Below are 72,089 nucleotides of genomic sequence, written 5' to 3'. Positions count from 1 at the left end.
GCGCCATCTAAGTGCTGTACAATATTATTAATAAAGCCTATATTAAAGCCAGGCATATAGATATAATAGAATTACTAGATGGAAAATATATCAAAATAGAATAGAATTACTAGATGAAAAATCTATCAAAAAATCCAAAGAAGTCTTCTAATACCAAAGATCATTGTCTTTATTTTGTTACAGAATTTAGTGCAGAGTACTATTCACAATAATGTATCTATATGGAAAACAGATAAGAAGCTAAGACATATTTTGGATAAAGGTGTCGCGTCCAGTTTGTCCCTAAAAAAACATGTTCTTTGTAAAAAAAACTGGCACCTAGTTGCCTTCCTTCAGTGATGTCATAACTTATAATTGGCTTAATATGGTTGGTATGTTCCCATGTGGATCCAGTAGGCATATTTGCTGCAGTTATGCTTTCCTATAAAATATTTTATTAATTGTAACACTAAGAATTGTGATAAGAATACAGCGCTTAATTTGTGAATAAAACACCCATCAAAAGTCTATTAATATATGTGAAAAATATTTTCAATCATAGGTACCAACCATAAACAGGACAGGAATAGGGACTTTTAAAGATGTATGAAACAAAGCAGCTAATCATGAAAATAAGAGACTCCCTAAGGAATAAGGAGAACCTATAAAAGCAAAAACACACTCAAGAACTTAGATGAATATAAAATATATAAGAAAGACATATACACAACAGAATAGTAATGAATACAAAGAAAAATTATTATAGACACATTTTATACACAAAAAAATATATACCGTATTTCCTCAGTTATAAGACGACCCTGATTATAAGACGACCCCCCCAAAATTTGAAAATTAATTTAAGAAAAAAAGAAAAAGCCTGAATATAAGACAACCCAATATGAAAAAAAAAAGTTTTACTAGTTTTTTTTTGTTTTTAATTCCTTTTATTTGCCACTCTGCCCCAGTTATGCACATCTTTCCCCCAGAAATGCCTTATACCCCCTATATGCCACTCTGCCTCCATAATAAGCCACTCTGCCTCCCAATATGCCTTTTAATCCCCTATATGCCACGCTTAACCCCCCTGATTTACCAGTACATGCCTTTTCTTGTGACCCATGTTCAGACTCCCTGGTGTCTAGTGGGACAGCCGGTGGAGATCTGTGCGATGCCAGTTCTTCACCCTGGGCTTCTTTGACTGCGAGCCGCCATCACATGGCCTTCCGGTGCTCAACCATAGATGCCCCGGCGGAAGTGCCAGCAGCAGCGGAGGTTGTCTGTGTGCATCCTGCAAACATTCACCGGCTGCGGCATGCGCAAAGACAACCTCCACTGCTGCCGGCTTCTGTGGTGAAGCACAGGAAGGTCATGTGATGCCGGCGCTCTGTCATAGAAGCCCCCAGAGGAAGTGCCGGCAGCAGCAGAGGCTACCAGAGAGGAGGATCCGGTCCCCTGATTACCTTATGACAATTTAATATTTATACTGTACAGACTGTATATTACACATATTTATATATAATTAATTGATGTACATTAGACTTTAATTTTACTTGATATTTAGCAATCATTAATTCATATATTTATTCCTATGGTAAGTAACCCTTTCGCGTCTTGTGACTTACCAGGTACGCAATGCTCAAGTGGGCTCAGCAGTTCTTTGACGTACCTGGTACGTCACCCCCAAAAATGCCCCCACGTTGCTACAATCATGGTGATCGCTGGGGGAACTGCTGCTGCTGTCTGCCCAGGTGTCTGGGCAGACCAGCACAGCCACCCCGAGCCTTTGATCACTCCTACGGGAGCGATTCTGAAAGCTCAAAACGAAATCGCCGGTAAACCAACTCTGGATCTTTTAACAACTTAATTGTTAATTAATTGTTAATGAGGGAACAACAACCACCTGGCCGTGAAACAGATTCTCAGTCAATTGTCCAATTACTCATCGTAGACTTAGAGGGGTGAATTTGTAGTAAATGCAGCCTTAGCTGTTTATTCCCCTAATTTTAAGGAGAAGGTGCATTGAGCAGGTCACTGGGGGGTGCATTAAGCACAGGATGAGCGTTCAAAATGTAAGTGAGTTGTGTGTGACACTGTGTGTGTGTGTGTCTGGCTATGTTAGTTTGTGTGTTTGCTAATGTGTGTGACTTGGTATGTTAGTCTGTGTCTGCTTATATGTGTGCCTCAGTATGTTAGTGTGTGTATGGAAATGTTAGTGTGCGTGTATGTCTGGGTATGTTAGTATGAGTGTCTGGATGTGCTAGTGCCGAGATGAGGCTCTGAATCCGCTCCTGCCTGCAGTCATGTACATATTCTTAGTACTGGAAAGTGGCAAGCTAGCACTGAAAGGGCCAGTTTGTGAAAGAGGACTGATGGATGGATGAATGGATGACCATCTTTCCAACAAACCCCAGTTATCATTAAGATTAAACAGAAAATCATTAATAACAAAAGGTATACAAGATATTAATGCCACTTTAAAAAATGTAGTAGCACCTTTCCACCGTGTCCTCAAACCAACAATGATTTGGTAAATGTAGTGATGCATTTTTAGTTTGCAACAGTGAAAATTTCCATGGCATTTCCTTATGTGAAAATCCCCCCCCCCCCGCCATTCTTTTTTTTCTTCTTTGTAAGGCGTGTCCATCAATAAGGAAGTCTGAAGACTAAATACGTTAGATTGAGATAGTTTCACTAGTAAAAAAGCTTGTTTCAGTGTTATGACATCTGAGCTCTATGGCAGTACGTGGTGCCTGCGAGTTGGGCTTACTACTGATCGCAAGTGCTGGTTTCTTTCTGATAGCTCCAGGCAGAGGTAACTACGTGTTTAGATATTTCTCATGTTAAGAATGTTAAGAAAAGGGCGGCTAACTGTAATCCTCTGTCAGACCTTATTGTTTATCCGTTTAAAAGACATTTTTTTTAAAATTCAATATCAAATGTTTCATAACACATTGTGACTTTGTGCTATCTGGTTGATCTACCAAAATAGATTACCTCATTAGATAAAATGCTAATCTCCATTCCAGTTCATCCCAAAGTTGTTGTATTGGGTTGAGGTCAAGGCTCTGTGCGACCGGTCAAGTTCTTTCACACCAAACTCGTCCAACCATGTTTTTAAGGTATTAAGGGGAGACTAAAACACTGGGTTAGACTAAAGACAATACCAACCGTATGGTTATTGATGTGGCTAAGAGGTATGGCATTACTAAGACTTCTTATGTAACATTGTTAGCTGTTGCTCGCTTATTTACTCAACATGTTTTAGAAACCAGTTTTCCTATGTTTCTATAGACATTGTTGTGGCTTTTAGGGCCGTAGAACAATGTGATTGGCTCATACCCAGCAAACATTCTGAGGAAAAAGGGACTGAGGAATTTGAGTCCCAAACAAGAAATATCCCCTCTCAAGAGAGACATTTGGGAGGTATGCAGTATGTATATACATTTTCGTTGGTGGTACAGGATTGGAATGCCCCATGAAGTATTAGTGACGCAGCGTTCCTTTCACTTGCTTACAGAATTATGAATTCACAAAGTTGAACTCAATGCCTCCCTCTACATTTAACATTTTCACCAGCAAATGGTACAGAATGCCAACAACAAAAGAAACAGTGAATGGTTCTGGCATTTTATTTTAAGTTATTACAAAATGTGTTAATTTCTTGAACAACATTGCAGTTATGGGGTTTATTCAGTAAACTGTGAATTGAGTGAATTGAGTTACCACAAAGGGCCAAACCTGGACTTTCTTAACCAAACAAGGTTGATTTTGCCTGAATATCACATAATGATTGTAGTAAAATAATTAAACTGAAATTTATGAAGGAATTTACCTATTTCATTAAGTGTGTGTCATCCTGAATTCAAATGAAAATGTTCCCACTTTCACACTTAGATGACGCGAGTGAACTTCTGAGTTACTTGTAATTTGTGTGTTAATGTTCACCAAAATCATGTATATTACTGGGTCCAGTATTTAAAACATGGAGAGGTGCTGCATAGTCTGAATAGGTGTATCGGACAGTAGCAAGCCAGGTAATCTTACTACTACCGGTATCTATCCTACTGACGCCCTACTGACAGCAGAATGTGATCCCGTGAATCAAACTGGAGGCAGATTGGCAGCCAGTAAACATTTGGGGGCTCAGTATACTCTCATATTTTATATACCATATAAATATCTCTAACAGGAGAGTGCTGGGTAGCGGAGAAGGACACTTTCCTCCGATACGAGGAGGGAGGGGGAGATGTGGTTTTTCACTCATGTTTCTGTTCAGGAGACAAACTGGTGGTTTACTGGAAGTGTAAGATCTGTCTCACTTGCATATGACGTAGGTCTTCATTTATTGAACTTATCATGTAAGACTTACAGCAGTGGTTTTACCTAGGAAGCTATAAATAAATACAGATAATTCTGCACCATTACAGCTTTGGTTTGGTGTTCACATACGTGTTATCTATTTCTTTTTTAATATAAGTTACTGAATCTATGTTTACATGCTAAGGTATAATAACAAAAACATATTAGAAATGTACTTTATGTGTAATTCATGGGAGCAGCCTTTTTAATACAGAATTGGCATTATTCCTCCAAGGGTCACATTTTAATGTGTTCATTGTTGTTGATTGGTTCATTGCAGCCTTTATAAGTGATTAGTGAAGGATTTAAGGACATTACCCAATATGCTTGTTTGGACATGATCTTGGATTCTGAGAGGTAAAATAATCCTCTAACTTTAAACCAAGCCTCTCCAAAATAATATCACTTATTGACAACAAGTACAAGCAATTAGAAGTTTAGATTAAAAAAATGTAGTTGTCTGTCTCCATGGCTTAGAGTCAATACTGGAAAATGAAAGCATTCAATTAACTTGACACCCGAGGCCACTGGTGTTCAGTGGAGTGCCTAGGATTAAGCGCCTCTCAGCTCGAAGTGTGTGAGGTAGTTGGCATATCTGAGCCAGCGTAACTCATGTACATTTGAGTATCACTCCTTATTATTTTATGCTTGAAAAATAAAGCTTTGCCTAAGATTCGAGGCGGTCTGGGTCTACCAAAATTATTTCATTATTGGCAGTCAACTGTTATATCATATATATAAAATGCAATTAACACAGTCTAAAGAATCTGACTGATGTATAATAGAACAATCCATTATGGGTCTAAATAATCTAGAATTAGTCCTTTGGCTGCAGAAAAATGATTTAAAGAAATAACTGAAAGATCTAAAAGAGACACCAATTAATTCAATTTTACCATTTTGGCAGCTATTTAAGAAAAAAAATGGGCTTTAATGATTCAATAACTAAAAAGGCCCCGATAGAGCTCCTAATTAAAAATATCCAGGATATATGATTGGATACATAACTGGATTAATAGGATAGAGGATGTTATGAGAGGTAATAAACTCATAGATTTCTCCTCGCTATGCTCTAAATTTGGTCTCTCTAATAAAGAAATATTCAACTATATAAGAGTAAAGAACTATCTACACCATTCTCTCTTGGAGGGAAATAAGGAAGAAAAAGAGATTCAGTTTATGAAAATATTCAATAATCAGGCTAGACAGAAAACTCTAGAATTAGATGATCTTAAATCTCCATCTGCCTGGAGTAAATGGGAAAGAGATCGAAATATAGATACCTCATCTTCATCCCCAGAAGAACGGTGGATAAGACCTTGGAATCAGGTCATGAAGAACATACACTTCCTAAATTTACAGGAGATAACAGGAGTTAACAGGTGGTACCGCAAAGGCTCCACAAGATAAACCGTTCAAAACAAAACCTATGTTGGAGATGTGAAGAAGCCGAAGGTACTTGGCTACACATATGGTGGTCTTGTAATAAAATAGTAGATTGTTGGAAAAAAATATTTGAGATTATCTCTTTTCCAGTAGAGAAACAGATAGATATGTCGCCCAGAGGGGGTTATTACTTAAAGTTTGGGGGCAGACGACAATAAAACAGAAGTATATAATAGATAATATGGTATTAGCAATGTTATTAGTAATAGCAAGAAATTGGAGGCAGAATAAGATAATCTCTTGGGAACATGTTAAAAATCAAATTGTTAATCAAAGGAATATGGAACGTGGTTTCTATAGAATTAAAGGTCTTATGTACAAATATTGGGATATCTGGGGAAGACTTACCTTGTAAAAATCTACATTTACATAAAAATAAGGGAGGGATACATTTTATCCTCTGAAAAAGAGCTCCCATTACTTTTTTAAAATATTTTGGAGGAGATATGAAGGTTTTCGGAATGGCGATGCCCCATGGATCATAGGAGGTGTATGTTACAACATTGAGAATGTATAGTAGTGTTCAACTGGCAATGTGTTCTTTTCTGTTGAAATCACAGCTAATATTACTGGCCGCTTACCTATTGATTCAGTTTTCTCATATAACATACCTCAGCCCGTTCTATGTCATACTTTTCCTACCATTTAGGTGACATTCTGTCTGCGCCAACCAATGTGCATTTTGAAATGGAGTTTTTCCAACACATTTTATCATGGTCCCCTGGAAATTCCAGCTCCCTGGTTATCTCATACGAAGTGGAGTTTCTAAGGTTAGTATACCGTACCCCAATACTCAGTAAAGTAGCAAGCATCACACTAGTCTTAAATTGTGTTTGGGTATGAATACTGGGCAAGGTCTCTATATACACTTACCACATACATCAAAAACTTTTATCCGCCTTCATGGACACAATCCAATGCAAAAACTACTTTTACAAAGTCTCATTGTCACCTGTCTCTCCTTTCGTGCGTGTAGATCTAGAAATCTAACTTGTAAATCTATACAGCTGTCTGATATAGTTATTGTAAATTATTCTTCACAAAGCCTTAAATTATGCTTACAACATACTGCACATGTTTTAGTCTGTAAATAGCAGTACTTGTTGACACTGCTGCCCAGAAACAGTTGGTTTGCAGCAGGTTTAAAAATGAAGTGAGAATACTACATTTTATGAAATGTTTATTACTATTTTATTTATTCATTTTCTAATCAGATATGGGAATGCAACCTGGAATCCAGTTCCTCATTGCTTCCTAACCTACAATCTCACATGTGACCTAACAGTGGAGACTCTTCCAGTAGCTGTAGGGTATTATGCAAGAGTCAGGAGCGTCTCTGGGAACCAAACCTCCGCCTGGGTCCGGACAGAACGATACTCGGTCAGAGAAGGTACCAGCAAAGGGGAAGTGGGCTGTGGGTAATACTGGGTAATAAACGGGGTAATAAACATTTTTGTTTGATAAGATGTCGTTTTAATGTTGTGTACTAACTAATATCGTCTAAAATTTGGAGACAGGTTCACCTGGTCCATAGGCCATTTCCTTGATTCATGTGATTGATTTGTTGAAGATGTTTTCAGACATACTCTGAATTTGTGATTTAATTGTAGTTAAACTGGCCCCACCGTATGTCTCGCTACACGTGGATGGCAGTTCTCCCGTTGTTCAACTCAGTCTTCCAGAGATCCATTACAAGAACCTTACTTTGCGCTACGATGACCTTTTCCCGTTTAATCTTGCGTACGCTGTACATGTTCGTCGAACCACAGATAATCATTCAGTGAGTATATATAAAATGTAAGAAATCAGTGTTTATGTTTGTAATTGTGCGTAATGGGTCACAGACATGGGTCCATATCAGTAGTATTAGATGGTGTTTCGGTTTACATATTGTATTGTGTTCCCATACCAATAATTATCTGATTTGTCTCAGTTTGTACAGGTAGAGGATATACTTAGGTTCCATGTTACTGGTTTGGTTGCTGGAAATGAGTACTGTGTGTCTGTACAGACCTTTATCAGATCCCGTCGAAACATTGGAACCCTGTCGAATGAAAGCTGTCTATGGATCCCAGTGGAAGGTGGGTACAACAGAACCTTTGACAAATATCAGTACTGCCCCCTGTTATTGCCAAATGAGCCACTTCTTAGATGCAAAACAAGAAGTGTCATTCACAGTGGACAGCCAGAAATTCTGCTAGATACAAACTTAATAATTTAGAGTCATGAACCTATCCTACATTAGCTAGAAACACAGCCGGCCCTTACATGGGTCCCAGTGGGTTCATGGTACCCCGGTGGCACTTGGAAAGACATGTTCTCTCTGGATAGATTTATGGAGTAAGAGAAGCGTTTCTGCACCTCTTTTTTCCCACAAATCTACTTGAATTGTTCTGGCCTCTCGTGCACTTTCGCAAAAAGGAGGAGCCACGGGCACAGCCTCTCTCACATTCCTCTGTCCGGGGTAGATGGTGTGCCCTTTTCTGGAAATGCACCAGGAACAGAGGTGTATTGTGAGGGAACCAGGGAGGCTGGAACGTGGTGAGGTTATGTCAGACGGATGCATGCATGGATGGATCTGTGTGAGCGTGGATGTGTATGAATGCGGGGAGAAGTGGATGAAGAGAAGACAGAACAAAGAAGAGGAAAGAGAAAAAGAGGAGCTTGATAGGGACATGGAAGCAGCCAGCAAAAGTAACATGACATTGTGAGAGAGCGTGAATGAAAGTGTGATAGTGTAAATGAGTGTGAGAAAGCATGAGAGAGCATGAGAGAGTGGATTTATTAATCATGATATAACATAATGGATGCAGGCTTGGTTTTGATGGACATGGTTGTGATGGCGGGCAGCATTTCATCCTCAGACAGCACAATGTCCAAAAATGTTTAGCTCTTTTTAAAAAATAAACGCATAATAATAGCAGTGATTTCTTTGGTTTTAAAGAATGGAGGCAATTTTATCAGACTTTGTTTTACAGTAAAGTATAATAGATAAATGGATGTGATGGTCTTTTTTGTCTCTGCAGAGCATGGTAGCAATATACTTATGGTAGTGGCTTGCAGTATTCTGGCTGTGATGGCTTTTATGATCTTCATAAATGTCTTCATTTGTCTCTACATTCGGAAAACAGTAAAGACCCCCACAACTTTGGTGAGTAACTATAAGGGATTAAGAGTCGATCTAAGAAAAAATGGTACAATATGATTAAAAAATAAGATAAGAAAATACCTGCCTTCCCTTTTTGTGGCAACATATACAGTATATAAGCAACGTATGTATAGCACAAACAGCATGCGGCCACATCATCCATTTATGAAATTGTAATATAAACTGGATGCTTTGCTTCTTTTTACATTTTATCCTATGTGAAATCCTAAAGAAAGCCCCACATTTATATGCATACCAAATTTGCAAAAGTGGCTTGTATTAGTATCAGGCAGTACAGAGAACTGCCTGGGATTTTTGAATCAAGGGGGTGCTGAGGCACCACACTGATCCTGAAACCCACTGTCTATCCTATATAAGCCGCAAACTCATCACTCACTATACCTTTCATTCAAACATAGCAATGGGTGTCACATGACTTATGCTGCACGCAAACTACCTGACGGCTGTTGTCACTTTGAACACATATGTGATCTGCGCCACTTCCCTCCCTCGACTGCCTTTCTGAGCTCGGAAGTGGTGCCAGGGTAGTGGTTTGCAGAGAGAGGAAGCAGGGCAGTGAACACAGGCAGCTCAGGAAGTACTGAAAAAAACAGGATTTTTTATGTTTGTTCTGCCCTCGTAATACATATAGAACTGGAACTAGAGAGTAGAGACTCGTTGAGGCGTAACTGTATCTACACTATCAGGAAGGGGAATAGTGAGCATTTGAAATCTAGCAAAAATATTTTTTTCACAAAGCATGTAGGATTGGGCAGTACAAGAGAGTATTATTGTCTGGGGTGCTATTTGTGTGTAGAATTAGCCCTGAGTCACTTTAAGTAATATTTGTAAATATTAAGACAAGTCAGAGCTGAGGTGTACCCTTGGGCGCTTCATGTTCTGTATACTGCATTTCTCTTGCTGTCTGACCATAATGGCAGTAATAGTTTGCTGAAGCTTAACTATCACTGATTTAAATATTTTTCACCCCCAGAAATCTCTTATGAAGAGAAGTTGGTCTTGGATGGATAAACCAGCTACCCCCACAGAGGGTAAGATTTCACTACACTGGGAAGGTGACCTGATTGATCATCGCATGACAGAATCCAGAAATTCTTTGATATGCGGCAGCACAGACAGTGGATTTGGAAGCCAAATTTTTCCAGAGAGATTTTCACAGCCCTGCCCTGTGGTCATAAAGTGTTCTAGACATGACAGTATGTTAGATATCAAAGGTACGGATTCAGAGATTTGTGGGATAACCCAACCTGAGGATGTTTCTGTGAGTATTATGAACTCTGAAATCCTGGATGGTGACAGTGGTATCAGCCTATCCACGGGTTCCCCATGCCTAAAGCGGAGCTGCAGCAGTGGAAACCCTACATATGGTGCAGATACTCAGGGATCTAAGGATGCTTTTATGGGAATTAAAGAGGATGAGAAGTGTGAATACCTAAGGCAGCCTTTGATTGACAACAAACAGACAAGCTTAGAAGAGAAGGATATGCTGAGGCAGTGCCTAATACAATCCAAAGATTACCTGTCACAAGAGCCACAAAAGCTGCATTCTGAACATTCTGACCAGGAAAAATTTTTAGATTTCCAAGGGCCATGGATACAGATACCAGAAGTGATCTCACTTGGTGCAGCCTTCAGCCCATTCAGCCCGGTGTTGTGGGGTTTGAGTGTCAGCCCTCTGACCTTAGGTGATATAGAACTCATGGATACTAGATCATGACATGATCAATAGAGGATAAAGTACACAAGCAGGGCCGGCCCGACAATGGAGCCAAGTGGGGCAACCGCTCCAGGCGGCACTTTTTTTTAAAAAAAAAAGCGAAAGAGAGAAAGGGGCGCCGAGTGGTTTTCGCTTACCACGATGTCAGTACCCGCCCCTCTCTCTCTCCTCTGCGGCGAGTGTCCCTGTTCGGTCTCGGTGCTGGCTGGTAATGCTGAGTGCCGGAAGATTTCCGGCACTCAGCATTACAAGCCGGCATCGAGACCGAACAGGGAGACTCGCCGCAGGACTGCTGAAAGGTAAGTACAAGGGGGGGGGGGGGGCGGAGGGAGAGGAAGGGTAGATAATGGGGGGGCGGCAGGGACGGAGGGAGAGGAAGGGTAGATAAGGGGGGGGCGGCATTTTAAAATTCGCCCCAGGCGCCATTTTTCCTTGGGCCGGCCCTGTACACAAGTCTCTTTCATATGGGATCTGAATGTACATATTAATCCCCTATTTGACCAGAATGGGGCTCACTACTAATTGAATAAAGATCGGGTGTAGTTGGAAAGGGTTTTCTGATTAACAAAAACACAAAGTATTATGCCACCCACCTCAGCCTATGAGAGCAACTACTTATAGTCTTCATAACCTACAGTACCTGGAAAATAATAGCAGTGTTCTTCACCACCATGTCTGTAACACTGATTTATGAAGTTACAAGGAGCTGCTCAAGAGTGTTTCCTAACTCATTCAATCTGTAGATAATTCATTTGTTTTAATTTGCACATTTTGTATATTAGATTTATTTATTGTATATATTTTGGTAGGTGGTTTTGTACTTTTATAAAGTGTTCTATTTGTCCCCTGTTTGTTTTTATTTTGTTTTTTTTTTAAATCCTGATTAGTAACAGTATACCTAGGAACTAGATTTGAGAATTAAAGAGTAAAAATAGAACATGAAGGAAAATGGATAATAAACAAGAGGTGATGTGTTTGAAAGTTCAGAATAGATGCAAAAGTACTTTTGTCCATATGCCTGTCTTGTCTTGAAGGAAGTGGTATGTAGATGATCGAGAATAGGAAAGTCATGAAGAGCCTAACATGTCTGCACCCCTCTAGCCTCACCCACTAGTAGTATAATTTGGGTTCTATGCCTACTCTTCCCTTAATCAACAACAGAAGAACAGAAAAGTAATATGGCACATATTCTATTCACAAAATTGATAAAATGTAAGTAAAGACAAGTGACTGGCCATGAACCCTCCAGAATCAGTTGGTGTAAAAACTCTTTGATCTGCCTGCCCAACTTAAAAAAAACAACTGCATTTCAAACACTTTTAATATCCAATACATTTCAAGAGCAATAAGGCAAATTGACACATATGGATTATGCCACTCTGCTCCCCTGATATGCCACTCTGACCCCCAGATATGCCACTCTGACCCCCAGATGTGCCACTCTGACCCCCAGATATGCCACACTGCTCCCCCAGATATGTCACTCTCCCCTGATATGCCACTCTGCTCCCCTTATATGTCACTCTGCTCCCCTGATATGCTTTAAGTCCCCCGATATGCCACTCTGCCCCACCCCCTCGATTTACCAATCCATCCCCAGACTCCCTGGTGTCTTACGGGGGCAGCCAGTGGACGTCTACGTGATGCGCGTAGAAAACCTCTCTGCGTGCATCGCACAGATGTTCACCGGGTGCCAGAGAGGATACTCCTCTCTGGCAGCTGGTGAACGTCTGCGGGATGCGCTCAGACAACCTCTGCTGCTGCTGGCTGGTTCTTTCGCTGGGGCTTCTATGGTGGAAGCGCCGGCAGTAGCGAAGTTGTGTTCATCGTGCTCCCGGAGAGGAGGACCCAGGTCCCCTGCAGCACTGTGGGGGACCTGTATCCTAACTCTGCTGCTTGCCCACAGCAGGGTTAAATGAAAAAGAAAAAAATAAACACCGGGCGATATGAATTGCGCATCCCTGTGCTAAACCCCTATTAATCTGTTTAAATTAAAATACCTATATTTGTTAAATAATGAATCCAGACTATATCTCCTTTCTTTGTAACTACTATCTTTATTTCAGTTTTTCTTAAACAAAAATATACATTATTTGGTTGATTTGTAAATTTTTCTCTACCGAGCCAAAGTTTTTTGATTATATATCAACAAAACCTACTTGACTACATATTTTCCTGTATCGTGTAATGAATCACCTTAGACTAAAAACTCCATCTTGATGATATATTGTATTCATTTTCCTCTTGCTTGTCCACAAATAACGCACTCACACATGTGGTGTGAGAGATTAAAGTAATACTTCCCTTTTCCTGAAAAAAGTGCACTTTTCAGAATCATCTCTACATTTAGAGAACAGTATGTTCTGTAAAAGCTTAACTGTTGTATTTCTTGCATCAGAACTGTATATATTTAAATAAGCAGTGTAACGCTTAATAAAGACATGGGACATATGTTTTTGTTGTGGTTGCATTGCCACTTTTTTAAGACCATGAAAAACATGAAAAAAGCCCAACCAAACATTGTTTAGGGTTATTAGTGATCTAAAAAAACCATAATACAATACAACATGAAGATATTGATTGAGAGCTGAAGAAGTTGAGATAAACCTTTACATTTCTTCACAATCACATAACAGTTGTACTATATGTTATCACATGTCTTTAATTATCAAGGAATGGTTATTTATAATCGAGTTGCTGATTTCCAGTTACAGATCCCTGAAGCGCATGTAGTCAGGTGAAACAGGAAATGTTGTTATTGGCAGCAGCGGACAAACTGATAACATCCAGCAGCGTTTGAGAGTTTTACATTAACACCAGAAAGGAAATTAAAAGAAGATGAGATCAAAGTGCAAAACAACATAGGGTATTGTGGTAGAAAGACTGTAAGAATCATAGAACTCGGAAAAAAAATACTATTGCATCATCTGTATAACCCAACACGCCATCCTAACAAATAATGTGAATGCAGATGAAAGTTCTAATTTTCTAGATTTAATCTTTGTAACAAGCAAGCCCCTTTTTTTTTTATAATCAGTCTTTTTATTTATTTATGACAAAAAAAAGAACTACATAACATAAACATAAGAAAAAAAACACATAAACAAACAATTAATATTACATCAGCACCTTACATACAGTTATTCATATATACCTTATGATAAAAATGTCTGTTTTAATCTCTACAGGTTATTATAAGTCGTAAAAACAGAATTTAGTCTTTGGTAACTGAGTAATACTAACATAACACAAATACTTTATTTAAAATGCTGCCTGGGCTATGGGGACAAGTGTTCACAAAGATATACCAGTCTTTCTATTGTCTCTCAGTAATGAGATATGGCCAACACCATCCGGGTTCCAAATCATTACTCGTAGAAAAGGAGAAAGAAAAAAAGAAAAGAAGAAGAAAAAAAATTAAAAAATATTAGAATATTAGCTCTGATCATTTCATCCGGAAATATACCTTTAGCAACAATAGAATTAAAGGTAAGCATCAAAGGGTCAAGTATTTGCGAGCTAAAGCTCTTAAAAAATAAATTTGTGAAGCCATCTGGGCCAGGGGTTTTATATTTATTTAACCTAGAGATCACTAATCTAATCTAATTTGTTATTTCTTTATTTAATAAAGCTCTCTGATCTGTAGAGATCTGAGGTAGATTTATTTTAGAGAAGTACTGTTCAATATCTTTTTGTGATACCGTATTACCCAAATTATATAGTTTCTCGTAGTAATGGTTAAATTGATTACCAATTGCTTCTGGTGTAAGATAGGTCCCATTATCTATCACGAGCTTATTAATTCGGTTATTAGTTTTTATTTTCCTTAATCTTTTTGTCATCATTTTATCTACCCTATTGCTACAACAATAGAATTTTGTTTTTAATTTTTCCGTTACGTGAACTGTATTCTCCATCAACTTTTCATTAATTTGTATCTAGGTCTCTTTGAGTTTTTCTAAATTGTCCTTAGAAGGGTGTTTTTTATTTTCTAAAGCCTGCTGGTTAAATGATATATACAATTCCCTGAGGTTCTTCCCTTGGCTCTTCCTAAGTTTAGTTTTGAATTTTATTAGGAGCCCTCTTAAGAAAGCTTTGAATGTGCACCAGTTATTTTCTGGAGAAGTGTCTTTGGGATTATTCTCTTTGAAAAATAGATTTATTGATTCCGCTAGATACTTCACATTTTCTTTATTATATAGTATAGAATCATCTAGTTTCCACCACTAAAATATTATGGTCAGACCAAGTGTTGTTTCTTATTTCTATTTTTTGTACTCGACCTATCAAAGAAGAGGAACATAAAATATAATCAATACGTGAATATGAGAAGTGGACATTAGAAAAGTGTGTATAGTCCCTTTCTAATGGATGACATACTCGCCAGGTGTCCAAAAGGTCAAAATTAGCTATTGTATTTTGAAACGTCCTTGCAAGGGACTTTATCCTTTTATCACTGATCCTCTTCTTATTGGTTTTGGTATCTAGTTCAATGTCTAAGACGCAGTTAAAGTCTCCTGCTATAATGCAGTTACCCATCTTAATTGGTTCTACTTGTTCTAAAATCTTATTCAATAGATATATTGGAGAGGTATTTGGTAAATATATGTTTACTAAAGTGTACCAATCTTCGTCTATCTTACAGATTATTATTATATATCTTCCGTCAGGGTCATGAAATTCATATTTAATTTCAACTTGGAGGGAGGAGGAGAAAACTATTGCCACCCCACTCTTCTTCTTTGATTCGTTAGAGGCATGGATCAAAACTGGATATTTCACCCCCCCATTTAATTCTATCTAACCTCCTCCAATGAGTCTCCTGTAGAAATCCGACATCTACCTGCTCTTTACACATGTAATTATAGACTATAGAGCGCTTAAATGGAGAATTCAAACCCTGCGTGTTGACCGAGCATATCTTAATCATATAAGTAATAGAGGAACACTAGTCCCAACCCCAGGCAGCAAAAGAAAAGAAAAAAAAAACACAAGACAATAGATACTTTATCGGAAACTATGAGCCGTCCAAGAGGCTTGGGGAACACATGTCCCCCTCTCCAAATGCAACTAAACAGCAAACAATTCTCCAAAAGGAATATGCCAAAAGAGAATATCATGCAGAGGTTCAACCCACTCTGCTCATAGTGCCGATAATAGCCAGGAAGAAGAAATAGAAAAGTTAAAAATAGAGTATCCTTGAACCTCAAAGAAAAAAAGGTCAAGGTCCAACTCAACATACAACCACAAACACGACTCGAGGGAACCTTGGGAACCCATCTTAGGTCCCCTCGAAAGTGAGGTCTCCAAACAAGCATACCTCCTATGTCTAATTTAAGACATATAGTAGGGATAGCAACACTCGCTGATACTAAGTTTATTGTAATTAATTATACCAAAAAAACCCAAAAAAAAACCAAACCATAATTACCCTTAATAATCAGACTTTCTTAGTGATACTGTATCACACACCAGTAGATATTTTTAGCTCATGATTAAACATTTGTAGAATAACTTATAGATGCACTTTATTTAACCATCCATTCCCCTAGTGCTTCTAGTGATAAAGCAATAGACAATTTTGTAGTGATTTCATAATTCCCATTAAACTGGGTGACTCATTAAAATAAATTTTAACAAAAATTAAAAAAACAGAAGAACCATAATTACCCTTGATAATCAAACTTTCTTAGTGATGCTGTATAGCACACCAATAAATACCCTTAGCTCAAAGTTAAGCATTTATAAAATATATAAGTGCACCTTATTTAACCATCCATTCCCCTAGTGCTTCTAGTGATGGGGCAATGGACAATTTTATAGTGATTAGATAATTCCCATTAAACTGGGTGATTCATTAAAATCCAAAAAAAAAAAAAAAAGGCAAAACCCTTTACCAAAGGTCTATTGCAGCTTTGAGGCAAGATTTAAGGACTTACACCAATCATCCAACATAATTGGAGAGTCAAAAGATCTTACTTGACCTTCCCACCAGAGTCTCACATTAGATGAACTAGTCCAACTATATTTAATATTATTTTGTCTTAAGATAGATAGCGATGTAGAGAATTCTCTCCTACTCTTGATATACTGTTTCAGGTAGCCCATTTGGGCGTCTAAGTCTGTAAAGTGTGTCCATAATTAGGTCAGAGTTTTCTATTGGCACGCCTAAGGCTTGAAATAAATCAAATAGAAAAGATTTGAGTTGATCTTGAGGAACTGTCTCTGGAATATTGCGGAAACTGAGATTTGTTCTTCTTGATCTGTCCTCCAGAACCCTAAGTTTTAGTTTGATTTTATCCACTCTTTGGGAGACATTTGTAATAGTTTCCTTCAAATTTGAACAGTTCAAATCCAGGTTTGAAATTTTAGATTCCACAGATAGAATTTTATTGGCCAACTCACTTATTTCTTGTTTAATTTCTATAGAGCCCTTAGAAATTTCCTTCTTAATTTCTTCAAAGTGAGCGAGCATAAAGTCTTGAGACACAGATGAAGTGGGACTAAGACTGCTACGAACTTGAAGATCTTGGGATTCATCCCACTGAGAAATTGCCGACATGTTTAATTTTTTTCCCTTAGATCTATCTTGAGAAGGAGAAAAGAATTCCGCCACTGCTCCAAGTTGTTTTTCTTTTTTCTCCTTTTTATCTCTTTTAAGTTGCTCTTTAGGGAGGTCCCTATTCAAATTTCTTTTAGATGGCATTTTATGAGAGGAGAGTATGTCTCCACACAAGGAGTCAATATATTATCTATATAGTAAATTTCAATAGTGTTCAGTAGTTCAATAAAAAAAAATAAAAAAAATTCAAACTTTTGGTTGACAATTTCCAAGTAATTTGGATCTTTTATGATATTTTTGATATAGGGGGATCGATTATATTTAGTCAGCAGTTCCCGCGTTTCTTCTTCAGTACAATATATTATCTCTATATAATTCGTTCCCACTGCACAGCCGGGACGCAAACAATCTTCCTCCTTCCTCCTCCGACCAACACCGCTCTCAAATATATCTCCCCGCCCACATCAGCCACTCAGCACACCGGAAGAAACTAGCATCTCCAGGAATGAAAAACGCCTCCCCACCGTCTGCAGCAGGGACAAAGGCGGCAGGAGCAGCAGGAGCGGCAGGATCGTTCGGCTCCCCAGTAATCAAACCGGCCAAGCGGGACGTCGCGGAATAGCCGTGGGACCGTAAAGCCGGCAGCGGTGTCTCTGTCTCAGTCCACCCGGCTCACATCAGACCCCTCCTCGACAGCGAGTGCGCATCCCCACCTCCTAAGACGTGCACGTCATCACGTCATCACGTCTGGGTCACGGATGATCACAAGCAAGCCCTTTTGTACTCCACCAGCAGTGTCTTTCTGCCAAAAGGAATTTGATTATGCATTACAATACATGTTACCTGATAAGGCCATATTTGTAGGTAAGGTGCTAAAGTGTTGTTTAACTTCTCACACTGCCTGTCATTTTCTTGTACAACCATGGAACATGCAAGCTTACTGTTATATACAGTATATATATATTTTTTTATTCCTGGATGGTCAAACCTACTTCCTCATCCAAAACAAGGCTCAAGTCCTCCATATGTACCATGTACACAATATGATGATTTGTCCGTTTACACTTTTGCACGGAAAAAATACTATCACACTGCCTTCAGAGGTTGATATGTGTTTTTGCCATCTGGGGCATGGAAACTGAGGAGGTTACCTGACTTTAATGTCCGCAGGACAGTTACATTTTTCGGGGTACTGTTCTACTGCCCTGGTGTGCCATGTAGGTGCCCCATTGTCTCAGTGGGTATCATGGGCAGAATGGGGAGGTCCTCTGATCTACCCTGACTGATACAAGGAGCTGTAGCAATAAAAGTAGTCACCCTACATTACACTTCACAGGATATAAACATAATCCATAAAAAATAACCAAGATTCTTACTGATCTAAAATTTCTGAAAGCACACATTGTGTTACTCCAAGAAACTTATTTATCAACTGAGAAACACCCAAGGGTTTGGGTGCAAAGAGTAATAGGAACATCTTATAAAGGAAGAGTCATCCTCTTTCAAAAGTGCTTAGATTCTGTTATTCAGTGGATATAGATCCAGAGGGCAGGTTTATTATATTAGATAGTTGCATATATGGTAACATTAGCTATATGTGCCTCGCAGGGACAGCCTCTTCCTGGTTCCTCCAATCAGGGGAGACAGTGTGCCTGGCGGCTCCGCCCTTTGGAAGAATCGCTTGTATATATATATATATATATATATATATATATATATCTTGTATTTCTTGACCCATTCTACAGCCAATTTTTGTAGATGGATATGGCTGCCTATATGGCTGATTTTATACAACACTTAGCAATGAGTGTGGCTGAAATAACTGAACTCAATAATCAGGAGTGGTGTCCACATACCTTTGGCCATATAGTGTATTTCTTTAAAAATCTTAATCTTAGCAGTTATGCAGAAAACAACATTTACCATGAAATAAAAATTTAGTAGACTTTTATTTCTTTAAAACAGTTGAGGTAACTGCGTTTTTTCATTGAATTTACAACACAAGTAGCACATAGATAATTTTTACTTAAGTAGTACCTTTTTGTGGTTTACAATGATTGGAAGCTGAAAACTTCAACTTCACACTATAAAATCAACTTAGCCATGATAAATTTTAAAGGCAAACCTTCAAAGTCAAAGGCAATCAATCTTTATGGGTTGCTTGACCTAAAGAGCATCTCCTTATATGTCTTGATAAACAAATGCAACATATAACTGGAGGAACACAGGTTCATGCCACACATTCACAAAGTAGGGTTTTTTTTTGTCCAAACCAGGGTGCTCTTGTGTCTTCAGACTTCTTTTACATCTGCAAAATGAGTTACCAAGTACACATTATAAGATAAAGCAAAGCTGAGTTAAATGTAAAAACATCTGACAACGTGGGCTTATATAACACAGTAATATGGAGAACGATATCTGCTTCTATGATGAAAGACTATTCAGATTTGTTAAACCAAATGGTTATACCAAATCATTTGGTGAGAAAAGAGTAAAGGAAAAATGTCTGTCTTCAGGTTTTGGTTTGGATCTTTATCTTCATGGTCACCCTTGTCTTCTTTCACTTGCTACGTCATGCCTCGCTGTCCTGGAAATGGGAGTAATGGTATCTAGACATTGGACATGGGGTTTGAATAGAGCCACTGACTGTGAATGGAGGGGCTAGCTCCAAATCTGATGATTTCAGATGCCTGGGTGAATCAAATAAAAAAACAACAGAGCAAACAATAAGCAAATATAAACACAGACAAGAGTAAATAGCTACAGAAATGAATGTAATATACCACAGTGTCCTTGATTGCGTATTACTAGCTTGGATAACTCTTACACTCATTATGTTTGCTTGATTGTTTTAATAGTTAAATAATTACACTGGTTTTCATGGTTTCATGTAAATCTCACATAGGAAGAGGATATTACACGTCTTTCAGCATAAATTTCTCTACTTTGGCAAATGGATTTGAACCCGCATGGTACTCCCTATTCCTTCTGTAGAAATTACATGACTTAAGTAGTGCCCATGTTGGCCCCCTTGCCCTTGTAAATGAGACACACACCGTTTTGTGTCAAACGATGCTTTGGGATTAATAAGTGAAAGTACAAAATTACCAAAATTATTATTTATATCTTGAACTGGAACCATTTCTATGATACATATGGATGCCAAATTCAGTGATTTTTCTAATGTACAAGAACCATTCAAAGATAATACACCTGATAAGCTTCCACCACTAACTACTCATTACTCACCTGATGTTGTATAGGTTAAAAACAAAGCTTGTTTCTAAAATTAAAAAACAGAGAATTAAATAGGAGAAAAAAACAGGAATGGCAATAGTTTAAAGAAACATCAACAACTAAACCTTTTATTAAAATCCATCTGCATACCTGGGAAGTGGGAACTTCTGGGCTCCGGCTACCCGGAGCCTTCCCTTGCGGGACGCGGCCAGGACTGCCCACTGACGTCAGTGGGTGGTCCCGTGATGTCGGTGGGAGGTCCCGCTGATATCAGTGGGAGGTCCCGCTGAAGTCAATGGGAGTTCCCGCTGATGTCGGGGGGGATGTTCCCGCTTATGGCAGCGGGAAACACCCCATTTAAAGGAAAAATGGGTGGGGCGTGTCAAGACCCTGCTTCTGCGACCCGGAGGATTCGGGTCTTGACCCAGAGAACCGGACAAGCTGCGCTTCACCTGGCAATCTCCGGGTCAAACCCGGAGAGAGTTCCCAGGTATGCCCATCTGTTATGTTTTTCATCATAAACATATGCTTACATCCCAACCAATACACAGAAACCCCAATATATCCAGCTCAGGAATCATTCCGCTGTGAGCCACCTCCTTGCAGCTTCAGCTGCCCGTAGTGACATCTATGAAAAAGAAACCAAAACTGGTGACGACTGTGCAGCAACAAACCCAAGGCTACAGACCCCAACAAGAGGTAGGAAAATGCTGCTGAAGGCTCAAGATATTTGAATGTACAGTGGGGCAAAAAAGTGTTTGATTTTGTTATTGACCAAATACTTATTTTCCACCATAATTTGCAAATAAATTCTTTAAAAATCAGACAATGTGATTTCCTGTATTCCCCTCATTCTGTCTCTCATAGTTGAAGTGTACCTATGGTGAAAATTACAGGCCTCTCTCATCTTTTTAAGTGGGAGAACTTGCACAATTGGTGGCTGCCCCACTGTAGCAATGAAAATGTCTTCTTACTCACACACCTAGTTTAATGGGTCTACCCTACCCTAAATTCACACACATAACATAGTGTGGTAAAGTGTATGGGAGAGTGGTTGATGGGATATATATCTCACCTGGTTTCCTCAGCCAGGCACGGTAGCAAACCCAGGAGCCCTCAGGTGAGGCTTCCTAAGCTCATTACTGGGGAGAAAGCCTTAAAAGAGAGGCCTGTTAGGTTTGAAGCGGGGAGGAGAAACTGAGTGAAGGAGCAGCTACAGCCAGCGCTGCAGCCCACCAGGTATGAAGCTTTACCTATGGAAAACCTTTTACTTTGCTTTGTGCCAGACCTTAGGCTTGTAGAGAGGTATCCGGATGTTTAGTTAGAGCCGGACAGGCTTAGAGTTTGTTTTGTTTACAAGGTGCTCTGTGCCTACAGCATCCAAATAAACACGCTTTACGTTTGAAACCTGTGTGAATACTGTCATTGCCGCCCCATGCGTGAGCTGTTCCCTACAATAGATATACCATTCATTATGATCACTGCTATGATCAAGCAAGCAACACCAAACTCCACTTTGTCTAGCTGATATACACCAATCCTGTCCTAAAGCACCACAATGCTCTGGGGTAAATATTTAACAGTAACCTGCACCTGGAATCCCAGTGTAAGGCACCTACCTTAAGCAGCTCCCGGTCGTCCTCTTCTCACTCCCGGCAGAAAAGCCGGCACCGCTCGTTGAAACATGAAGCAGCCGCTCGCGCGCGCGGCCGCTTCATGAATATTTATGAGGCTGACCGCCGATTGGATTCCGCGATCACGTCCCGGACGTCGGGGAACGCCCCCCCCGGGCTATTTAAACCTCACTTACCGTTTCCTCAGTGCTCAGTTATACTGGTGCTTCCCGTATCTCGTGAGCCCCTCCAGTACTTCAAGTTGTTTTCTCATTATCCGGTATTCGACCCTGGTCTGCTAAACGGTTCCTGTGTACTTCTGGTATCCTGACTCTGGCTCTTCCTACGACTACGTGTACCTCTGGCATCCTGACCCCAGCTATCCATACCGACTACGTATACCTCTGGCATCCCGACCCTGGTCTACTAAGCGGCTTCCCTCTGACCACCCGTGCTTACAGTTACACCGCCAAGCGCCCTGTTACCCTCTCCAGGCCCCTTGTGCGTGTTCTGTTCTGAGCAAGTGTGTTTCATTCCTGCATTCCGGATTCCTCCTGGTAAAACGAACCTCACACCCAGTCTATGTTTGAGACTAGGGGTAGCATTGACTAAACATCTAATCTCTCATAAATAACTCTCTGGTTCCACATGTAATATTTACGGTGTGAAGCCTTTAAGCTGCCACCCACAGTTCCAATAACTCTTAATATATACTTGGGAGAATAAACCGGCAACTTTACAGTTGAATACACATATTGGGACAATGAATCCCACACAAAATCATACTGCTTATTGTCTTCTGATAATGTGTTTATTCTCCAGCCCAGGGCAGTCAATACTACCCTAAGGTCTTAATGCCAAAAAGTATTATATATTACCTTGACAGCAGCGTCCGCTCTGGTACCAGCGTATCAGGATGTAAAGCGCAGTGGCTCCAATCATCACCGTCAGACTGCTGCCCAGAACAACTCCCAGAGCATCCACCATGGCTGTGGAGGAGAAAAGCTTTAAATATGACTAAGAACCAATCTAAACATGATAAGGTATTTGATAGGAAAAATCTTTTCATTTTTTTTTCAATGGGCTCACAATAGAATCAGTTCTAGAAGAATATTTTCATGATAACAAATATCAAAAGACTAAGACAAAGACTTATCTCAATAAGTATAGTTTGTAGGAAAGAAAATAGAAAGTGAATTAATGTAAGGAAGTTTTACTGTACTGAGAGTGTGGTAGATAAGTGAAACAGCCTCTCAGCAGAGATAATATAGGCTAATACTGTTAGGGGATTTAAACATACATGGCATAGGCTTATAGCTATCCAGAATCTAACACATGACCAAGGACTGATTAAGGTTTGGGTCTTTACAGCAAGAAACACAGAGAGACTAGATGGACTTTTATCGTAATTTGTGTGATATTTATCCTGCCTCAGTCCCTCTCAGCAGGTTAGTTTAATTCGGTCACAGGAACAAGAGGTGGGTGGACATTAGGCAAGGAAATTCATTTGTAATGCACCCAATGAGTCATTAATAACGTGTGACACGCTTTAGACACATCAGGAAAGAAATTTGCGTTGGTGACGATATTGTTTCATCTCTACATACATATTAAGTTGGCAGTGCACATCAGGAAAAATGAAAGGTTCAGTGAGCTGCAGATGGTATGGGGAAACAGCCCAGAGTTCCAATTTAGTCATACAGAAAGTAAGTAGAAATGCCATACAAAAAATATAATACCAATAGCAATGTGATAGTCCAGATTTTGATTCCTTATAGCCACACATTAAACTACATACTACGCTATATTATTTGTGTTTGTTGTTTTTATTTTTTATGTTTGGACTCAGCTACTCCTCTGGTTTATCTACTTTTTGAAGGACTCAAACTATTATATTGCTATTGTTATTATATTTTTTGTATATCACATCTATTTGTGTGTTGGGCGCGGTCATTGGTGATTTTTTTTGAGTTTGAGTGAAACAACAGTGGGGTTTCTTTTGAACCAGCAGCATTTTTTTTGTTTATATTAATTATTTTTTTTTTTTTAGTGTGCACATCACTTATTATTTATTTTTGATCATACTTGTAATATTTATTGTGATGAGAGCCCAGTGTTGTATGCATTTCATGACATTTATCTTGAGAACGTTTTGGCCTTACAAAGCCTTCGTCAGAGCAAAATGAAATTCTATATGCAATTTGTGATTTGGGATTAACTGGGTGAAGAAACAGTCAAGAGAGTCAAAAATACTTCTAACTGATTAGTATTTCTTATAAGAGAGAACCTTATAATCCCACACCCATCCATTTTTTATTTGCAGCCGGAAGAACTGCTTTAGATGTCTGATATAGATTGCTCTGTACACAAGAGCCTTATCAGAGGAGATGTTTTTATCATGCATATCATCTAGGAAATATCAGGACATTACATGTCAGACCGTACATGTGATTTCATTAAATGCCCTTGTGGACTTCTGTATATGGGCAAGACTACACAAACTAAAAGACGCATTAAGCATATGAGTGTCGTTCGAATAGACACTACTACCATTGTAAAACATTGTATAAAAGAAAACACAATACTTTTCTATGAGGCTTATGGATATAGAGTATGTCCCCTCTGAAAACAAGAGACTGAGTAGAGACACCATTTTGTTTAAACCCGATTTTCCCAAATGGAAAAAATGATGACTATAATTTATCTTGTTTCTTAGAAGATCGTTGATGAATCCATCCCTCCTTTACTTGTTGCCTCTTCTGTACATCCACTTCTTCCAGGTAAGACATGATTGAATATTTTTTTCTTGTACTCAATGGGACTTTTTCCAATATTTAAAAAAAAAAAGAAATTAAATATTTTTTGAACCCAGACCTTTTACAAAAATATGTCCCAATACTCTACACACAAATCAATTATATATATTGATATATATCCAAGGGGTTAATATTGTGATGCTAGCTCACTCGATATAATGATTTATGCATAAGTGTTTTTCATATTGTCATACCTGAGAACTCTTCAGATTTGGCCTGGAGAACTCTGGGAGAAGCGCCGCTTCTCTGGGTTAACACTCGATTCTGTGTTGATTCTGTGGTAACTCCAAAGGTCTAGTAAAATGTCAGCTGAAGTGACATAATACAACACAATTCAATTACACATCATATTCATCATATAAATACAATTTAAAAAATGCACTCAATTAGCATCTCAATATAACAGTTCTCAAGTGTGTAGTTTAGTTGACACGTAAGATTTGTGTAAATGTAATGTTTGCAAGCTTGACTGCACCTACCATCAGGGTTAAACACGCAGCACAACTATATGGGCCCTCCTGTAGCCTGGCACTGGGTTTTTTTAAAATGGAAGCCCCTTTACAACCTTGTGTACCTTGCCTTCCCCCACTGTGTATGTATGCCCCCACCCAGCAGCCCCTTTAGTCTTGATTTATATAATGCCCCAGCCTTCTCCTCTTTGTGTATTGTTGCCCCATCGCCTTGAGTACTCATACCCCCCAGACAGCCCCTATTTTTTTACTACCATAATCATTACCTTTTTCTGACTTTCCCGCCTGCTCTGTGAGCCCGCCCCCTCCAGCGTCGTGCTGCATCTTCAAGGGGGCGGGACAAAGAGTCTCATTGAAGCATAAGTGGCATGGCACACACAAGCTGGCTGCTTAAAGAATTTCTCATGGCAATTGGAGGTGGGTGTGCGGCCGCATTAAATTGCACAATTTCTGTGCTCCACCGGCCCGCCCACGTGACAGCAAAGCGGGACAGAGATAGGGATAGGCGGGACAGACTCCCAAAATCTGGACCTAAATCGGGACAGTTGGGGGGCCTGCATTCACACTCTGTCACTCTCCATGTCAGTCCTTTATGTTCACCACCTCTCAGTTAATCCCTTACAAATCTCTCAGTTCTTTAGTTTTGTAGAAATAAAAAATAAAGTGTGTGGTTGAAATACTATATTGTATGGGAGTTTCCAATTGTAGAAGCAATCTTCTCTTGATTTATCTATTCTCTGCTACATATTGACAATGTATTACCATTGCATTGAAATGTTGTGTGGCATGTGCGCTTCAGAGGCATTTTATTTAAATGAGTAAAAGGCCAAACAACGCTTAGTTTATATGTTATACTGAAAATGTATATTATGGGGGCTCCGTGTCCTGGAGCTTGACCAAGATAAGGTGTAATATACGGCAAAACCCTTCTTTCTTTTCTCGAGTGAACAATACCCAAACATTAACCGAAAGCGGCACCGACGCTGGATGAGGCCTCATATTTTTGGAAGAAGAATCTTTCTCACTTGAGAGCTCCGGTGGGCCCTGACGACGGAGACCCAGACTTGGATTCTCCATGCACTAAAAAAGACATGACCAACCTTGAAGAGCTCCTGAAATCGGTTAAAAAGGATTTACATAGGGACATTAGAGAGGGGCTAGCCACCTTAACCACAGAGAGGTGCAAGAGATGCAGAGCCACTCTGCGTGCCTGGAACAAAACCACACAGCACTAGAAGAGGAGCAGAGAGCCACGAGGGTGGACATGGATGCTGGCAAAATACATAAGCCTGCAGGAGCAGATCCAGACGATGTATATATCAGGATACAAAACGTACCTGAATCAGTACTTAATTTTTACGCTTGCTCCATCTGGACAGGCTGCACCGCTCTCTCAGCCCCCACAGAAAGTCCTAAAGTGCCATCATTACACCACCAAGGAGGCGATCTTTAGGGCAATCCGGAAAGGGACACCGACTATGTCCCCTCAACTTTATAATGATATCGCCCCCTCCATGCTACAGAAACGCAGAGTACTTAGGCCTATCATAACACTAAAGGAGTGAGGTACTGATGGGGGTTCCTGTTCTGTCTCAACGCTCAACACTAAAATTGCTCTCTGAGATCCACCCGATGGTCCAGAGTTTTTACAGATGCTGGGGATCATTGTGACCTGCAAGATTGAGAACCTGCAGAGTCTGGTGAACATATGAGCTCCCCGATAGATAAAGAGTCTTGTGTCCTACACTCACCTCGTGACTCCGCCTCCCCACTCGCTTCTCATAGGGGTTGAAAGATGGAAAGCCTAATCCAACACGTCTGTGGCCTTCAGAGTGAATGCCCAGGGTGAATAGATAACGGCTCCTAAGCCTTCCTTTTTTTTTTTTGCTTTCACAGGGTTTTTATTCCCGAACTCTCCTTTAGTCATCCCAGGTGCTGGATTTTGCCCACTGTTTCCCCTAACTTGAGAGTGCTAACCCCAGAGACAATCCATGATTCAGCAGGACTAGACTCTTGTCTGTATCGTCCCGACTTCTCTCATAAGAAGGTGAGCTACAACTTTTCCACCCCCCTAGGCTCCATCAGGGGGTATATTTCGCCTTTTTGCCCTGTCTTTAGTATCTAGTATTCTGAATATTGTTTGTATAGCTTATTTTTTCTTTTCTCCACAATGTACAGGATTGTTAATATCGGCGGGTGGTCCCATCTAGTTACTCAGGTCCCTCCTTAGAACCAGTTGGCAATAATTTGAGTTACTGCTCAAATATTTTTCTGGTTCTTCACTCAGATCTCATTTCATAAGTTCTGAACTTATCCCAAGACATACCGTATATGGTTCTTGCTCTTTAGACGACAATTTTACTTTGTTACTTTGTTCTTGTTAGAGAGCAAATCCCTGAGTGACAGCGATCCAGCCCTTTTGGTTATACAACAGTGGTATTTTCCCGTTGACCCCGTGCATCCTTCTGCGCAATAACGGTACTCTACTATTTGATACTGACCCTTCTTTTTTTCCCTTTTTGTATAGAGAGCATACTAGCTTTAGCATATCTAGCTACGTCACTGTCGCAACTTATGCAGGAGTCAGCAGAAGTTGGAGAGGTCTCCCGGGGGGGTCTGTGCTGAAGGTAATCATACAAAACACACATGGTCTTAACTCAAAACAAAAAAATCTCAAAGCCATACGAAAATTATGTGGCACTACATGCAGATATTGTTCTATTATAGGAGACTCCCTTTAAACATTGTCACGTTGCTAAATATTGGAGCCGTCATTACACTCAACATTTTCATGCCACACACACCAACACAAACGTAACGGGGTCTCCATCCTGATACATCGGAGACTAGACTTTCAGATCACACAAAAGTTAGCTGAGGATACTGTCAGGGATGGAAATTTTCCTCCTCGACATTCACACACCTACCCCCAAATGGAGGTTCCAACAGCTGCTTCCCTAATTGTTGGAGGGGACTTAAACGGTACACCTGATCCCTTTTTGGACAGATCAGATTTTGCAGCCTCTAGACCGGCCTGTAATTCATACAGACCCTTGCAACAGTTTATAAGACATAACAATCTCTTTGACGTTTGGGGTGTGCTCCATCCCACCTCTAGCGATTACTAATTTTCCTGATTTTACACCCACATGACAGGTACTCACGCACATATATTGTTTATTTCACAAAACCTAATCCCCAACCTACTTACATCCTTCATTCATGAGATAACCTGGTTGGACCACGGTGTGGTGGAGTGGGTGTTTTCAGATTTATCTTCCAGGCTTCCTACAAAATCTTGGTAGCTGAATGAGTCACTGCTGGCTGACCCATTAGTCGCAGACTCTATATGTGACAGCCTGGAGGAATACTTTCGCATTAATTCTACCCCTGAGGTGGCGGTTGAGACACTGTGACAGGCACATAAAGTGGTCATATGAGGCACTCTGATTCGCTTAGCTTTCCAAAAGAGGGAGAGGCATAGTAAAGAGAAGACATTGAGATGTGAGGTTTTTAAACTAGAACACATACATACAACATCAGACAGTTTTACGTGAGTTAATTACTAAAAAGGGTGAGCTCAATCTGCTATCTGAGGAGGTTTGACTTGGAGATTGACTTGGCTATTAAGTCCCGGAAATCCTCCAAAGCCCTATTATAAGCAATTTAAAAGCACCTTTATCCCACATTTGACTGCACTATTTAATACTTTCATACAGGGCACCCCAATCCCAAGGATAGATCCTATTGCTCCAACTATCGGCCAATCTCCCTCATCAATACAGACATTAAGCTCTGGGCCAAAATTTTATCAATGAGAATGGCTCCCCATCTGCCGCTGTTGATTCACTCCGATCAGGTCGGGTTTGTGCCCGGTAGGGAAGCCCCTGACCACATTAGGCGAATCCTAGGTGTTGTTCACGTGCCTCGGTCGGCCTGGTCTCCGACTCTTTTGCTTTCCTTGGACGTTGAGAAGGTGGTTGACGGGGTCGATTGGGACTATAATTGGCTGTCGCTCAGGGCTTTTGGTTTCCCGGGTACAATATTGACAGCTATATGATGGCTGTACTCGGACCCCCAGTCAGTTGTAGACACTAAGGGGCCGGTATCTCGGCCATTCCCCATTTAGAATGGCACGAGACAGGGGTGTCCCCTTTCACCACTGCTATTTGCACTGTCCATTGAACCTTTGTCAGCTAGCATAAGGCTTAACCCTGACATAAGAGGAGTGGAGGTGAAGGGCTCCCATTATAAAGCAAGTCTGTTCGCGGATGACATTCTTTTGTCCCTTATGCCCCCCCGACCAAATTTATACTCTCTTTTATCATATTTTTCTGCGATCTCAGGTTTTAAAATCAATAGTTCTAAATGTGAAGCTTTGAATATCTCCTTACCTCCTCAGACGGTAACATTGATTGCACTTAACTTTGATTTCAAATGGGAAGCTTCTAAGCTCCAATACCTGGGGGTATACATCACCCCCAGGTTGTTGGACCTATACCAGGCTAATTATCGCCCCATGATTCAAAAACTGAGGGGAGGCCTGGACCGATGGATGACCTATAGAATCGCAATGCTGGCAGACTTTATAGTGTTAAAATTACTCTTTTGCCGAAGAAACCCTGGTGGAAACACCACTAATTACATTATCAAACAATCTTTAGGAGGTTTAGGTATGCCACACTTACTCACATACTTGCATGCGGCTCATTTGGCTCAATTGACACAGATACCCTTAGGCCTGACTGCTCCAAGATGGGTGACTCTAGAGAAAGAGCTATGCGACATAACAGATATTTGTTGGTTGGATAGGAACGCACACCAGTCTTGTAGGAATAGCCCAACGTTATCTTTCTCACTCACACTTTGGGAGCAGCTGAGATTGAGGTGTAAATTACATAACCAGCCCTCCGTCCTTAAGACACTGTTCTGCAACCCAGAATTCCCAGCTGGAGTAACACCTACATCATTTCAGTGGTAGTGATCACATAACATGACTAAGGTTGGACACTATGGGTCGCTTACACACTTGTGCCCCTCTCAGAGAACTTCCGCTAATTGCAACTTAAATCCTTTTTGTCCCGGCAACATTATACTCTCACCATATCACAGTTGACACACTTGGAGCGCTTGTGCTTGGCTCGTTCCAAACCGGTGGGTACTGTTTCAGTCATGTACCCTCATCTAATTGAGCACACCTTCTTTCACATTCCTCCACACAGAAAGGCTTAGGAAAGGGACCTAGGTGGCAAACTGTTCCTAGAACAATGGACAGAAATTTTTAGATTAACGGCTAACACACTAATTGAAGTAGTCCTGGGCAGGTGGTATCTACACCCCTCCCGCCTGACGAAGATCTACCCTGGTACAAGTGATAGATGCACAAGATGGTGTGGCGATAGGGGGGCCTACCTACACGTGGTGGAATTGCACCATTATTAGAAGGGTGTGGACATGGGTTTTTCACCTTCTAAGTGAAATTCTTGATTTACTGTTTAGTCACGATTGGAGGTAGTACCTTGTGGTGTTTAGATATGGAACCCAATGGCAAGGACCAGATAAAGGTACAGAAGGTCCGGTACATCTGAACAGAAGAAGTAGGCAAGCCGTAGCCAGGAACAGATCTGAGGTTGAGGCAGGCAGTAGGTAACGTGGTCCAAAAGAGAGCTGATGTCTGGTAACTGGGAGGTCTGGTAGAAGATGAAGAGAGCAGGAACAGGAACAGGAACCGGGACAAAAACAGGAATATGAACGCTGGGTATATCTTTCGCATGAAGGCTCAGAATAACCTAGCACTGAAGGCATGGTGTTGTGGGTTTTTATGCTTCCTGGTCTCCCTGTCACGCCTCTGTTGCCAGGGAAGCGAAGAGTGGAGCAGCAGCATATGAAATATCATTGGAGAAAGAGATTCTTGTCAGAAGGAGGGTATCTTCCTCAGGTGTTTCTATTTTCCTTAATTGTGTATTTGTCTCCGCCATATTGGATGGTGGAACGCATGCTTTTGCTTGTGGAACGCATGCGTCCGTCATTTTGTGTGGTGGAACGCACATGTCGGACATCTTGGATGGGGTATCACATGTGTCTGCTGCTTCAGAGCTCAGTGTGGAGACTATCCGGCCGGGAGGCATTGAAGAGAGGGCTCCTGCGTGGGACATGTGTAACAATCCGACGAGAGACGGGTCACCTATGCAGAATAGTGAGCTTCCAGGATGGGTAGCCATGGGACGTATAGTAGAAGCACAGAAGGAAAGTTCCAATAGAATAAACAGGTCACAGTCCGAGGTCGATGCAGGCAGCAAAACATGCAAAGTCCAAAAAGCAATCCGAAGTCAATCCAGGCAGCGATCAGATAGAGTAGTCAGGAACAAAGCAGGAGTCAGGAAACCAGTAAATCAGAATATAATACACTGAGACAGTGATAACGTATGTACCACACAAGGGCCCAGAATAGAGTGAACAGAGGGTTTAAATTTGGTGCCAAACAGCTGAAGCTGCTAATCAGGTATTTGAATGAGGATCCGCCCCCTAGTGTGATGTCACAGTCTCTGTGTGTCCTGGACTCCCAGCCACCATGACAGCATGCTCCTGCGCGTATGTCCGGCAGACCAGCAGCACAAGGGGCAGGACAGGAGCCCCCCAGGACCCCCGCAGCAGACCCCCAGCGGGAACTACCGATGCCACAGCGACCAAGGACGGCGAAGAGCGCAACCCCCGCCGAGAAGCAGTGCAGGACAACCCGATGGTGGGCATCACCGAGGACCCCCCAACCCGAGGCACCTGATGGACCCCAGGTGGCAGCGGACCTCCCGGAGCGGACCCTCCGACGCAAGGTGACAACATGGACGTGCCAGGTAAGTTCTGACCTCAGGTGTAGCAGGCTCGAGGTCCATGACACAGTAACTCTAGACCCCTACACTGCCTTGCTCAATAGAAACCATTCTAACCCTGCTGCTCTCTCCCCAGTGAATAAACTCATAGACGGAATATGCGCAGCTACATGCCTATGCATTGCTAAGAAATGGTTCCCTCGCAATCACAGATCTGGCATATTGTACATATGGAGAAACTCACGGCCTACATGCACAACACTACCAACACATACAGAAAGATGTTGACCCCCTAGATGACCTCCAGATATGTAGATCGAACTTCTGGAAGGGCTGACCTGCTATGAGGTAACTTGCTCATCAGAGCAACACCCGTGAGTCAATGTATCTCCAATTTGTTTTCTTGCCCTTCTTTCTTTGGGTCTTTTTCCCTTTGGGGGGTTGGGGTGGTGGGGGAGTGTTTTTTTTGGAGGTACAGTAAACAAAGAAATATGACATACCAGTCGACTTGTATATCACGTCTGACACACTGTTCCACAATTAACCTGTTTACAAGAGGTAAGTGAATGAATGTATGGCACAATTGTTATATGTTATAGTAGGGAAATGTTGACTGGAAGTTTTGAGTACTGTGTGCTCTCTATTGTGTTGCAGAATAACTCTAGTTTTCTCTTAAATGGCATATTTAAAGCTGGTAATACATATGACTCCACCTTTACATATGTCAAAGTATCCATCCCCTAAATACACTATATGACAAAAAAGTATGTTGTGGACATGTTTCCTAATTATTGAGTTTAGGTCTTCTAGTCACACTCATTACTAACAGGTGTATGAATCAAACAGCCATCTTAATAGACAAATATTGGCATTACAATGGGTTGTCATAGGATGCCACCTTTGCCACATCAGTTCATGAAATTTCTGCCTTGCTATATCTCCCCCAGTCCATTGTAAGTGCTATTATTGTGAACTGGAAGTGTCTAGGAGTAACAGCTCAGCCACAAAGCAGAAGACTACACACACTAGCAAAGCGGGGTTGCCAAATGCTGAAGAACGTAGCTTATAAAAATGGCCTGTCCTCTGTAGCACTACTCACTACAGCCTTCCAAACAGCCTCTAGAAGCAATATCAGTACAAGTGCTGTGTGTGTGTCAGGAGCTTCATGAAATTGGTTTTCATGCCAAAGCAGCTGCACACTAGCGAAGATCACTATGTGCAATGCTAGGAGCCGGCAGGAGTGTAAAGCACCCCGTCACTGGACTCTGGAGCAGTGAAAATGTGTTATCTGGAGTGATGTTTCACTATCTGGAAGGCTGATGGATGCCAGAAGAACACCACCTACCACAATGCATAGTGCCTACTGTAAAGATGGTTTTCAGGGTTTAAACAACTTAGTTCCAACAAAGGGTAATGTTAATGCTACATCATATAAATGCATTTTAGACAATCAAATGCGTCAAATTTTGTGGTACCAGTGTGAGGAAGGCATTTTGTGCACAAACCAAGTTCCGTAAAGACATGGTTTCATGAGTTTTGTGTGAAGGAACTCCATTGTCCTGCATACAGCCCCGACCCCAATCCCATTGAACACCTTTGGGATGCATTTGAATGCCAGAAACTTTTCCAGTAGAGTGGAGGCTTTTGTACCCTCAAAGGAACAAACAACTCCAAATTAATGTCCATGCTTTTGCGATAGGATGTCCAGCTAGCTCATATAGGTGTGAATTTGTCCACATACTTTTGGTCATGTAGTGAATCATGGTGCCCAGCACACTTCCTGAAAAAATATACTGCCTACAAGTTATTGCGATTTGTAGGGAAAAATTGCAATAACTTGTACACAGTATATTCTACAGAAAATGTAGACAAACTACACAAACACCTTAGTGAATCACATTAAAATCTATTAACATTATCAAATACAAATGACTTATAAAGCCATATCTTTAACCACAGCCCTAAAACAAGTGTTCTCGTTGAGAATTTTTAACCTTAGGAGGCATTCTATTATATATGAAGAGGAAATCACCAAAGTGTTGAAAACTTGGGATACATGGCATCCTCATTATGAACATACTAGGCCACTAAAATTAATCACTACAGATAAAGGCTTTTACAATGTTTCATCATATTTTACATACACAACCCTGAGCTCTAGGTGGCACTGTATATTAATCGTTCATTACGAAAGTTCTAAAGAGCACATTTATTTTCTGAGAAACTTGTGTTATATTGATTGTAGTCACTGCCTGACGTTCACAAAAAAATAATTCAGTCACCTTATAATAACTTATTGAGCCTAACTTTAACTTTTGACTTCTGTTTGTCGCTGTAATTGGAACATAGAGCATTTAAGTAGGAGGACTAGATTGTAAGTTTCTCTTGATCTCAGTATATAAGTATGTACTGTATATGTAGGTGAAAGTCCAGACAGCTTTGTTATTGATTGATTGTAACAGCTCAGTCACATAAATATCTGGACTATACCGTATTTGCCCTCTGTGATATGTTTCCCATATTTTACATGCACTCACAGCTGTGTTTAAAGAGGGAAAATATAGGGAATAAATATACATATATAATGATATGTACAGAAGCCTTGCGTATGTATCCATATGCAAGGGACCAATGTCAGAGGGAATAAAGTTGCTAATTGGTCAGGATCAGCAACCTCTCCTAAAACTCAAATAAAAGAGGCAATCTCTGGCAGTAACCACAGGTCTGTGTATGTAAGAGGTCGCTTGGTGTAGCTCCCAGTTTCAATGGTAACGTGTAGACAAAAAGTCAGTGTTGGCTTTCAATTTATAGCCAAAACAATATGCAGGGATCAAACATTGTGACACAACATTTCTGCCTCACTCTGTCAAAGCCCATAAGCTCCTATAGACTACAACTACCAAGGTCCCAAGCAACAATTATGTGCCTCATCAGAGAAAAACCCCACAAAAGTAGCAATAGATGTACAGAAAGGCATAATATATGTTATGCCTAAACTATTAGACACTTCGATGTATTATTCTCCAAAGGCTTGTGTCTGTGGCAGTGTCACTGTAGATAAAAGGGGGTTGATTTGGGATTCTGTTGCTCGATGACTTGTCTGATTGTAAAGTTCACATCCATGAGTTTGACCACAGATATGAGTATTTCCTGTACAGGTGACATCCTAAGGATGTTGCTGAGGTAGTGCATAATACTTCTTTGGAACCTTAGCTTCTATCTAAGCCTCATTCTCTGAATGTCACTGCATTTCCTGTCCAGAAAAGTTGTGGGTTTAGAAAAACTGGCTTTGGTGACAATGAAGCAAAATATGTAATTTTGAGGAAATGTTATTGCTAGACCTCTTGTTCTGCAACATAAAACAAATGTGGCTATGGCCTTAGAACAATGTGAATTTTCTTATTAAGACTCAGTAGTATCTTGCAGGCAATGACTGTAATGCAAATACTTTCTAGGGCCAAGAAGGATTCATCACTCTCCAGAGTCCAATCAACCAGGAATTCCAGTAATTGTGGTGGCATTCTCTTCTTTTGTTTGATCTTTTCGTACAGGCAAAATCTATTTTTGATGGCCCTATGTCCATCTCTTTCCTCTCTCAATAAACTACACTCACCTATACCCAGTTGCATTAGATCATATATCTGGATTTGTGCAGAACTGCATATATATATATATCTTTCCTGGATATTATTACATCACATCCTGCTGTTTAGTGATGTTTATATCTGTGCTCTTTACAAGAAAAAGAAAAAAAATATATTTTACCTTTGTTAAAAAAATATATTCAAAATTGTTTAAAAAATATAAGCCAATAGCTAGACCTTGCCCAAAATCATTTAATCCATTGAATCCTGTAATCTATTCATTGATGTAAGGCTAGGTTTCCACTTGGGTTTTTGTCCTGCGTTTTTTTTCTTGATGAAAAACGCCAAGAAAACTGCCACTGCATTTTCCTGCGTTTTGGCGTTTTTTTCTGGAGTTTTTTCTGGCGTTTTAGCCTTTCTGTGGAAATTGCTTTTTTTGACCTTAGGCAGTTTTTCCAGCCTTTACAAGTTAGAAGTTTCACCCAGCTAAAAGGGATTAGGATAAATGGCAAGTATCTGCCCCCTGATGTCATTTACTTGGTAGAGTTCTACTTAAACGCCCCGGCGGACCCTTTTGTCACTTTTCTGTGGTTTGTAAGGCTAGGTTTCCACTTGGTTTTTTTATGCTAAAAACGCCCATAAAAACGCCAATAGCGCCACCTGGCGTTTTTTTAGTGGAAAAACGCAGCAGCCAGATGTTAGCTGTTTTTCAATAGGAAATCGCAAAATGCCATTTCCACTTGGCGTTTTTCTGTCTGGCGTTTTTTCAGTCCTCTTTGGCGTTTTTCTGCTTTTTTGGGCTCTGTGGCAGTTTTTCAAAATCGCAGCATGTTCACACTCTGGCGTTTTTTCAAGGAAATCTTGGCGTTTTTCTCCAATAGAAGTCTATGGGAGAGAAAAAACGCCATGAAAAAGCCATGTGGGTTTATTGCCTTGGCGTTTTTTATGGCGTTTTTTCCACAGTTACAATGCAGAGGATGGACCCAGTATCTGTGTGTCCTACGAGAAATAGGCTGAAAACAAACAGTTTCACACAAAACAAAGTCCTGGACTGGTTCATATTGAATTTTACACCATTTGGAACAAACATGCCATTACAAACAAACATACCCGACGCATCAACTAGATCCTGCGTGCCAAAAGCAACAGCAAACAATTTGCACCATCATTTGGGGCCAATCTTCCTAGAGGAGCAGACATTCGGAATAAAGCATGCCTTACAAACCACAGAAAAGAGACAAAGGGGTCTACCAAGTAAATGACATCGGGGGCAGATACTTGCCATTTATCCTAATCCCTTTTAGCTGGGTGAAACTGCTAACTTGTAAAGGCTGGAAAAACTGCCTAAGGTCAAAAAAAGCAATTTCCACAGAAAGGCTAAAACGCCAGAAAAAACTCCAGAAAAAAACGCCAAAACGCAGGAAAATGCAGTGGCAGTTTTCTTGGCGTTTTTCATCAAGAAAAAAAACGCAGGACAAAAACCCAAGTGGAAACCTAGCCTAAGGCCTGCTTTATTCCGAATGTCTGCTCCTCTAGGAAGATTGGCCCCAAATGATGGTGCAAATTGTTTGCTGTTGCTTTTGGCACGCAGGATCCAGTCGGGCATGTTTGTTTGTAATGGCATGTTTGTTCCAAATGGCGTAAAATTCAATATGAACTTTGTTTTGTGTGAAACTGTTTGTTTCCAGCCTATTTCTCGTAGGACACACAGATACTGGGTCCATCCTCTGCGTTGTAACTGTGGAAAAAACGCCAAGGCAATAAACCCACATGGCTTTTTCATGGCGTTTTTTCTCTCCCATAGACTTCTATTGGAGAAAAACGCCAAGATTTCCTTGCAAAAACGCCAGAGTGTCAACATGCTGCGATTTTGAAAAACTGCCACAGAGCCCAAAAAAGCAGAAAAACGCCAAAGAGGACTGAAAAAACGCCAAACAAAAAAACGCCAAGTGGATATGGCATTCTGCGATTTCCTATTGAAGAACAGCTAACATCTGGCTGCTGCGTTTTTTCACAAAAAAAAGCCAGGTGGCGCTATTGGCGTTTTTATGGGCGTTTTTAGCTAAAAAAAACCAAGTGGAAACCTAGCCTATTACTTCAGAAAAACTGCAGTAATTTTTTCGTAAGGGAAGATTCATATTGAGTTAAAAAAGGATGCCTCACAGGGCCCTAAAATAAGCCCAATAAAGCCACCACTTGACGTATTCTCGATAGAACCTGTTTGACAGTAGGGGCTGGTTAAACTACTATCACATACTTATGCCCCGCTGAGCTGTATGAATAATGCTGTAATACTGGGCATGAGCTACACCCATTTACCCTCCCATTGTATGCTATAAGGTCTAAATGACAGATCCAGATTTAAAACTAATCACTACTAGGTAGCAGTGGAAAAAAGATAATTAGGTTTTCTTTGGGACTGACTTCAGGAACCCATCAGACTAACCAAGTGCCATAATAAATAAAAGACTAAGTGAGCTTTTCGATTTACAATAGTGCACAGATGAGGGCTCAGGTGTCAGGACTGATGTTTTATGTCAGACAAGATTCGTTTGAAACTTTAATCTGGAAAAAGGTGAAAACTAAAATTACATTTGTTAAGTAACTAAATTTTTTAATTAAAATCCAAGGATTATTATTGTTCCAACAAGTTTTTTTCAAAAGAAGCAGGAAGTATACTATACACTGTCTATACTGGAATGAACGCAAATGTCCTTGTGGTAAACAAAGTGTAATCAGAAAGAAACTTGTTTTGTCTGAGATATAAACGTACCTTTTATGGCAAGACCGGAGGCTCATATTTCCTTAACTATTTCTTTACTTATTACTAAAAATAGAAACAACAGTGAACCAATCACAATACAGATAAAACAATATAGCTGACAGTAGCTCCCTCCATCTTTTTCTTTCATTTTTTATTATATTTTTTCTATCCATAATTTCAATCATCATTTCAATTTCAGATTGTATATTTGTTTTCATACATGTCTTTATTTCTTATTTACTTTGTTTGGTGCAGTTTCGCTGCTTCTTCTGTCTGTTTCTCTTCGTTGTGGCAGCCATCTTGGTGGCTCCGCTCTTTAGTGTCAGTTCGCGTTGGACATCTTTGTAGTCCTGTGTTAGTTCGAGTCAGCCGTCTTTGTAGCCCTAGTTTACCGTTTTAGGTTTTTGACAGCGGAATCCTTGCGAGAGTTCTATTGTGACTATTCTATTGTAAGGAATGGTGTGATTTGTTTCTACAATTTGCAGCTTTCATTTCTTCTACTTAATTGTGGATTTCTCCGTTTTTTTTCTTCTAGTTATTATCACTGTGAGCCTGTGATTGTTTTATTCATTTATTATTTACAAAAAAGGGTGAGCCCCTGCTTTATAGTCACTAAATTATTTCTGTTTGTTATTCAGGGTGAGCCCCTGTATATTTACTGGTGCTAATGAATATTTGTTGCTGTTACTGATTGGCCCTCTTTTCTTTGCCTTTATTGGCAGTTGTCATATTTGAATTTCTCTATATAAGTGTATAGGGTGAACCCATATTTCTGCAATACCTATGGCTGAGGATCTTAATCCTTCACAGGAATTTTTATTGTCATGGCTGCAAACAAAATTTGCTTCCTCTATGAAAACATTTATGTCCAAGATAACTCAATATGTGCCACAATCTGTACAGCTTCAGGGTACAGCACCATTAGATTCTGCCCCTGTGCAGATTTTAACTACTTGATGACAACTGACGGTCCAAGCACGTCACGTGAAAACAAACGGTTAATGACAATTGACATGCCAGGACTGTCATGACTTCAAACAGGTGCAGAAAGCGATCTACGTTCGCTTTCTGCACCCAAACCGTGTTGCTGTAATGCCTCCATTTCGAGGCGTTCAGCAACACCGAGATCAGCATCAGGGGCATGGAAAGAGTTAAAATACAAAGTGTCTAGTTTTCAAATATATGGTTTTATTGGGCACACTGAATTGGCCGGGGTCAAAGATGTACCAAATAAGGCATGGGCAGTGGCTCACCAAATAAAGTTGAAAAATGTGCAAGCCCCAAAACAGCCAGGCAACCCCATGCATGGGTGGTATCACTGTACCCATGTTACTGAACACATATTGGGTGTTGTGTGACAGTGACATATGCCAGGACCTGTTAATTCATACATGATGTAAAATATGTGTGAAAAAAACATAAACAATGTGTATGTATAAAAGGGGGCATCAATTCGGGGGATAAAAATATAATTTTGCCCCTTTATAAATCAATAGTAAGACCACACCTTGAATATGCTGTGCAATTTTGGATGCCTATTCTAAAGAAGGATTTTATAGCACTGGAAAAAATGCAGAGACGTGCTACAAAATTAATAAAAGGGATGGAACACTTTCAAGAAAGGTTAATTAATTTAAATCTGTTTAGTTTAGAAAAGGCACTTCAGAGGGGATATGATAGCATTATATAAATATTTTCAGGGGCCAATACAAACCATTGTCTGGAAACCTATTTGTAAACAGGACTATGAAATGACACGTGGGTCACGCATTTAGACTGGAAGAAAGGAGATCTAGTCTAAGGCAAAGGAAAGGGTTTTTTTACAGTAAGGACAATAAGGGTATGGAATTATCTGCCTGCTGAGGTAGTTTTATCAGAGTCTGTACAGACATTTAAACAACAATTTGATGTATACTTGCAAGAACATAATATTCAGGGATATAATTTTTAAATTATGGGGAAACAGCTTCTTGATCCAAAGGGGAGATCTAACTGGCATTCTGGTGTCAAGAAATTATTTTTTTCCCCTAGTTTGCACAAAATTGGCTCACAACTGGGGTTTTTTTTGCCTTCTTTTGGATCAACAGCAAGAAATAAACAGATATGGAAAAGGCTGAACTTGATGGATGCTTGTCCTTTTCAGCCTATTTAACTATGTAACTAACTAACTAACTATGACTACCACAAAGTTTGACAAAGACTGTTGGTAGAATCAGTGCACGGAAAGAGTTAAAATAATAGCATTTGAAATACCCTGGAGTGTCTAGTCTTCAAAAATATATGGTTTGATGGGATAAATTGCATTGGCCAGGCTCAAAGATACCCGAAATAGCACAACAATTACCATAAATCACATTCCTATCATGCCCAGGTTCCAGCATGTACTGGGTGCCTGGGCATGATAGGTTTGTGATTACTGTTAGCAATATATATATATATATATATATATATATATATAATTGCTAATGTTTTTCAAGATGTGTAGGGGGGGTCATTTTTGGCCAAGTGAATGTTGAATTTTTGTTTTTGGTCCCAAATTTTCATTGCGGTGCATCCATACTATATAGTATATAAAGTGTATAAAGTCAGACACTGAAGTGGTAGGCCTACACCACATCAATTTTTAGCTAAGTATATAGCGATAGGGGTTATGCTGCATTATTGTCAATGTCTGGCTCAATGTATAGTGATAGGGATTATGGTGTACCCCCGTCAATGTTTGCCTCAGTATATAGTGATAGGTGTTATGCTGTACCCCCATCAATGTTTGCCTCAGTATATAGTGATAGGTGTTATGCTGTACCCCCGTCAATGTTTGCCTCAGTATATAGTGATAGGTGTTATGCTGTACCACCGTCAGTGCGTGCCTCAGTATATAGTGAAAGGTGTTATGCTGTAACCGCGTCAATGTTTGCCTTGGTATATAGCATATAGTTATGCTGTACTGCCGTCAGTGCTTGCCTCGGTATATAATGATAACAGTTATGCTGTACAACCGTCAATGTTTGCCTCAGTATATAATGATAACAGTTATCCTATAACACCGTCAATGTTTGCCTCAATATATAATAATAGCAGTTATGCAGTACCAACATCAATGTCTGCCTCAGTATGTAATGAGAACAGTTATGCTGTACCACCGTTAATGTTTGCCTCAGTATATAATGATAGCAGTTATGCTGTACCACCGTCAATGTCTGCCTCAGTATATAGTGATAGGTGTTATGCTCAACCCCCCGTCAATGTCTGCTTCAGTATACAATGATAACAGTTATGGTGTACACCTATCAATGTTTGCCTAATGATAGAAGCTATGCAGTTTTAAAGTGTGTGTGGGGGGGCACATACAGGATCCACCCCAGGTGCCAAATACTCCAGGTACGCCCCTGCCGCAGCTTACTGCTCTGGAGCTCACACACTGTGCAAGCAAGTTCTCTTTTTCCCGCTCAAGTTCTTGCTTCCCCTGGGCGGGAAAAGAGAGTTTCCTCACACAGCGTCGGGGCACCACAGCAGCAATCTGCGGACCCACGTTAGGAGGCGGTTGGGCTGCATAGACGTCTGCGCGGCCCCAGTGCTGCTCTTGAATTCTCAAGAGATGTGAGGGGTGGGGGAAAAGTGAATGGGTGAATTAATGAATGAGTGAGTGTTTAGGGGCAGAAATTGGACAGGCAGGCTGTTTGGTGGCGGCAGAGGTGGCACAGGCAGACTGTTTGGTGGGGCAGAGTTGGAACAGGCAGGCAGGCTGTTTCATGGGCAGTGGTGGCACAGGCAGGCTGTTTTAGGGGCAGAGGCCTACTATGTAAATGTCTGGTTTCGTGTTCAGTGATAGGGGTTATGCTGCACTACCGTCAATGTATGGCTCAGTATAAAGTGATGGGAGTTATGCTATACGATATCTGTTCAGTAAATATAATTTATGTAAGCTTATTTAGTTATAGGTTAATAATTTATTTTTTCAGATTTCTAGTTTTTTTCCAGTTGACATACAGTTTACAAATTTGTGAAATAAATATTCTTGCCAACATTCATTTTTTGTGTGTGTGTGGGGGTACCACATACAGGATCTGCCCCAGGTGGCAAATATTCTAGGTACGCCCCTGGCTAGATGTCTTCATCCTTACCTAGCTGTTACAGCTATTCATCGTTTCTGCTAGTTCTCAGCTTTTACTATCGTACTCGAGACCTTTTCATCCTGTCTCTGCTCCTACTTTAGCCAGATGGATTGGATGGTTATTGTCTTTAGCAGGTGTAGATAGGCATTTTGGTGTACATTCGGTTAGAAGTGTGTCAGCTTCTACTGCTTTTCTTTTGGGTAGTTCTTTAACTGACATTCTTAAAGCGGCTGATTGGTCTTGAGCCTCGACTTTTCGTGAGTTTCATTGCAAACCATTATGTTCTGCTATTCCCTCTTTAGTGTTTAGATGTTAAAATTGCAAATATGAGCCTCCTGTCTTGCCATAAAACTACACAATTATTCTAGACTTGATGACTGAATAATTGGAATTTTTAATAAAGACAGGAGGCGAATATTTCCCTCCCTCCCTTAAGGTTATATATTACTTAGGATGGTTTGGTGTCAATCTTACTTTGTGACAATATGCATTATAGCAGGGGTGTCCAAGTTTTTTCTGCAGTGGGCCACTTCATCAGAATTGTATAGGTGCGAGGGCCGCACTCATTTTTCACTGTGGTAAAATATGGCCTTTAATGAAATATGCAGATTAAAATAAAGTAAGTGACACAAAACCTTTGCTGTTCCTCTCACTGATTTCTGGGCCTAGAAAGTTTTGTGACTACAAATTCAGGACTCAGGATAATTAAAAATGAAATAGTTCTATTTATTCTAGGGATGCACCAAAATGAAAAATCTGGACCAAAACATTCACGGTTCACTTAGCCAAAACCGAAAATGACCCCCCACCTTTAAAAATAATAATAAAAACTCACATTTTTAATAAAAGTAGGTAACACACCACAAAAACAATTAGCAATATGACTTGGCAGGATAGGAGTGTGATTGCTAACAGCAATCACAGTCCCATCATGCTTAGATTCCAGCACTTACACATCCAACCAGTAAATGCTGGAACCTAGGCATGATGGGACTGTGATTGCTGTTAGCAATAACACTCCTATCATGCCAAGTCAGCCAGTACATGCTGGTACAGGGTGGCTGTAAGTGATGTGCAGACCCCATACTGCTGGCAGCATCAATGCACAAGGGGGGCAGCTAGCCACTAGTTTCCAGCACTTACACATCCATACACACTCATTCATTCATATAGTCATTCATTCACAGATTCATTCCCTCAATCACGCATACTCATTCAAACACCCTCCCCACCCCCTTACCTGCACTGCAGCTCCTCGATGTCGCTCACAGACTTCAGCAGGGGGGCGCGGCCTCCCTCTGTGTTCTCTGCTCCAGTCCTGCTTCCTCTGTGCAGAACCAGAGTCATGTGATGTCACGTGAACTCTACTGGGTTCCGCTTCCTCTATGCAGTACAAAAGACCCTCCCACAGGTAAGTAGCAGGGCTCTTGTTGTAGCAGGGCTTGAGGTGCGGCCCGCGTAAGATCGGTTGCCCTTGCTGCTGATCTTACGCGGGCCGCACCTCGAGGTCTCGCGGGCCGCATGTTGGACGCCCCTGCATTATAGAGTTTTTATTATCTATATATATTTCAAGTGTACTTTATATTTTGCTGTCACAAATTCTCTTATTTTTCAGTGTGAAATCCTCTTCAAAAGGATTTCGTGGTCCAGTTTCCTGTTTGGCTGGATGATGTAGTGCTCTGTTGGCAACTTTCCTATTCATGTTCCAGTTCGTTTTCGCAGGCTGCAGAAAGAGGAAGATGGAGGGAGCTACTGTCAGCTATTTTGTTTTATCTGTATTGTGATTGGTTCAATGTTGTTTCTATTTTTATCCTTTACTGCTATGGTGAGTAAAGGAAGAGTTAAGCAAATATTCGCCTTCTGTCTTTATTCAAATTCCAATTATTCGGTCATCAAGTCCCCTTCTTTGATCAAATTATATTATAATCATTTAAACACATATTCTGTATTCTGAAGCCATTGTTTTGAAATAGATACAATAGAATGAATGTTTAATATTGCTGACCAAGCTGGAACATTATTAGTTTTGTGTACTCTGGATGCTGGCCCTGTAAAACTACATTTTCTGTTTACACAGCTTTTCATTGTTTAGAAGGCAGAAGACAAACAAAGGTTTGGCTCTTTTAGAATTGTCCTATTGTGCTATTGTATTTTTATTTAACGTCTTCACACGACGTACCATAAATAAATCCTTTTGCCCTTCATGACAGACCATGCCATCAGGAAACAGTGGGCTTTAAACCCTTTGTCACTACAGTACATTGTAGAAAAAGGTTCCCATTGCAGGGGACTGCCTCACACATGAGAAAGTTAACGGGAACCTTCACTGAGGTCCCGGCATCGGATGTCCATACATAGATCAGCTGGCTGCCATGCTTAAGGGAATCAGACACTAAACCATGCCCCTCCTATCAAAACAACCACCCCCTAAGAAGTGAAATAATAGGAAAAAGAAATACAACCACACATTTTATGGTGTGAGCGTGATTGGAGTTGTAGGCCACAAAAGCAAATGCAGTCAAGAAAACTAGTAATCTTGTGGAAATGTCATTAGATTCTGTTTGTAAAGTACTTTTAAGGTTTTTAAGTCTACGTAAAGCACAGCCCTGGAGGGAGAGAAATGGACGCAGGGGCCCATGACTGGGGGGGCCTGGGCTGCCCTTCCTCTCCTCCTCCACTTTCACCTTTTGAACTGTATAAAGTTACTAATTGCCCAGCTATATGTAAATCTGCAGATTAGGGGGTCACTCGGGGTTGGTCAGCAGCCCCCTGGTGCCCCCCCCCCCATGATATGGGCTATAAATTTGGCTCCCTACAGGGTAGGGCATTATTCCTTACTGCCGTTTGCCTGAAAATATTCCCTCCCACCCTCCCCTTTTTTTTGTGTTTGTTTCTATGGTGTAGGTTTTATGCTGGCATGGTGCTAGAGCTACTCACCTTTAGGGGTGGTTGGCTCGTGGTGCACAAGCCTTCGGGCTTAAGTGCAAGACACTCCTTGGGCTAAGGGCCCTTGCGATTCCTATTGGTGCCACGGGCTGACGGGCAAGGGACGCCGTCAGTCACAGCGGGTATATGGTTTACACGCCTATGCCAGATGGTGTTTATTCATTGACGGTTTCACTGGTTACTGTTTCAGTTTGATGGTGTTTAGTTAATTGTTAAAAGGGGCGTTCGTTAAGCGCCCAACACATTGGTGTAAAGTTTACAAAGGGTTAATGGTACTTAACCCTTGACACATTAATTGTGTTAGTGTCACGGTGCGGAGATGCAAGTTGGATTGCACCGTGGACATATTAATCCATATCTGACTTTTATTGACATTGTTAAATAAATAAAGTCAATTTGTTAAAATTACATTTGGTGTATGTCTTTATTGTGGTTATGGGAGGAGGGGAAAAAGGGGGGCTGCCAGGTAGGCCCTCCTCCAGTCATGTCAATATCAGGGATCTCCATGTTTAACCTGGAGTCTCCGAGGAAAGCATTGCTTTCCTCAGTCTCCAGATCACTTTGCTCTTTCTCTGGGGAGCCCAAAACCCTTCCCACTCCCTGTCCAACAACTTTCTCACTCCCATACAAGTCTCTGCACTCTAGGTCTAGCCATACTTCTCACATGGCTAACTCCACTCCCGTACAATCTCTAGATTGTAAGCTCATTTGAGCAGGGCCCTCATCGCCTGTTGTTTCTGTAAGTTAAATTGCTATGTTATACACTACTTTTTATGCCCTTTCTATCCATTATACAGCACTACGCAATATGATGGTGCTATGTGATGACGCAGAATCCTCCATCGCTTGCACCCCTTTACTTGTTTGTTTTGGACATTTACTTTACATAATAGTAAAGAGGGATCTACTGCATGCTTAGTCAGTGTTTTGTTTGTAGCTTATGGCTTTTCATTTCTGATTGTAACTGTTTGGAAACCTGCCTGTTTATAATATTGCTGGATTGTCCAGTACTGTCGATTGCCCAAAATGAACCTACGCAATTTTAAGATTGGTGGACAGTTTGTGTATAGTTATCCTAGAGTGCTTTCTACCCATCCATGGAGTTTTGTCACAGCTATATAGTAACACACACTCAAGATAGCACCATACACACAGATGCTAACAGCAAACACTAACAAATACATACATACATACACTTAGAGCCGGCCCTTATATGGATTACGGTGGGTCCATTAGTGCCAGGTGGCAATGTTCCACCCCAAGGCATGTTCTCTCTGGCGTTAAGCGAGGACACATTGCAGTAGCACCGTTAAGGATGGGCTGATGCTTTACAATTGTAAGTGAGTTGTGTGTGACTGTGTGTCTGAGTATATTAGTGCCGTGACTGTGTGTTAGTGTGGTTGTTAGTGTGTTTCTGGATATGTTAGTGTGTTTTTGACTGTGTGTGCCTGGGTATGTTAGTGTCTGGGTGTCTGTTAGTGTGTGTCCAGTTAAGTTTGTGTCTGGTTAAGAATGTGTCTGGTTGTGGTTGTGTCAGTATCTGGGTGGGTATGTGTTAGCATTAGTGTCTGTGTATTTGAGTATGTTACTGTGTGTGGGTATGTTAGTATGTACCTACTTATGTGTGTGTGGGGGGTATGTTAGTGTGTGTGACTGTTTTTGTGCATGTTAGTCTGAGTGTCAGGCAGTGTGTGTTAGTGTGAGTTAAGTGACTGGTGACACACACTTTCTGACTCGCTCCCTCACCCTAAATTTTACCAGAGCCCTGTCTAGTCCCACTACCATAGTGTCACATAACACATGTAATGTAACCCCACTGGGGGCCTTGGTTACTGAGGCAGCTGGGTGCACCCACAGCAACGCATGGAACAGTGGAAAACCTAAAGTTATATGTAAGGAAAAACTAAATGTAGGAACAGTAGAAATTTAATAATTCAATTAAAATTGTTTTCATTTTGATATAAATGGCAAGCTTAGCAAGCCAGTGTCCCAAATCAGACTTAGCAGATAACATATGCAGTGCTGAATACTAGTTACTAGTATTGACTTTCAGTGTTAAAGTAGGGAATTTTAGGGTTTTTTAGTTAGTAAATTGCACGAGTGAGCTGGGTGTTTATTACAATTTTTCAATTTAGGCTCTGTAATGTACCATGAGCATTGCAAACCTATACATGTGGTATATTGCTTATCTTGGGGATGTAACCAAATGCAGATTGGGAATGTTTTTGTTTTACCACCAAGATGATTATGTGGAAAAGGTTTCATACAATTATGTGCCCCTAGATGAATACCCTGGGTTGTCTAGTTTTCACAAATATATCTTTTTCTTGGGTTAAATTGACATACAGGACCACCATACTACCTCAAATGAGACATAGGCTTAGAAAATAAACAATAAAACAACATAATTCTGCATGTTCCAATTTAGATTGTGTAATGTCCGATAACCATTCCAAACCTATGCATGTGGGACAGAATACAAAATGTGAGGTTTTTGTTCATGCACATATCCAGTCAGAGAAAACAAAATGGCCAAATTGATTTTTTTTGTCAATTTTATTTTTTTTTTTACTACCAATTTTGGAAGATGTTGGTGTGAAAATTAATGCAAAACACATGCCCATATGCCCTTAGACAAATACCCTTGGTTGTCTATTTTCTGAAATATATTGTTTTCTTTGGTTAAGTTGAAATATGGGACCAAGTTTGAAAAAGGGATCCTATAACATTCCAAAAATATAGCGCATCTGTTTATGTGGGACTTGGCTATATGAAATGTTGTTAAATGAAGATTAAGATTTTCTTCTGTATTTGCACATACTCTGTTGAAGAAATTAACTGGATTTTTTTCATTTTTCCATTCTAAATTATAGAGAATATAATAAATATAAATTCTAGAGTATATAATATATTTAGTATTTCATACTAAATTATAGAGTATATAAATGAGAAGAAGAAAGCCTTAGTTTTTAAATATAGTTTGTATGGGTACAATAAATGAGAAACTGTAATGAGAAATTACAGTTAAACAAAAAGCTGAAAACCCTTGTGTCCTCAAGAGTAAAATTGTGTAAAATACCTGTGTCCTTATGGGGTTAATATCAAATACTCGCCACAAGAAAGTCCACTTTTAGTTAAGAAGTATCTGCTTGCATAATTGAGAATGGTATTTAGTAGAATTTTCATTTAATATATACAAATGTATAGACATTCCATCCTATGTTGTTTCTACTCATATTATTGTGACTTTCAGAGCCGTAGAACACTTTGAGCATCTAGAAAAGAGAACTATCAGTGGAGAAAAATATTGAATTGGGTCCAAAAAAGAGAATGGTTTTAGAACTTATATACTGGTTATTTCTATTGTCATACTAGTTAGTGCAGGTCTATTTATGACTGGTATGGGTATTTAGGACTGTTGTGACATTCAGTACACCATATTCACATTTAATTTTGTCACTCCCTGAATGTCATCAACCTCTGACCTATATACAAAAACATGGCATGATAAACATATGTGCATAGCCGAAAATCTGGCCTAATGCGTTACCTACCAAACCTGTCCCACAGCCAACACATTGAAACTTGTCACTCTTGCGTTTTACATACATTGTGGCCCACAACCCTACATATCAGAAACCAGGTAAACTGGTCATCAACCTATTAACATTCACAAATAAATTAATCCAAGGTCAGGTCAGAATACTGGAACTGAGATTAATTGACATGACGTTTCACAAAGCAAAGTTAAAGTCATGCACTTTAGGTTAAAGGTCAGATAAGAAACAATAAGGTCTGGAGCAACTGCTCACCTAATGTAGAAAAATATTCTGTGCTATGTGTAGTATGAGCGGCTAGTTTACAAAACATACTCATGTCTTGCAATAAAATTGTGATACATTTCGGACCCTTAAACAAAACATATTAATATTCCACATTTATTTCCTTCGCCGAAAGTAACCCAGTTCTAAAATGCAGTTCCAAAGGTTGTTTGGGCAGATAATTTTAATTCAAGAAAAAATTAGCACAATAGAGTTTCAGGATGGGAAGATTTCCTTCGAACACCCTTTTCTGTAAAAGAGTTCCTGGTGTAGTTTTGCATTCCAAAGAACCAATTAGCTATTGTGACTATGGGTGTATAACCTGTAAAACAAGCCCTAGTTGGCATTGATGCACATGTAAAATAACATATATATAACTACTGAAAATATGCAAGAGGTACCAGTAAAAAGAAAATACAGTTGGACTTTAAAGGTACACTCGTAAAAACAAACATGGTTTTTCACAGGTCATTAGAGGTAAAGGACGCCCATATAATATTTTGTTCACAGCACTGGATCCGATAAGCAAGGTGATATGCGTAATAAAACTTAAAGAAAATAATTACATAAATAATGCAAGATTCAACATCTTGCGGAAATATTTCACTTTAACCAGTTTGCAACCAATGATTTACAAGGTATGTCATGAAACGATGGTCTTACAGGACGCACCTGGTATGTCATTAGTTAAAATCTCTCACACGTTGCTGCGATTGCAGTGGCACCTCGGTTGCTTGGCTGCTCTATGACCCAAGCAGTCTAGAGCAGATTCCTTACACGTCTGTGCATGTGATCTTATGTATGCATACTGCTGGATGAAAAAGGCAATGCTTGTAAGACAGAGAAGAGTAAAACCAAAGCCCCAAGTTTAAAAAAATACATATATTTTTAAATTTTAGTATTTTCTTTTATGTGTCTATAAGAGGTTATTTTTTATAGGTTATATTGTGTATATATTAACATTATATATATATATATATATATATATAGCGTATTTGCTCGATTATAAGACGAGGTTTGTTTCAGAGCAAAATCTTATAATCAAGGTCGTCTTATAATCAGACCTCAAATAGGGTCTGACTAAGATCCAGATCCCCCCCAGCGCTGCAGGAGACCTGGATCCTCCTGGTAACCTCAGCTGCTGCCGGCACTTCCACCGGGCGTCTATCATCGAGTGCCGGCGAAAGTGCCGGCAGCAGCGGAAGTTGTCTACATGCATGCCGCATACCTTCCCCGGCTGCCAGAGAGGAGGGAGTGTTGTATGTGTGGCATAAGGCTTTTCTGGAGGCATAGTGCCCCATGATATGCCTTTTAACCCCCTGTATGCCACTCTGCCTCCAGAAATGCCCTTTAACCCCCTATATGCCACTCTGTCCCATGATATGTCTTTTAACCCCCTATATGCCAGAGTGGCATATAGGGGTATAAGGCATTTCTGGAGGCAGAGTTAAAGGCATATCAGGCAGGCAGGTTGGCATATAGGGGGGTATAAGGCATATCAGGCAGGCAGGTTGGCATATAGGGGGTATAAGGCATATCAGAGAGGCAGAGTGGCAAGCCTGGGGGCAGATGTGCATAACTGGGGGGCAGTATGGCAAATATTAGGAAATAAAAACAAAAAAAATATTTTTCTCAATCATAGCTTTTATTAAATATGATAAAATATGAATTCATATTTACTAGTAAAACATTTTTCCCATAGGGCAGTCTTATATTCAGGCTTTTTGTTCTTTTCGTAAATTAATATTCAGATTTTGGGGGGTCGTCTTATAATCGAGCAAATATGGTATATACCATTATATATATAGACTGAACCTGACATCCCATTGTGATGGGTATATTCATTATACCAATCTGCCATGATACTAAGCATTGTGTCTCCTTTGGATCCCAGAATTTGCAGGTACCCTCATACTGTGCATGTGGGGACATACAGTTATGCTCTATAAGAGATTGGTAGCAAAAAAATAAGGAAGCAAATGAAAGCGACAGATTAAAGCCAGATATATGATTCATCTATAAACTTTATTTAACTTAATAAGCACAGTTAATGCGATAGAGTCACACCCGGAATATAGTAATTACCCAAGCAATTCTTTATTTTGCAATAATCAAACTAGGGGTTTTGTTCAATCTTCCCCACACTATTATTCCTACATGGGCATCAAAAACCAAAGGTCTTCTGTGTCCCCCTTGATAGGCAATATACAAACAAGAATAGTCAGCAGCAGTAGTGGTCCGCAAGGTCAAATGACTCTAGAGAATGGGCAGTCATTCCAACATGACACAAAGAGTTACTATAATTATCATATTCCGCAGCGTTGTACAATGGGTTGCCACTGCTGCCTTCTTCAGCATTAAACTATAGACCTGTGCCACCATCTCAGGCCAGAATATGCCTTTGCCTCTACAAAAATATACAAATCTAGAAAGGTTTTATTACTTGGATCTGACTCAGATGTATCCCCTTAACTTGTTTCTGGTCTCTTAGTAAATGCAGCCTCTTGTTTGTTTAGAACCTGAGCTACCAGAATAAAGACCACCCTGCCTGCTTTTATAGCTGGATGTGAAAGAAACGTAAGGATCTGAATGCACAATTTTTGGTGATTTAACACCGGGAAGCCAACTATTTATTGATTTGACAATTTACCAAGAGTAATTACACAACTGTATCAGGGGAGCAGTGAGCTCTAATATCATGTGAGTAGCCCTCATAACATATGCGCCAGAAAACAAGTATACTCAGTATAGAGTGTGTCTGAATGGCCCAACCTTTGTGTAAAACTATCCATACCTGGTTCTGGTTTATCGTTAACTTCTAGGGCAACATTGTGTATTTAGGTTCTTCATCTCACGTAATCTAGAGTGAACTCAATTACATTACACATGAGTTTGTTGGTACGCATATACCATGTACTGGTATTCCATTTAGTTCTTAATATTAGTATTCTTGAAATCTGTGCTTGAATCCCTAAATCATTTCAGTCACTGTCAGGGCTGTATAATACTCGCATACACTCAAACACCTACCAAACATTATGAGCTTCTAGATAAGAGGGAAATCATGGGGAGACAAAAGGATTTGGTCCCTCCCAAAGAAGGATACTTGTGAAGCATGCAGTAGCACAAAATAAAATCTTCATACTCAGGCAACTGCATATAATCTTATAACTATGGAACATACACTCACTGGCCACTTATTAGGTACACCTTGCTAGTACCAGGTTGGACCACTTTTTGCCTTCAGAACTGCCTTCATTCTTCATGGCATACTTTCTACAAGGTACTGGAAACATTCCTCAGAGATTTTGGTCCATACGGACATGATCATACCTGGGAACTCTACGGGTTTGACCCATGTAAAGGTTAAGTAAGCCTAGGGAGCTTTAATTTATTAATGTAATAATGTATGTGAATCCACTAAATTTTAAGTAAAACCTTGAGAATACAGTTCTAATATAAGGTCATCAGATATGCCGATTTGCAGGTGATATTGGCCCAATTAAAACATCGGCCCTTGGTAAATATATGTCTGTGAATATATATGCAGCGTCCCCCAGAGCCAGCACAGGAGTTGGTTGGAGGTGAGTATGTCACGTGCAAAGCGATGCATTTGCCTGAATGCATCTTCTGCAGGGCATTTAGCTGAGGGGTGGGGAAAGGGGCAAAACATTTGGAAAGATTCTGTGTGGATTCTGTAGAATCCCCCCAAGTAATTTTAAAATGGATCAGACTAAATGGATCAGAGTTTGTTCCAAACTCTCTAGGTTGGCAAAGGGTGAGAGAAAAGTACACCTCCTTTTATCACAACAGAATGTTGGCAACAGAACTTTGATAATCTGTATCTTTAAAACCTGTGGGGTTTTACTTATACAAAAGGTGAATAGATTGCAAGATAAACATGATCTAACAGGACTAGGGAGATTTGAATATGTATAATTTGGAGGACAGAAGAGATAGAGAAGATGTGATTGAAACATTCAAAATACATAAAGCGAAGTACAGAAGAGAGGTTTATTTCAAAAGGACTGGAAAAAGAGATCATAATCAAAAACTAGAGGTTCAGATGCACCTTTATTAAAGAGGGTGGTAGATAATGGAATAGTCTCCCAGCAGAGGTGGAAGCAGTTAAAAGAATTAATTTAAACATGCATAGACTAGGCATTAAGGTATCCCGAATCTAAGATGAGACCAAGGACTTTATATTGGGAAAATGGGCAGACTTGATGGGGGGGGCGGTTCTTCTCTGCAAATAAATTCTGTCTTTCTGTGGTCATTTTCTTTTATATCAACAAGCCTAAAATGTCAATCAGCTCCTATGTAACTGACTCAGAAGTATATTTCTTTATTTTTACTTCCTCTTCCTTGGGTTAATGCCCTAGAAGTTGTTCCAGTAAGGAGTAGGCCTCTCTGACAGTAATCTCCTCATTGTGCAGTCTCTCACATGCCCAGGTGAGTCAGGTAGGAAGGCTCTCTGTATGAGAAGTGTCAGGGGCAGGGCTAGACCTGGGATTCCAGTTTGACAACTTTCCCTCCTGCTCCTTTTTATAATATAGAAGTGCTGTCACGGTGTAAGGAGCTGGCATGATCAAACAGAAAAAGCATATGCAAAGGTGCTGATTAAAGGCTGACATTTTCCTGCCATATTCTGGGGATCTCTAGTCTAAGAAGAGGAACGAGGGCTGGGGTACCTGTGGCTTGACTGCAGTAGCAACATGGTAAGATGAATTGACTGTAACAGTGATTGGGTTTGCTGTGATAAGAAGATTACTTCTTCGGTGGAAATACCTGTATGTGGCAGACGTTCATTAAACCCCAAGGAAGCAGCAAGAGGGAACGTTCCTTAATACTTTTGCTTGGTTATATTAATAAGCCTTGGACAGTTTTGGAGATGTGAGGTTAAGGTATAAACAAAAGACACCACTGAACAACTAAAAGTTTAAGTTTTCTGCCCGGGTTATAATTTAACTCAGAGGTCTCCTTGTGTGACCACAGGTGGGTTAATCAGAATTGGGCAAAGCTATGGTAACGAAAGAAACACCTGGCCTGTGTTCACGTGAGGCTTTTGTGAAAGCCCTTTCTGGTTGAATGAGAAGACCTCACAATGGACACTGAGGTATTTCACCGTAAAAAAAATAAAAAAATAAAAAATGTATTTGAAATAAGGTAATGACAAAGGGGTTGCTTCATTTTTAAATAATGATTCAACAATAGTATGGCTTACTAGATACATGTGTGATTTTCTTTATGGATTAAATCCGGGTTTATTTTTTAAATTGTTATTGAATTTGGTTGTACGCGTATTTGAAAAGTTGATTTCTTATGCTTCACTGGTTATTGCCATCTATGTTGGAAGGATGCTCAATGAATGAGCTTCATTTCTGCATAGAGTTTACTACTGACTCTTATTTCTAGTAATCAGGTCTCCATCAAATATTTTTACCCAGTTCGCACAAATATTGTTTGTAAAACCTCAGTCTCCCTCAGCATTTTTATGATTTAGCATTTTGTAACGTTACGACGTGAAGGATCTAAAATGGCTTTGGTTTTTTGGCAATCGTGTCTATAGGAATACACTATAAAAACGTGCACTGTGGATCATTGAACTCATCCATCAACAGAGCAGATATGTCTGCTGTGATAGATGTAGATGGTTTGTTTTCAGGAAGTCAGATTTTTGACGTATAAACTGTGTCTGCGGCCTCCGATTCTTAAGGCTCAGTTTTTTGGGGATCTCCTCACCTCAGTGCAGGTAGTTGGGGCACTCAGTTTGTTTTTGACACCTGTGTGAGGATATTCTGAAAAGGCACTGATTGAAGGTTCTCAAATAACCCTAAAACTGCAGATGTTTGTTCCCCTGGAGAATCATTCATTATCGCTGTTCTCTGCACAAATAAATAATCCTAAATTCACAGGCAAAAGATTATACATTTTTAGTGCATTTGGTTCCCCTCTCTCCTCCAAAAATAATATTGTATATGAGGTCATTGGAAACAGGATCACAGAATTCTGGCTTTGTCATTGACAACTGATATGTAGCTATAGCTTTTTAATTGCAGTTAGGAATTCACATTTTTTTTTCAATTTTATTACTTAATGCAGCCGTACAACTTATAGTGCTTTCTTTATCCATATTTATATTTGACCCATCATTTCATATTACAAATATAGCAGTTAATTGAAGAAAAAGCACCTTTTTCACTTTTATACATTGCACCAGTGAGGTATCCATGCCTAGGCTGTCTTGGCCTAGGGGCGGTACTTCCCCTGCTACAAAATGGGGGGGGGGCAGACCAACCTCTGGGCGATCAAGCCCCCTCAATGTCCTGCTGCACAATGGGCCAGTTAAGGGGAAATCTTTGGTATATGCTATGATCTACGCTATGGAGTATGTGCCGGCTCAGCCTCCATATTCTGCGTTAAATGGCGCTATGCCTCATATCCCAGTGCTCTGTCTATTAAGTGTGGACAGCTGACTTTAATGCATTCAGGATGCCGACTGTGGAGGGGGTTCTGCCCCGAGTCGGGCTTTGGGCGGCGGCACCCAAGGTAAATACACCACTGCATAGCACAAATCTAGTGTGAACGAGGAGTGAAAACATAGCAAACATATGCTACAACAAAGATCAGTAATGAGTATTTCTTCAAATTATTTTTGTCCCCAAAACTAGCCCTCTCTTACTCAAGCCCCATTGACAACCAATCCCCCCCCCCCCGATGTAAAATTAAATAACAAAAAACTAACTATGGAAGGACTGGACTGCAATAGCATATTATGGTGAATACTCTGATTCACTAATCAACCTGGTCACATAGTCCAAGGCAACGTTTTTGGTAGAACTGTGCATGGAGGCAAGGCGTTCCTTTATAGGGTTTAATCACGACAGCTTGGATGCAAAGGGATCAGTGGTATATATAGTATGATGTATTCTTATTGATCGCGTACATCAGGCTCGGACTGTTACCTCCCTGTGGCAGATTCTACCCTTTAGCGCACGGCCATTTAGTTGCGCCATGCAAGTATTACAATGTAGCATGCTGATGTATACATATCCAATGCGACAGACATATACAGTGTTCCACTTTGCCTCTGTAATGCAGGACTAACAGGGCTACATCAAACACCAACATCTTAGAGCCAAGCCAAAATTATACACTAGTGAATAGTGAGTCACCAGTTCAAGGTAAATTGCGCTAGTTTTTGAGAATTGATCTTGTCCTGCTAGGATAGCCACACCATTAAGTAGCCACTGGGTAAGTAAATTGAACTGTACATTGAGGCAATTTGCATAGAGACTCCAGTCTACTAGGTGTTCCTAGTTATCTGGTTGGCATGATGTGTTCAGAAAATCCACAGTGATTCCCTGGGCAAAAATGAATTTGCATACACTGAATATATTCTGGATACGTAGTCAACATCTATGCAAAAAAAAATTATCCAATCTAATAACATTTCCGTCAATATTATCCAGCATTATGACATCGCTGCATGTGGGTCAGTCTAAACTAATTGTTCGCTTGCGTGCACAAAACCACGAGTATAACTAGCTAATCCTGATTAATGCAGGGAATGCAGATTCCGTTGCTGTATAATTAAAGGGCATGACTCTCTTCAGTGTATGTTTAGGGACGATTGGACCTTTCTGGCACGTGGGTGATGCCATATGGGTAAATTCCTTTTACCTCCTGTTTGTGCACATAGGCATCCTGCACATACTTCTCAATACTGATTTTAATCAAACCCCATCTGCCCAAGACAAATGCATTTTACATATCGCTGACCTGGATATGTAAAGAGTTACTGGGCAGAATGCTGGAACTACAAACTCACAGGACGGATCTGGGTTACTCGGTTATATATTTCTGTGACAGCCACAAAGTCGTTGTGGGAATATCTGATTTGAGCAGCATTCACCATCTTTCACTTTTTTATCGTGTTCTAGAAAGAGATGCCACATCTCCAGCATCTCTCAATAACTCAAAAAGACAGTTTGAATAATTGTGTTAAAAACTGTAAAGGTGACATTATCCCTATAAATAAGGAGTCTTGTTTACACTATAGCATGTGTTTTAACGCAGGCCTGTTATATATATAAATTTAACCATAAGCATCTTCATTTTAAGGGGAAGTCTATTCTCTCCATATCACATCTGGCTCTAAGCATGACAGCTGTGAACCTGGAGTATACTATAATATAGTAATAGTATAATAGTAGTAGATGTGCTTCTAGTGAATGATTGGGCTTGTCCTGCTTTCTTATTCCAAGTGACAATATTTAATCGAAGGCATGCCCCTATCCTGCGAGTTACTTGCCCTAATTTGAGGTTCATGGCTTGAAACATAAATCTGGAGCCTCGGCTGTGCCCTTATCGTACTCTGAACAACCACACAAATATAATATAGATGATGATAGTTTGAGTTCTTAACAAAGACAAGTGTATCACTTCAAGTCAAATAATCTTAGGAAGTAAGATAAGCACACACATTGTGTGAAGTTAACTCAAACTGGGGAAACAGAAGGCTCTCTGTCAGGCGCTCAGGGAAGAGATATCCATCATATCATTGTACTGGGAGAAGCGATCCTAATTCCTTTCGCTTTCCCAGTTTGTAACCCGAGTTCATTGAATGTTATAGGACAACAATATTTTGTAGGTGCCTAAAAGGGAGCTGGGAATAATTAATTATAAAAGTAATTCATACTGAAATCGAGGGAGAAAGACTGTTTAAACCAAGACTTTGTTTGAACTGTGGGGACACTTTGGCCATTATGAGAACACCGACTGTAGAGTCTTTCTGATTGAGCTCCGTTTGAAACTGACGGCAGTGTTATGTATACTTAGGTGGGAGCACTTAAATGTATGCTTGAAGTAACTACCGTGTTTCAGAGTTTTACAAAGCATCCCTATGTAGAAGAAAAGCAAACAATACATAGAAGAATAGAAGAGCTGGTAACCTTCAGCCCCGGGGACAGGCTCAGGCATATGGCCAGTGCTGTTAACCGCTGGTGCTGCCCCAGACTAGGGTAGCGCTACCAGCTGCCTCCTCCATGCTGCCATGCTTCTATTGAATAGCAGGTTGTTGTATCCCAGCGTTCTACATATTAAGGCCACGCTGCGATAAGTGGACATAACTATGGCGGCTGTATCAACTCGACATAGGGCTGCATAGTATTAATGGGCTAGTTTGGGAGATCAGTGATCTAGCTTTTTTACTGACTGTTTGAGCAGTGGTGCTGCAGGGAGCCTGATCGCTCAGTAGGGTGATTGGCTCCTAGTTATGCAAGTGGGAGTGGGGTCCTGACACTCGGCCCATCTCGCCTTTAAGTGGGGGGACATCAGTGGGCAGTCCTGGCCGCATCCCACAAGGGTAGACTCCAGGTAGCTGGTGCCCACAAGTCCCCAGGTATGGACATAAGTAGTACATCACATAAAAGGTGGCAAGGGACCTGCTCTACAACCTACATATTTTACTCAATGCTTTGATGTCTGATTACTGCCAATGTTCCATGCAATTTAAAAGTGACTTTAAATCAATAACTCCTCTGGTATATATCACTCACATACCTGTGTCTCTGGTACGCTTATCACGCTGCTCTGCTGATGAAAAAGATTTTGTTTCAAAAATTCAGGGTCTGCATATACAGGACCCTCATTCCCACAGTCAGGGTTCTGATATGTCTTTCTTCCTTCTTCACTAGTGAACGCCTAAGAAATGATTTGCAAAATGATGCATCTCTGGGGTATACTGGGATTTTGTGTACATGGTGTCCTAGCAACCTAGGTTTCATGTCCCACGTCCCCCCAGTCATGACACTATATCTCTTGGGAATTATGATTGTAATATACAACAGCAGCCTGAATATGTTAAAAATAACGAAATTAGGTGGTCTGAATAAAATAATGTAACAGAGGCAACATAAGATTATTTAAACATACATCCTGCTCTGCAGCAATGGCTTTGTCCCTTGTTGCATGAAGTAAAATTGTTGGACCCATGGGTGCAAGAATATTTTTTTATTATCCCCCAAACCTTCATGATCTGAGAATCCTATAGCAAACCACTTTCTTCTATCATTAACTATGGAATATAGAATAGAGTGGCATACTCAATAACATTGAAGAACTTGAGCCTAGCTCATTAGCTCATTAGCTCATGAACTCAAGAACCGGAATCCTGAGTGCCTCGCTGCTCTGGACTAGACAAGCAGGTACAGGGACTGATACCGCATCCGTATAGTTACTTAGGCTGGCAACAAATATTTTCCATGTGTGTCACCCAACTGTGACCACATTATATTAGGGAGGACAATGCAGGGTTAGAATAAACATCGGCTTCATCAACTGATACATTTAAAACAGGGTTGTGAAACAAGCCGTTTAGATAACAACACATGATTAGTGATACCCTACTTCCCTCTACTAACTACACAATTGTCTAGTCCTCCTAGGGGTTGCTTTACTAAACTAAGAGTAGTGGTGAGGTGGCGTTATTAACCTTGTATGACATTAAACGAGGGTGTATATCTATTTTTTGTAGATAGCATTTACCATTCACCTACACCTGCCTAATATGTTTTTACAAAGGGGGCCATCTTATACCATAAGGAGGTCTTGGGCAATTCTGCTGTCTTCGTTGAGCATTAAAGTTAGTGCTGCATACAGTAAAGTGACGTGGAATTTAAGAAAATCTTTATTGAAGATAAAGTCCTTTTATCTGCAGATCTGGAGGTTGCCCTTGTAACAAATAATGTAATAAAGGGTGGCCTTTCCAGACACCACACGTAGCTGACTCTTTATGGTAACGCTAAATAACTCCTGCTTATCCAATGAAACCTTTTCCCCTATAGACTTCCATTAGTCAGTGTCAGGGTAGGTGATTGAGACTGAGCCATTCTACTGTTTACCCTAGGGCAGTATGATAAGAAGTCAGAGTGTTTATCAGGTAGATTGTGCTAGGATAGCATTATAGAAAACCAGAACTGTTTTAAAAAAGGAAAAAACATAATATTTTTGAACACCTGTTTCTAACACAATCCTAGTCATTTAACAAATGATGGGCGTCCCCCATTAAACCGAGAGTTTTATTATTATTGTGAAGAATACATGACCGGTGTGTAATATTAACAGACATCATGTTACCTTTTTTATTTATTTATTTTAAATTATTTCTACCTTTTTCCACAGAGTGCTGGGGTTGAAGAAACAGATATTGCATCTCCTCTAAACAGCACAGGTAAGAACAATTGGCAACCTAAATCAAAGGTGCAAAACTCTGTTTGTCTTGAGTCTCTAGAAGGGTGTGAACCTTTCTGCTTTATGGAGTCATGTTTTGGTTTCATACAATAGGTCAATTCAGGCTCTAATTGCTCACTGGTGCGTAGTGTAATGTGTGTTCAATTACCTTTCAGAACATATTAATGTGATTCAGAGAAAATGTAAATGTGACCGGAATTATGTTCTCCGCTCATACTGTGCGCACAGCTTTGGATATATTTCATAAAGATTTTGAAGTGAGACGTATAACCTTGTAACTAAGATTTTTTTAAAAGGGAAAAACAAAGGCTTTGTGGGCAGGGCATAGGTAAAAAATATGGAAGTGTACAGGCAAATATGGATGTTTGTAGAAATAACATTAAGCCGCACAAGTTGGCTTCAAAAAGTTGTATATAACTACCAACACATTTGCCAGGACAGTCCCGACAATTGTATTTATGTCCTCGCTAGTCTTCTGGTTATGGTGATTTATAGCAATGCCAGGTGTAAGTTGCCCCACTTGGGCACTGCTTAGTTGTAAATGAAGCAGAGATGGGGCAGGAGATCCTGTAACTTTACAGAAACCGTCCATATCTTATGGATAGCCTGACCCAAGTATATACACACACAACTACAGACAAATACAATTGTCCCTGTTTAGCGGGAATAGTCAGTCTTTGGCCCCCACATGCAGGGAAGATTTGTCCTAGTAGACAAGGGGAAGACTTGTGGTTGGCACATACTGTATGGATGATACAGGGAGTTAAGTTTATGTTGGTAGCTGGACAACACAAGTTGTAAGAGGAGAGTAAACAATTTATATAAATTGCTGTTCCCTTAAACGGAGTGCATCTAGCATTGGTATTCAGAATGCACTGTATTGTATGACATCGATCATACATGAATACATAGGTGTCTTAAAACCCTAATTATTCTAAGAGCAGGGCAGTGAGTTTTTAAAGCCTAAGTCCCCAGCGCCTCCCTTATGCATTCATTTGTTAGCTAACACTGGAAAGAATTGGGAGGCTCAATGCGTTATGTGGCCAGCCCAGTATAAGAGGTGCATGTTCATTCAAGATAACTGCACATTTGGGATAATAGAGAACAAGTAGCAAATGCAAGAAAACACAAGGCACACTGGTATGAATTGTGTGTATTGAGATCTTATAAACTAATAGAAAAAGAGCAGAAAGGTGTAAGACTGGAGTTCTATCTTCCTGGATTTTAGGGTGTATTTTGTACAATCTGTATTGAGCACCTAAATCATAATGAATAACGTGGTGGGAGAATAAGACAGACTCAACCAGTTTAGCTCATTTGCCAGCAAAGATGGGTTTGAGGAAGTAGTAAAAGAAGAAAGCATTTCGGGAGTCTCAAGAACATAGCAGTTTACTACGGTATACTTGGGAAATGCCACATGGATATGCTTGAAACAATCTTGGTCTACATAATTGAGCCCTAAAAAATAAAAATGTTATTAAATTGCATTTTAAAATTCCATGTGGTAGTTTGAAATGTAATAGTCATAAAAGCATATTTTGACTCCTCCTGGCATCTATCCCAATAACCTGAAACTCTCCTCCGCCCTAGCAGTCCTTACTGTGTGAGCAGTAAGCTCTTTTTGGGATGGTTTTAAATAACCTGTGATGACAATGCTTTTGACTTTCTCATTTCACTTGCTTGGCGAAGCCTATGACGTATGGGGTACAAGAGTTTACCTGTTACCAGAGGGGAGTGACAGCTGCGGTTTTAACGCATATACAGACTTTTACAAGGTTTACCTTAAAAGACACCAGGTGACTTTATTACGCACACATTGAAATATTGTCACGAAGTGTGTAATCCTTTTAATCTGCCTGTTGAGTCAGAGCTGTAATAATTGCTAATATGATAAATGGGTGTTCCCAAAATATATATTCTATATTCTATATTCTATCCAACACCAACTAGTTCTTGTAGGAACTCTGCTAATCGGCAGGTTTACGCAATGTGTCAAGGACACCAGTGACCGTGACAAGACTTGTAGACACGCCTAGACTGGCTGTCGGGTGCACAACCCTTTGGACCTCCCACTTGCCTTTTATCGCTGCTCGTGTGTAGTGTGTGGTGGCGTGCATGCCATTTCCCAGCCGCTGGCCCTGATGCCACGGTAATAACTTCCCAACATAATTTCAAAAAGGGTAGGGCACCATACCTGGGGACAGGCTGCATAAGAGTCCCGATTGCTGAGTTTGCTACAAGTATGTTATGGTTGTTATCCCTGCTTGAATGCAGGTGACTCAATTAAGTGTAATCTTTAAATAATAATGAGTAAATGTTTCTTGGAGGCCTACTATTAAAGCCATTTGGTTAACACATTTGGTGAGTAACACACTAATTTTCACAATGGACTATTAAAGGGATAATATTTCAAGAGTCTTGGGGTCCGCTCATTTAACAAGTTCCCAGGAATGTAGACACACCAAAAACCAAAAATATATGCAAAACCTTTCATGATCCTAAATTATCAAAAGACCTCCAAGGCAGGAAAATAAGTCTACATATATAGGTTATGAAGGTGACAACACCATAACCTAAATAGGTGAACCCGGTCAGTACAGTGTCCAAATGTATCACAATACATGTAAAAGAACAACTGCTTACCAAAATCAAGGCAACAAAATGCAAAACAGCAATCGTAAAATGTGTAGAGGTGTCTCAACGTTTCAGTATATATCTGCCATATGGCCATTTGCATTTTTGCCTCATGTTGGTAAGCAATTTTTCTGTTATTTATTTTTCTTTACATGTAATGTCATACATTGGGATACCATACTGATAAACATTATCTATTTTACCTAATGTTTTGTGTTGATAAAAGGTATCAACTTTGACTAAAAATGTCTTCTCTTTAGGTAATATGGTTATTTATTCAATTTAAGCAGCCAGTCTTCAGCGTTGTAATCTATTTTACTCTATATTCCAGCAGCTACAGAAGGAACTGGAAATGCTACAAAGGCAACACGACCCACAGCCCCTACATCACGGACCACAGGTGCAAATGTACGGGCTGGAGGTCCTACCCGGGCCCCAAGGCCAGCCAATGGGGCTGCAGGGGCAACACGACCTCCCTCATCAAGGGCTCCAGGTCCTACTCGCACTCCTGGGCCTGTTCGAGGAATGCCCAGACCTGCTCCATCAGGAACGCAACCTGTGGGTTACAAGAGTGGCCGAAGATCCGTTCTCAGAAGATATTGTGTCCCTATTACAACTACGATATTGGTGTTGGCTTCGATTGTGGTCATAGCCATACTGGGTGAGTACAGTGACGTGTACAACATTTTACTGTGAATATGCTGAATTGTGGTTAAATGGTCAGAAAAATCTTTGGATCTCGATGTTGTCAAACACTGGATGAACCCTGAGAACAAAGCAGGTGTAAGCAACCACTAGCATCCACCTGCTATTGACCACAAATCTCTTGGTGTCTGACAGCCTCTATGGGAGGCATAGAACACATGAACTGTAGTTATTTTCACGTACAGAGTATTCCATGTGATTTTACAGTAATTTGCACATTTTCATAAATTTGATTCTGAATGTAATATTAAATTGTAATATATTTAATCAGGGGCGTGCCTTCAGAATGTTTAATCCTCATCCCCTATAATAACAAAAACAGTATCTCCTTAGGTAATCCCATAGTCTCTAAGGGAACATCTTTAGAAGGAAAATTACACCTTGAGTTTTAAACATAGATTCCTCAAGCACCTCTTTGGTTCTAAAAAAAAATAAATAATAATAATTTAAAAAAAACAAACAAAAAAACATGTAATACCCATACCCTGGCGCTGTGGAATATTGAGCTTTATTTCTTAAATGATGTGGAAACACTTCCTATAATGTAATCACATGTTTTATCTCTCTTTGCAGTTAAAGTTGTCCTTGATAATTATTACTATTTCTGCCTAAAATCGTTCAAATTCATCCCCCTGGACAAATGGTGTGACGGTAATTCTGACTGCTCGGGTGATGAGGATGAAATCCGCTGCGTGCACCGTGTTGAAGTTGACTCCCGCAGTTCTGTAGGTGAGCATCGCTATCAAACACCCCTACCAGCCTGTCGATGTATTAAAATTGCATTAATAGCAAATAACATTGTGAAATTAATTTTGTACGGTTGTTTTATGTGTCACAGTCAGGATAACCGAGCAGGCCTCTCTTCTACAACTCTATATATCATCTATGCAACAATGGAGTTGGATTTGCTCCGATAGTTGGGACAGCAACAAGGCAAAAGCTGTGTGTACTCAGCTTGGATTCTCTGGGTATGTATGATACATATGCTCACAAGCCTTCCGTCATTGCCGGGCATACAAGATGTGGGTGGTACCATCCGTTAAAGCAGCTTGTAATCTCATGTGAAAAAATTCACCTACCGTGATAATCTGCAGAAAGGCCAGCTTTCCTCACCAGGAAGATCCTTCTGGGAGCATATCAGGATATCGCTGTGCATGCAACGTTTTAGGAAACATTGCTTCCGCTGCCCACTTACTTTCAATGCGTGTTGTTGCTTCCATAGCAGTTACTGTAGAAGAAAGTCAAAAAAGCCTGCTTTTTACAGTAACTCACCTGGTCAGGTTAGTTGGCCAATAAGACATATATGTAGTTAAGGGGGATTATTACAGTCATATTGGGACACCTGACAAGTAGGATTTTTGCCCGTGTTGCTCCTTTCTATTCTATCCTGCTGGGACGCCTAATGGTGCTTTTGCTATTTTATGATTGATACCCCTACTTGAATGCAGGTGACTCAATTAACTTAAATAATCATGTTTCATGATTTAAATAATCATGTTTCATTAACATGACCGGTTTTAGAGTAATTTGGCGAGTCACCATGTAGAATCTTTACGATGGGTTTTTAAAGGATTAATATAATATATCAGGGGCAGCCTATTAAGAAAGTACGGGTAAAATGTGTGTAGTAATTATTGCATGTAGATTGCATGTAGATGCATTTACTATAATAATAACAGAATGTGTTGCTTCTCATACATTTTAATACAACAAACATTTTGATTAAAGGTACACTGGCCTATGTTTTGTCCTTTGATATGTGATGTATACAGACTGCTCTCTGGTGGGGAAAGTAGATGGTACACGGTAGATATACAAATTCTATTTTTGATACATTATGTACAGGCTGGTACTTTCCTGGTGAAGATGTACAGTATTTGTAATTCCTGACTATATACGCAATTCTTAAATTGGAACTAATAGTGTCAGAATGCTTGTTGTGTAGAACGCGGCAATTTTCCAGCAATTTGAGTTCAATAAGTCTGTGTGTAAATCTTTTTCTCTCTTTTTAAAAAAAAAAAATAATAATAAATTATTCATTATTGCGGAACAATTATTCCTTTTTATAAAGTAATAAATAATAACAGATCTAAATAGCTGGTGATCACATATGAACAACCCCACACACACACAAAACATTTCAGGTCTCCAGGACATCTTTGTTGTGGATGGGACAGAGGCAGGGCTGGGGATGTGGTTAGGGGCACAAGTGAGACCACCTGGCAGCCACTCACCCACCTTACGCATTCGCCACCTTGAGGGAGTTAATCTTCAATCTATTGTAAGGTAGCAACATGGAGCTGCGACAGGTCTGTGTAGAAACCGCACATGCCTCTATTGAATTCACATCATGATCCTCATTGCCCACTAAAGTCAACTGAAAATCCTTAATAAAGCCACAACATTTTTTTTCTTGGTTTTTGGCAGTGTGATTTGTTGGCCAGGGCAGTGGTGTGCTTACAAGGACGACTAAGGGGACATTTACTCCATGGGCTGCTTTGATGTGGATATTTTTGCCTGCTTCTTGGGGTTTTTTTTTGTGTGACTTTAGGGGAAGTTCCACTTGGACTTTTCCATGGCTGAATCTTGCCAGTCCTCCCCTGGTTATGGGCTTTCTCAGAGTCATGAGAACTGGAGTTCAATAACACCGAGGCATTTCTGTTTCTTTTTCAGCGACCCTGTGTTTTCTCATGTACCTATCACAGAAGTGGACACTACATCTGCTTCCATTTTCAGCACTGTCCAGCAGCTGAGTAACCGTGAGCTGCAAGTAGTTCCTGTTACAGGGTATGTAGCCCTACTAAATGCACAGAATACAATATTCTGACATGGAGTCCAAAACTTGTATGACCACATCTATGTTGAAGCTTATGTTTGGTAAACATTTGTAGAATTAAAGATGTAGACAAACCTATTTAGAGACAATTAAGTGCTTATTTAAGGAGACAATTTAGGGTTAAACCCATATATTTCAATATAGAATACCCAAACTAGGCCATTGCATTTTTTATAGAATTATGTAGACTTTGATTTGAGTTTGTATAACTGTTGTGAGGCAACATGTATTTATTTTGGTTTTTGGGAGTATTTTGGCCAAAAGGGAGTTAAAAAAAAGGTATAAGCAAAAGTGGGAGTGAGAGAAAAGAAAAGTGTCCATGTACAATACTGCACACAGCATAATATAATGTGTTTAGAATTACATTGTATATTTAAGTTCAGTTTTATCTGAAAATGTGGCTTTGACCTGTTAGCCTAGATCTGTGTGAAACATGTATACACTTCGCCATGTATATGGTCATTAGAAATTAACTTCTACGTAGGGGGAATGGGCTGTCTCTGTGGAGAGCTTTCGTTTTTTTATCGGAATTAGTTCATCTTTCCAAGTGGTTATCCTGCATGTACAGTAGTAGTAGAATAAATGGCGGTGCTGAGGTTCAGCAGGTTCCAAGCTGTAGTGCCAGTCTGGAGCACTCGGAAATAGATTGCGTAATATATTATATGGTTGTGTTCTTCTGTCCTGCAGGAGACGCTGTCCTTCTGGTACCTTAGTTTCTCTCAGATGTACAGGTGAGTAAATGTACTGTTAATGTCATTTCAATATAACAGGATTCTTACTTTACATTAACCAGACTTCCTAACAGTTTAAAGAATGGACAGAATGCACATTGAAGATAGAATGAGAGTAGCTTATAAACGTGCCACAGGGGCTGATACAGAAAAAAAAGGCAAATCTTTCTTGAATATAACAGTAACACAAATCAATGAATGTGTAAGTAAAATTTGTATTGGTGAATAAAGGGCACAATAATTACAGAAAGGTAGCACATCCCATGAATTAATTAATGCTGGATATTAGGCAGTGACTATGTTTTTAACGGTATATATATATATACATTTACCGGTAGATTATTTTTGTTTATTGGTTGATGTCGTACTCTGCAAAAATCATGTGGTGAGTTTGTCATGTGATTCTCTGCCCATATTATTATGATATGATTTAGTCCACACTATATAAATTTTACAGCATAATGGGGATTATGTCCTGCTTGAGTCAGGACTGTTCTATGCAAATCGGGACAGATGTACTAGAGATATACGATTTTCAAAGTGTCTCACCACTCTTCAGAGGTCCACAGGGCGGTAGAGTATTATATTATATATTTACTTTTTAATAGGAGGCCTAATGCCTCCTTTTCACTGAATCCAGAAAAACAGCAACTACCCAAAATTGTTTTTATAAAAAACTAACATATTCTAATATGTACCTTCCACGCAACAGATTGTTTAAAATGAAAATGTTTTTCACGTTACATTTTTATGAACATTAAATGTAAGGGGGCTTGGAAAATGTAATTATGGGATTGGAGCACCGACTCGATACCACTGTGTATATCAGACGGGCAATACGATATTTTTTTCTCTATTTACCCTCACATCGCTACCTACAATATTTTGTACCCTGTTGTTGATATTTTTTTTTTATCTTGGAACATGTACACTCCATTATTTTCTTTTAAACCTCTTCTCCTTCCATCCCCCTCAGTGTGTGGTGCCAGTCACAAGAGGGAGAGGATTATTGGTGGCAGCGATTCCACCATCGAGAACTGGCCATGGCAAGTCAGTCTGCAGTTCATGGGACAGCATGTTTGTGGAGGCAGCATCTTAGCCCCTCATTGGATCCTCACTGCTGCACATTGCTTCAAGTAAGAGTGCTTATTGGACGAATCCCTCCCGTAGTCGAATACTTAAAGTGACTTTGGACTCGTATACAGAAAAGTGTTCTGTGTAGGCCAACTAAACCCGCAGGTGCAGGAGGCGGCGGAAACTATGCCACAAATCTGGGTCAGATAGCCCCGGTGTGTGTGGCTGATTTATTGGGACAATCACAAGAGAGATCGTTTACACTATGGAGGACTGTGCCAAACCAGCTCACCCTCCATAGTAGTCTCATAACCTGGTGCTCAGCAATGAACTCGGCAACAGAGGGGGGATGTCCTGGGCAGCATCCAAACGAAATATCTCTATATGTATATGAGGTAGTGGGAGATATCTTTTGAGTTATGATTTTATAGGTCACCGTGAATGTTAATCTATGCATTGGTAATACACAATATGAAACCTTTAAAACTATATCTGCATGTTACAAAGGTTTGTAGATTAAATGTTATGGAGTAAGTAGAAGGAGCCCTGCAAACACATTGTTTGAACTAGATATTCTTTAGTATTTATGACAAATTTTTTTTTTTTTTTTTTAGGTTAAGGTTATTGTCTATTCTATTGTATTGTAGTAAGCTTATTATAGTATGTCCCTCTCTCCTCTGTAGGGGTCAGGAACAGGTTGACCGGTGGCGGATCCAAGTCGGCATGGCAAAGCTCACATTCCTCTTCGGCTCACAGGTGGACAAGATATTTTTACACAACCAGTATGTGTACGATCAAAAGCCATATGACATAGCACTGATGAAACTGAAGAATGATCTCAGCTACTCAGGTGATGCTCTATATACCTACATCCACCGCTTCTGCTCGTTTATTCTTTAGCATATGTCACAGATACTGTGACTGTAAAGTTACACACAAATACTAGGGTAACACAATACTTGCACTGCTTCCTGCAGTCCAGGTGAAGAGACTGTTAGATGAGCTGTGAACTATTTCAAGCTGTGTTTCCAGCAAAGCATTTAAGTTACTGATTCTCTGTGCACACAAAGAATGCCTACAGTATATGTTTTGGAAACGTGATTGTGTGGTTTCCATGCCCTTTTCGATGTTTTCTTAAATGCAATTTTCCACCGTGCCAGGGTATTTTTATATTTGGTCGGGGGGTCCATACATCAAATTGTCATCTACATAGAAAAGAAAAGCAGACCTGTCTGTTTAATTTCTTATCAGTTGCTCTCCAGCGTACCATATTGTCAAGATGAACGCGTCTGCATTTTATTTGTCATATGTACGGATCGTCACTTTCCCCTTTGAGAGGACATGAAATTCTGGTCCTTAAATGTTGTTGTTGTCCATTTTCAGGATCTGTTCAGCCCATATGCCTGCCTGGGTTTAACAGCAACCTGCCACCGTCTACAACTCTGTGGGTTACTGGCTGGGGTAACACTCAGGAGGGAGGAAGTAAGTAATCCTATTATCTTATTCGAAGTCGTGCCAAGAGTCAGCATTGACCCTGCTGTCTTTGAAACCCATAACATTTACACCAGGCTTCTCCATTTTAGTCGCACAACCTATTGATATTGCCCCACAAAAAAAAATTCATAAAATTAATTCAGTATTTCTCAAATTGTAACTAAGTGTAGATATTTAGCCCAGATGTTTTCATGTAAAATCTTTTTTTTCCTCGATTTCTTGCCTTTTCTACCAAGCTTCTGGCTATTTTCTCCCCACCTTACATTTGCTGTGGCTACAAAGCCCTTTCTTTTTGTGACAGATGCCATTTTATTTTTGCAGGTTTGGCTACAATATTGCAGCAGGTTTCTATTCGCTTAATCTCCTATGAGACATGCAATAGTCAATATTTTAATCAGATCCAGAGTACCATGCTGTGTGCTGGACGTGAAGCCGGAGGTGCTGACACTTGCCAGGTATACAAGTAGCCCCTTCATCCTATCAAAATGTTCATTCGTGTTGGGGTGTAAAACCTAGATTGAGAGCTTGGCTATTGAGCTTTAGGTCATGGACATATTTTGCACACCTTCTGACAGCTTACTGAACCCTATGCTTATAAAAAAAAAAATACTTTTATACCCATAAGAGTGATATCAAAAATCTGCTGCATATTTGTTAACCTTGTATGGTATTCGGTGTTAGAAAAGCAACATGACAACACCGTTACATTTCTTTCCATATGTACTTCTCTGCAGGGTGACAGTGGGGGCCCCTTAGTATCGTATGGGAACAGCTCCCGCTGGGAACAGATCGGTATTGTCAGTTGGGGAGATGGCTGTGGACGGCCAGGCAAAGTCGGTGTCTACACCAAGGTGTCCTCGTACCTGGACTGGATTTATGGAGTAATGAAGGTGATGTTCTGCTAGTACCGCACTCATGATGCCAGTGGCATATCTGCACCACATATGTGGTAGTTGTGAAGAGGAGGAATACACCATATTGTGCATTAGTGTGTTATTGGTTCTTAGTTTGAGGGGGGCAGTGACAATTGTTAGATTAGATGTTATTAAAGGAGCTTTTTCGCTTAAACAAAATTAAATTCATATTCTAGTTAAACAAGTAAAACCCTCCTAGAGCTGCTGTTTTATTTTTTTTATTAAAGGTTTAATATCATAAACACAAGAATTTTAGTTTCTATGGCAACAATCTTGTCTGCTTTTATGTTGCCGGCAAAAGTCACGAATGAGTTTTACATCACAAAAGAAGTATTTCTGGAGATTGTGTAGGCTTTCATCCGTTTTAAGAGCAGTGTTTCCAGTTCTGCATTTAGTTATGTTAGATTCAGCATATAGGATGGCGCTACACTTTTACGAAGTGCCTGCGTTGAGTTTGTAGTATTTGTTTATATTAAAATACTTTGTTCTGTTTCTTTTTTCAGCGGGAACTGTGAGCTCTGCACTGGACCCTTCAGCACAGACTCTGAGCCTTGTACGGACCAAGCCTGATCAGAGGGACTGCACAATGTCTTGCCAAGATGCAATGTTCTTTGAACCGGAGAACTACCTCGTGGTCTCATGCTCTGCAGGACAGCAGCATGTATAAACTATACTCTGCACGCTTTCGGAGTGGGGAATTGATGATGATATACCCCACCGGACTGTGTCCTACGCTGTCATTCTGAGTTTATTTGCAATCTAGGGGATATTAATTGTTAAATGCCGGCCTCTCGCTGGTTTTATCCTGTTAATTACAGAGGGTTATGTATTGGTTTGTTTATTCCCTGGCACTGAGAGGTAAATTAGGTGGGAGCCACAATCTGTAGATTTCTATTGTATATGTTCTACATAGCTCTCTCGTAGCGAAGTTGCATATTCATAACCTGTAGAGATCTTTTATTCATATACCTCTCTATAGAAACGCACTTACAAAAACCTAATTTAGCACCACAGAGAGCTGGC

General features: G+C 40.1%; 1 protein-coding gene across 1 annotated transcript; it reads left to right on the top strand.

Moving 5' to 3' along the window:
- The first annotated feature begins 31,964 nt into the window (after nt 1-31,964).
- On the top strand, nt 31,965-71,636 carry LOC149298038 (transmembrane protease serine 4-like). Its single transcript, XM_089487899.1, has 13 exons — nt 31,965-32,222; nt 60,610-60,658; nt 63,644-63,973; nt 64,591-64,746; nt 64,856-64,985; nt 66,691-66,804; nt 67,544-67,584; nt 68,561-68,720; nt 69,342-69,508; nt 70,042-70,140; nt 70,474-70,607; nt 70,887-71,056; nt 71,570-71,636. The coding sequence occupies exons 1-13, from the start codon at nt 31,965-31,967 to the stop codon at nt 71,634-71,636; spliced, it is 1,875 nt and encodes a 624-aa protein (XP_089344025.1).
- Nucleotides 71,637-72,089: the final 453 nt, after the last annotated feature.

Source organism: Sceloporus occidentalis, unplaced genomic scaffold (assembly GCF_023333645.1).
Source record: "Sceloporus occidentalis isolate IW3139 unplaced genomic scaffold, rSceOcc1.0.p SCAF_35, whole genome shotgun sequence".
Classification (NCBI taxonomy): Eukaryota; Metazoa; Chordata; class Lepidosauria; order Squamata; family Phrynosomatidae; genus Sceloporus; species Sceloporus occidentalis.
Note: the sequence above shows the minus strand (reverse complement) of the source record. Positions and strands in the feature narration are given on the sequence as shown.

Coding starts and splice junctions, on each gene's coding strand:
- LOC149298038 (XM_089487899.1), top strand. CDS start 31,965: ATGTCCGGCAGACCAGCAGCACAAGGGGCAGGACAGGAGCCCCCCAGG. Junction 70,608..70,886: donor GAGGTGCTGACACTTGCCAG/GTATACAAGTAG, acceptor ACTTCTCTGCAG/GGTGACAGTGGGGGCCCCTT. Junction 71,057..71,569: donor ATGAAGGTGATGTTCTGCTA/GTACCGCACTCA, acceptor TTCTTTTTTCAG/CGGGAACTGTGAGCTCTGCA.